The sequence below is a fragment of the Phocoena phocoena genome, chromosome 11, assembly GCF_963924675.1.
Source record: "Phocoena phocoena chromosome 11, mPhoPho1.1, whole genome shotgun sequence".
NCBI lineage: Eukaryota > Metazoa > Chordata > Mammalia > Artiodactyla > Phocoenidae > Phocoena > Phocoena phocoena.
In genome coordinates this window covers 58207929-58280017 of record NC_089229.1, presented here as the reverse complement: position 1 = coordinate 58280017, position 72089 = coordinate 58207929, and the positions used below count along the sequence as shown (strand labels likewise).

At 44.5% G+C, this 72089-nt stretch overlaps 2 protein-coding genes and 1 pseudogene across 2 annotated transcripts; all 3 read right to left on the bottom strand.

The window, feature by feature from the left end:
- Positions 1 to 42146: 42146 nt before the first annotated feature.
- SDR9C7 (short chain dehydrogenase/reductase family 9C member 7) lies at positions 42147 to 54313 on the bottom strand. The gene is given in 5 exon segments (XM_065886626.1): positions 42147 to 43061; positions 49842 to 50014; positions 50669 to 50927; positions 54012 to 54273; positions 54275 to 54313. Coding segments are annotated over 5 exon segments (1026 nt in total). The 3' UTR covers positions 42147 to 42768.
- A 2798-nt stretch (positions 54314 to 57111) lies between these two features.
- LOC136130377 (retinol dehydrogenase 16-like) lies at positions 57112 to 61633 on the bottom strand (annotated as a pseudogene).
- Positions 61634 to 65037: 3404 nt separating this feature from the next.
- LOC136130463 (retinol dehydrogenase 16-like) lies at positions 65038 to 69858 on the bottom strand. The gene is made up of 4 exons (XM_065886847.1): positions 69355 to 69858; positions 67025 to 67283; positions 66005 to 66168; positions 65038 to 65461 (listed from the first exon to the last, which is right to left on the bottom strand). Exons 1-4 carry the CDS (start codon positions 69665 to 69667, stop codon positions 65244 to 65246), a joined length of 954 nt encoding a protein of 317 aa, XP_065742919.1. The 5' UTR covers positions 69668 to 69858; the 3' UTR covers positions 65038 to 65243.
- Between the last annotated feature and the right edge of the window lie 2231 nt (positions 69859 to 72089).

Genomic DNA, 72089 nt, shown 5'->3' with positions numbered 1-72089 from the left:
TAACCACTGGACCACCAGGGAAGTCCCAGAAGGCTTAATTTTAAAGGGACAGGTTCTGACAAATTCAGAGGAAAAGGGAGTGGGGAGAGTTTCAGAGAAAAGGGGAAGTTCGGCAAGAGAATTAGTATGGGAAATTTGAGGGTATAGAGGAGGCATAGGCAACATAGAAGGGAAGGAGGAAGATGGTGCCAGAGGCAGAGTCTGAGACAAAGAAGCCAAAGAAGAGCCTTAGCCTTCAGGAGTCATTTTATCTTTCTCTAATCATTTGTTTGCCTCCATAAATCTTAAAATCTTATTTTGCAGAGAGGTAGCTTTAGACACACACACACAAAAGGGAATACTACTCAGCTGTAAAAAGGAATGAAATGTTGCCATTTGCAACAACATGGATGGACTTGGAGGGTATTATGCTAAGTGAAATAAGACAGAAAAAGACAAATACTGTATGATATCACTTATATGTGGATCTAAAAAATAAAACAAACTAGTAAATATAACAGAAAGGAAACAGACTCACAGATATAGAGAACAAACTAGTGGTTACCCGTGGGGAGGCGGGGAGGGGCAGAATAGGGGTAGTGATGAGGAGGTACAAACTACTGTGTATTGATATAAAATAAATAAACTACAAGAATATATTGTACAGGGACTTCCCTGGTGGTCCAGTGGTAAAGAATCTGCCTTCCAATGCAGGGGACGTGGGTTCGATCCTTGGTCGGGGAACTAAGATCTCACATGTCATGGGGCAACTAAGTCCGCGTGCCACAACTACTGAGCCCACGCACCTCAACTAGAGAGCCTGCGTGCCACAAACTACAGAGCCCACGCACTCTGGAGCCCATGCGCCACAACTAGAGAGAGAAAACCCGCATGCAGCAACAAAAAGATCCCACATTCCGTGACGAAGATCCCACATGCCGCAATGAAGACCTGATGTAGCCAAAATAAAAATTTAAAAATAAATAAAGAATATATTGTACAACACAGGGAATATAGCCAATATTTTATAATAACTATAAATGGAATATAACCTTTAAAAATTGTGAATCACTATGCTGTGCTTCTGCAACTTATATAATATTGTATATCAACTATATCTCAATAAAAAAAGAAATTAAAAAAAAACTGTCTGCATTGAAAGGGCCAAAGTAAGGTGATCGTCAGTCCTAGACTCAGACTGTGAGGTCACTAAGGTCCATGGAGCACACACACACACACACACACACACACACAGGAAGGACACCCTTCCCCCTGTAATGTCTCTCCAACACCCTCTACTAACTTCTGTTGACAGTACTGAATTTAAGAAACTTCTTGAGGGACTTCTCTGGTGGTCCAGTGGTTAGGACTCCATGCTTCCACTGCAGGGGGCCTGGGTTTGATCCCTCGTCAGGGAACTAGATCCCGCATGCATGCTGCAACTAAGAGTCTGCATGCTGCAACTAAGAAGTCCACATGCCACAACTAAGAGTCCTCATGCTGTAATGAAGATCCCATGTGCCACAACTAAGACCCAGCACAATGCTGGAGAGGGTGTGGAGAAAAGGGAACCCTCTTGCACTGTTGTTGGGAATGTAAATTGATACAGCCACTATGGAGAACAGTATGGAGGTTCCTTAAAAAACTAAAAATAGAACTACCATATGACCCAGAAATCCCACTACTGGGCATATACCCGGAGAAAACCATAATTCAAAAAGAGACATGTACCACAATATTCATTGCAGCACTATTTACAATAGCCAGGAGATGGAACCAACCTAAATGTCCATCAACAGATGAATGGTTAAAGAAGATGTGGCACATATATACAATGGAATATTAGCCATAAAAAGAAACGAAATTGAGTTATTTGTAGTGAGGTGGATGGACCTAGAGTCTGTCATACAGAGTGAAGTAGAAAAACAAATACCGTATGCTAACGCATATATATGAAATCTAGAAAACTGGTACTGATGAACCTAGTGGCATGACAGGAATAAAGACGCAGACATAGAGAATGGACTTGAGGACATGGTGGGTGAGGAAGGGTAAGCTGGGACAAAGTGAGAGAGTGGCATGGACATATATACACTACCAAACGTAAACTAGATAGCTAGTGGGAAGCAGCTGCACAGCATAGGGAGATCAGCTCGGTGCTTTGTGACCACCTAGAGGGGTGGAATAGGGAGGGTGGGAGGGAGGCTCAAGAAGGAGGGGATATGGGGATATATGCATACATATAGCTGATTCACTTTGTTATACAGCAAAAACTAACAACATTATAAAGCAATTATACTCTAATAAAGATGTAAAAAAAAAAAAAGACCTGGTGCAGCCTAAATAAATAAATATATAAACATTAAAAACAAAAAGGAACTGCTTGAACAGTCCAGTCCATTGTCACAGGGCAGGTTCTGAAGAATGAATTTGGAGCTAAGAGACAATAAATTGATAATTGGCACAGATGGTCAATTGTTCCAATACCAGTTAGTGAAAATCCATTCTTTTCTAAGTGGTTTAAAACATCATCCCTGGGCTTCCCTGGTGGCGCAGTGGTTGAGAGTCTGCCTGCCGATGCAGGGGACACGGGTTCATGCCCCGGTCTGGGAAGATCCCACAGGCCGCGGAGTGGCTGGGCCCGTGAGCCATGGCCGCTGAGCCTGCGTGTCTGGAGCCTGTGCTCCGCAACGGGAGAGGCCACACAGTGAGAGGCCCACGTACTGCAAAAAAACAACAACAACAACAACAAAAAAATAACCACAAAAAAAAACATCATCCCTTGTGGTACATATATACAATGGAATATTACTCAGCCATAAAAGGGAATGAAATTGGGTCATTTGTAGAGACATGGATGGACCTAGAGACTGTCATACAGAGTGAAGCAAGTCAGAAAGAGAAAAACAAATATCATATATTAATGCATACATGTGGAATCTGAAAAAATTGGTATAGATGATCTTATTTACAAAGCAGAAATAGAGACACAGATGTAGAGAACAAACATATGGATACCAAGGGGGAAAGGGGGAGGTGGGATGAATTGGGAGATTGGGATTGACATACATACACTATTGATACTATGTATAAAATAGATAACTAATGAGAACCTACTGTATAACACAGGGAACTCTACTCAATGCTCTGTGGTGACCTAAAAGGGAAGGAAATCCAAAAAAAAGGGGATATATGTATACGTATTGCTGATTCACTTTGCTGTACAGTAGAAACTAACAATATTGGAAAGCAACTATACTCCAATAAAAATGTTTAAAAAAATAAAATAAAATAAAACATCATCCTTATACTTTCATATATTCATGATTCTGTTTGGGGATTCTGTATTCTACAAAACTATTTGTAAGTCTCTGTGTTAAGACCACACAGTTTTATCACTATGGCAAAACAAGTTTTGACACTTGGTAAGGCAAGTTTGCCCTCATTATTCTTTTTCAAATATTTTTACGATATTCCCAAGCATTTTTCTTCCAGGTGTACTTCATTACCAATTTGTCAAATCCAATTGGTTTACATTAAATTCATTTGTTAACTTGGATAGATTTACAATATCAGCCTTCCTGTCTAGGTGCTTAAGAAAAATATAATTCCTTAAAAAAATATTTATTGTGTGGTAAAATGGTGCAGCCACTGTGGAAAACAGTATGGCTCAAAAAATTAAACAAAATCACCATATGATCCAGCAATTCCACTTCTAGGTATACACCCAAAAGAATTGAAAGCCAAGACTCAAACAGCTGTTTGGACACTCATGTTCATAGCAGCATTACTCACGATAGCCAAAAGGTAGAAACAACCTAAATATCCATAGATGGATGAATGGATAAACAAATGTGGTATATACATGCAAATGGAATATCATTCAGTCTCAAAAAGGGATGCAACTCTGATATACGCTATAACGTGGATGAACCTCAAAGACACTGTGCTAAGTGAAATGAGCCAGTCACAAAAGGAGAAAGATCGTATGACACCACCTATATGAGGTACCTAAAATACGCAAATTCATAGAGACAGAAAGTAGAATAGTGGTTACCAGGGCCTGGAGGAGGGGGAAATGGAAAGTTCGTGTTTGATGGGTACAGAGTTTCAGGTGGGGAAAATGCAAAAGTTCTGGAGATGGATGGTGGTGATGGTTGCACAACAATGTGAATGTACTTAATGCTCACTTAAAATGATTTAAATGGTAAACTTTATGTTATATATGTTTTACTACAATAAAAATAAATAAAAATAAAATGCGTGCATTTTATTTACTTTATTGTGAAATGATATACAGGGAATACAAAAATATAGAAAAACATGAAAAAAGTTATCCATAATTCTATCAATTAGAGATAACCATGATTAAATTTTGATGTGTTTCCTTCTAGCTTTTAAATAGTGTTTGTATATACATCTTTGAGATTATACTGAATACGCAGCTTTGTATCCTGCCTTTTTAATTTAACCGAAACTTTTCTCTTATGCTATTAAACTTCTTCAAAATGTCATTATAATGGTTATGTAGTAGCACATCTTTCAGCAGCAAAGTTTGTTTTAGGATTCCTATATTATGAAACATTTAGTTAATTTCTAACTTTTCAGTATTGTAAATTTTGCTGCTACAAATGTCTTTGTGTGAGAGTTTTTCTGCATTTGTTTTTTTCCTTAGTGTAGGTGCCAAGAAGTGGAATTGCTAATTCAAAGGATATAAATTTTTGAAGACCCTTGATAAATTTGAAAATTATTCTCTACAAGTATTGTAGTTATCTTTACCCTCAGCAGTGTTTGAACATGTTCATTTTTCCCAATCTTACCAGCATTTAGAATTTGTCTTTCTAAAAAGTTTGTGTTTGTTACTACAGAAAATGAAAAATGTTATTTCTGTATTTAAATTCACATTTCTTTGCTCACTAGTGAGGCAGAACATTTCATTTCTTTGTTATTTCTTGTTCATGATTTTTGTGTTCAGTTATTTTCTTATTGATATATATGAGCTTTTTATGTATTTTCTAAATTAAAGATAAGTTTTTAGAGCCCTTCATATTCTTGCAATATATCACCCTGCCCCTTTGCTTTCTCCACCGCCCCCCTCCCCCAACCGCAGGATTAGCCTAAACCCAACAATACGATGTTATGTCCTCCACTCTCCCCAGTTCCTTTGACCCTACCAACTGTTAGGAGGGAAAAATTCTCCCCTCTTCTCCCTTAGTTATTTTGACTGGTTGAATAATTTAAATGACATAAGACAGATTAACAGAAGAAAAAAAATTATATTACTTATATACGAGGAATCCAGGCAAACATGGGAGATTCCAAAGACAGGCAAGATGAGGTATATACGTCATTCAGGAGTAAGGAGAAGCAGGTAGGGGTCTGGGACTTCAAAGGGAAGGAAGGCCACTCACAGAAGATGAAAAAGAGCAAATGTTTGGTAAACAAATATTTGCTATGCTGTGGAGAGACAATAGGACAGAGAGGACTTTGGTCTCCAGGCCCAGCAGAGTTCCCCCTACCATACCTAGCCCACATTCTTTGTGGGTATCTCTGGTGATAGTGCTTTCCCTGGGCCAGGCCCTGTATCCAAATTCTGTAGGCAGTTAAGGAGGAGGTAAAAAGAAGGACTTACTGAGTCTTCTGTTTCTTAAATATAATTAGCCTAAAATAATCCTCATGCCAAAAAGACACATATCGGGGTGACAGATTTTGCTCCCCTACACAATGAAGCAAACCCTTAAATATGGGTAAACCAATGGCTGCTCCTCTGCTCTTTCATCTCTACTCTGAGCACTACAGTTAACCAGTTCCACAGCTTTTGTGAAGGTTGGTGCCACTACATGGTCACTAATCAATTTCCCCTCATGCTCCCCAACCTCTAGTCTCTCTTCACCTCCCTCAATTGCATTTATCCACTCATATTTCCTTTTCTCTCAGGAGATGACCTTGCCTTTTACTTATATGAGAAATTAGAGACCTCAGGTTAATCTCTTTCAGTGCCCTGCCCCATTCCACTCCGCCAATTTATCCACATCCCAGTTAATCCTTATCATTTTGCCCATAGTACAAAGAACAGATTTTCCTTTCTTCCAACTCAGGCTATGGATCCTATTTCCTTTCACTCTTCGCAATCACCTTGCCCCATCAACTATTTCCACTCTCATTGATTTTTTTGCTAAATCTTTATTCTCACCCTTGATCCACCACCCCCTCTTCCTCTACTCTCAGCCTTCTAATCTTTCACTTCTCCACCCTCCCTCCCCAATAACTTAATTGATTTAAGTTATTTCCCCCAGTAATCCTTGTCTTATTCCACTCATCTTTCAGGAAGGGTCCTCCTCTTCCTATTTTCTAGAACTATTTATACATTGTTGTATAATAAACTGGATTGATATTTCTGGAAAATATGCATCAAAGCTAAAAACAAAACAAAAGTTCTATCCATACCCTTTGAATCAGCAATTTCTGTAAATAGGAAGAGTACCTTAAGGAAACCATCACAAACAATCCAAATGGACAGCAATAAGGAATTTACCAAAGCCCATTCAAACATCACCTTCATTCATTGATTTATGCAACAATTATTTATTGAGCCACTATATGTCTGACTTTATACAGGTGTAGAGAATACAGTGATAAAATAGATATGGTCCATGCCCTAAGGAGTTCACAGTCTTGTATAGAGGAAAACACTAGAGAAATAATTAGCCCTTCCTCTTCCCCTGGAAGGGCTGCATATTCAGAGCTGAGGAGACCGCAGCAACCGACATATTCAGGATCAAGGAGATGGCCACCAGTGGGATGGAGGCCGAGGAGATGGCACCTTGCCACCAAGGAGGCAGTGGGCATGGCCAGAACCAGTGGGGTGAGGTCCAAAAGGCTAAGGAAGTGGCTGGTGGGTCAGTATATTGGTTAGGGGCAGGAGAAAGATAGGAAGTTGTATAAATACACAGATTGACGATAATAGAAGCCATAATTCTCACTACTGGAGAAATAATTTATAAATAGGAAAAGGGAGAAGGCAACAATCAACCCTGTACTGTTGGACTGGAATTGGAGGTATTGGTATAAAGGCCACCAAAAGAAGACCAGGCTCCTTGAAGAAATGGCTGAATCCAGGGCTGAGGCAGGGAAAGAAAGTGCAAGATGAGCCTGGAATATCTTGTTTTGCTAGAAAGTAAGAAAATATTCAAAGAATGATAAAGATATGTTTTTAAAAGGGGAGAGGGGGAGGCAACTTGGCTCCCACTGGCTAAATCTAGACTATTTGAGAATCAAAATAAACAAGGATGGTAACAAATTATAACCCATTGAATAAAATAGGAATCCATGAGTTGATATAGATTAAATAAATAAATAAATAGCTCTTCCTTACTGTAGAATACCAATTAATAAATGTAGAAGAATGATGGAGTTAGAAAATCGCCATTTTGCAAGCATCACAGAAATAATTGATTCAAGCAAGAATTGTGAATGGATGCTAAAGCCAGTGGGTGAAAATTTGATGAAAATTAAGGTATTTACATAATCTCAAAGTGTTTCCCAGAAAGTACTTATGAATTACAAAGGGAAAATAGTAAATTTTTTTTACATCTTTATTGAAGTATAATTGCTTTACAATGGTGTGTTAGTTTCTGCTTTATAACAAAGTGAATCAGTTATGCATATACATATGTTCCCATATCTCTTGCGTCTCCCTCCCTCCCACCCTCCCTATCCCACCCCTCTAGGTTGTCACAAAGCACAGAGCTGATCTCCCTGTGCTATGCGGCTGCTTCCCACTAGCTATCTATTTTACGTTTGGTAGTGTATATATGTCCATGCCACTCTCTCACTTTGTCACAGCTTACCCTTCCCCCTCCCCATATCCTCAAGTCCATTCTCTAGTAGGTCTGTGTCTTTATTCCCGTCTTACCCCTAGGTTCTTCATGACATTTTTTTTTCTTAGATTCCATATATATATGTTAGCAAACGGTATTTGTCTTTCTCTTTTTGACTTACTTCACTCTGTATGACAGACCCTACGTCCATCCACCTCACTACAAATAACTCAGTTTCGTTTCTTTTTATGGCTGAGTAATACTCCATTGTATATATGTGCCACATCTTCTTTATCCATTCATCTGTTGATGGACACTTAGGTTGTTTCCATCTCCTGGCTATTGTAAATAGAGCTGCAATGAACATTTTGGTACATGACTCTTTTTGAATTATGGTTTTCTCAGGGTATATGCCCAGTAGTGGGATTGCTGGATCATATGGTAGTTCTATTTTTAGTTTTTTAAGGAACCTCCATACTGTTCTCCATAGTGGCTGTACCAATTCACATTCCCACCAGCAGTGCAAGAGGGTTCCCTTTTCTCCACACCTTCTCCAGCATTTATTGTTTCTAGATTTTTTGATGATGGCCATTCTGACTGGTGTGAGATGATATCTCATTGTAATTTTTTTTTTTTTTTTTTTTTTGCGGTACGCAGGCCTCTCACTTGTGGCCTCTCCCGTTGTGGAGCACAGGCTCTGGACTCACAGGCCCAGCGGCCACGGCTCACGGGCCCAGCCGCTCTGCGGCAGGTGGGATCCTCCCGGACCAGGGCACGAACCCATGTCCCTTGCATTGGCAGGCAGACTCTCAACCACTGCGCCACCAGGGAAGCCCTTGTTGAGGATTTTTGCATCTATGTTCATCAGTGATATTGGCCTGTAGTTTTCTTTCTTTGTGACATCTTTGGTTTTGGTATCTAGGTGATGGTGGCCACATAGAATGAGTTTGGAAGTGTTCCTCCCTCTGCTATATTTTGGCAGAGTTTGAGAAGGATAGGTGTTAGCTCTTCTCCAAATGTTTGATAGAATTCGCCTGTAAAGCCATCTGGTCCTGGGCTTTTGTGTGTTGGAAGATTTTTTTTTGGCTGCGTTGGGTCTTCGCTGCTGCTCGCGGGCTTCCTCTAGTTGCGGCGAGTGGGGGCTACTCTTACTTGTGGTGCATGGGCTCTCATTGTGGTGGCTTCTCTTGTTGTGGAGAACGGACTCTGGGTGTGTGGGCTTCATTAGTTGTAGCACGTGGGCTCAGTAGTTGTGGCTCATGGGCTCTAGAGCACAGGCTCAGTAGTTGTGGTGCATGTGCTTAGTTGCTCCCCAGCATGTGGGATCTTCCCGGACCAGGGCTTGACCCTGTGTCCCCTGCATTGGGAGGTGGATTCTTAACCACTCTGCCACCAGGGAAGTTCCTGTTGCAAGATTATAAATCACAGTTTCAATTTCATTGCTTGTGATTGGTCTGTTCATATTTTCTATTTCTTCCTGGTTCAGTCTCAGAAAGTTGTGCTATTCTAAGAATTTGTCCATTTCTTCCAGGTTGTCCATTTTATTGGCATATAGTTGGTTGTAGAAATCTCTCATGATCCTCTTCTCCCTTTTTTTCTTGATGAGTCTGGCTAATGGTTTATCAGTTTTGTTTATCTTCTCAAAGAACAAGCTTTTAGTTTTATTGATCTTTGCTATTGTTTCCTTCATTTCTTTTTCATTTATTTCTGACATGATCTCTATGATTTCTTTCCTTCTGCTAACTTTGGGGGTTTTTGTTGTTGTTCTTCTTCTTTCTCTAATTGCTTTAGGTGTAAGGTTAGGTTGTTTATTTGAGATGTTTCTTGAGGTAGGATTGTATTGCTATAAACTTCCCTCTTAGAACTGCTTTTGCTGCATCCCATAGGTTTTGGGTCATCGTGTTTTCATCGTCAGTTGTTTCTAGGTATTTTTTGATTTCCCCTTTGATTTCTTCAGTGATTTCTTGGTTATTTAGTAGCATATTGTTTAGCCTCCATGTGTTTGTATTTTTTACAGTTTTTTTTTTCCTGTAATTGATATCTAGTCTCATAGCGTTGTGGTAGGAAAAGATACTTGATACGATTTCAATGTTCTTAAAATTACCAAGGCTTGATTTGTGACCCAAGATATGCTCTATCCTGGAGAATGTTTCATGAGAACTTGAGAAGAAAGTGTATTCTGTTGTTTTTGGATGGAATGTCCTGTGAATATCAATTAAGTCTATCTTGTCTAATGTGTCATTTAAAGCTCATGTTTCCTTATTAATTTTCATTTTGGATGATCTGTCCATTGGTGAAAGTGAAGTGTTAAATCCCCTACTATTATTGTGTTACTGTCAATTTCCCCTTTTATGGCTGTTAGCATTTTTCTTATGTATTGAGGTGCTCCTATGTTGGGTGCATAAATATTTACAATTGTTATATCTTCTTCTTGGATTGATCCCTTGATCATTATGTAGTGTCCTTCTTTGTCTCTTGTAATAGTCTTTATTTTAAAGTCTATTTTGTCTGATATGAGAATTGCTACTTCAGTTTCTCTGATTTCCATTTGGATGGAAAATCTTTTTCCATCCCCTCACTTTCAGTCTGTATGTGTCCCTAGGTCTGAAGTGGATCTCTTGTAGACAGCATGTATACGGGTCTTGTTTTTGTATCCATTCAGCCAGTCTATGTCTTTTGGTTGGAGCATTTAATCCATTTACATTTAAGGTGATTATCGATATGTATGTTCCTATTACCATTTTCTTAATTGTTTTGGATTTGTTTTTTTAGGTCTTTTCCTTCTCTAGTTTCCTGCCTAGAGAAGTTCCTTTAACATTTGCTGTAAAGCTGGTTTGGTGGTGCTGAGTTCTCTTAACTTTTGCTTGTCTGTAAATGTTTTAATTTCTCCGTCGAATCTGAATGAAATCTTTGCTGGGTAGAGTAATCTTCGCTGTAGGTTTTTCCCTTTCATCACTTTAAATATGTCCTGCCACTCCCTTCTGGCTTGCAGAGTTTCTGCTGAAAGATCAGCTGTTAACCTTATGGGGATTCCCTTGTGTGTTATTTGTTGCTTTTCCCTCGCTGCTTTTAATATTTTTTCTCTGTATTTAATTTTTGATACTTTGATTAATATGTGTCTTGGCATGTTTCTCCTTGGATTTATCCTGTATGGGACTCTCTGCACTTCCTGGACTTGGTTGACTATTTCCTTTCCCATGTTAGGGAAGTTTTCAACTATAATCTCTTCAAATATTTTCTAAGACCTTTCTTTTTCTTTTCTTCTTCTGGGACCCCTATAATTTGAATGTTGGTGAGTTTAATGTTGTCCCAGAGGTCTCTGAGACTGTTCTCAATTCTTTTCATTCTTTATTCTGCTCTGCAGTGGTTATTTCCACTATTTTATCTTCCAGGTCATTTATCCATTCTTCTGCCTCAGTTATTCTGCTATTGATTCCTTCTAGATAATTTTAAATTTCATTTATTGTGTTGTTCATCATTGTTTGTTTGCTCTTTAGTTCTTCTAGGTCCTTGTCAAACGTTTCTTGTATTTTCTCCATTCTATTTCCAAGCTTTTGGATCATCTTTACTATCATTACTCTGAATTCTTTTTCAGGTAGACTCCCTATTTCCTCTTCATTTGTTAGGTCTGGTGGGTTTTAACCTTGCTCCTTCATCTGCTGCATATTTCTCTGTCTTCTCATTTTGTTTAACTTACTGTGTTTGGGGTCTCCTTTTCACAGGCTGCAAGTTCGTAGTTCCCATTGTTTTTGGTGTCTGCCCCCAGTGGGTGAGGTTGGTTCAGTGGCTTGTGTAGGTTTCCTGGTGGAGGGGATTGGTGCCTGTGTTCTGGTGGGTGGGGCTGGATCTTGTCTTTCTTGTGGGCAGGGCCGTGTCCAGTGGTGTGTTTTGGGGTGTCTGTGAACTTAGTATGATTTTAGGCAGCCTCTCTGCTAATGGGTGGGGTTGTGTTCCTGTCTTGCTAGTTGTTTGGCTTGGGGTGTCCAGCACTGGAGCTTGCTGGTCATTGGGTGGAGCTGGGTCTTAGCATTGAGATGGAGATCTCTGGGAGAGCTCTCACCGGTTGATATTATGTGGGGCTGGGAGGTCTCTGGTGGTCCAATGTCCTGAACTCGGCTCTCCCACCTCAGAGGCTCAGGCCTGACACCAGGTCAGAGCCCCAAGACCCTGTCAGCCACACGGCTTACCCACTCCAATTCCAAACACTTGCTCCCACAAAAGATCTTGCTATGAAGGTGTAAGCAGTGAGCGGACTGTAGCCAAGCAATTCATCCTCGTTCTGCTGCTTCTAAGTGATGGTCATCAATCATTCCTAACAGTTCAATATGGATGCTCCTGGTCAGCAGGTGACTTTTCAGATGGAAACATAGGTACCCAAGCTCCTCACATCTTCATCACGCTTAATTCCAAGGTCACTATGGTTGTCTTGACCTTGGAGGTTGTAACCTGAGGAGAGGAGGAGGAGGATACGTGGTCCGTCAGAACCTGAGCCTGGAGAAGCAGCAGCAGCAAACTACCTTGATGAGGTCAGGCCCAGCGCCTTGGACGAAAACCGTGAGGGCAACGGTGGTGTTCTTGAGCTCCCACAGCAGCAGGAGGAGCTGGCCTCACCAGCCGCTGAGGGGCCACAGATCATAGCGAGAAAGCAGCGCCACTACCGTACTGCGTTCACCCAGTTGCAGCTGCAGCAGCTGGAGAACATTTTCCACAGCCCTTAGTACCCTGACATGTTCGTGCAGTCTGAATCATTTTTTTGACTTAACCCCTGGCACTAGCACCAGCCTGAGCATGCTTTTACAAATGACATGTTTTTTTTTCTGTTTATGTAACCTCTCAAGTAAAATCTCCTCTTGCTGAGCTCAGCCCAGGACTCATCCAGCTGGTCCAGCAGCACTGGGCACTGACAATGTCCTTATGTAACTGTACAATGACACTTCTCGCTCACTTTCCTCATTTGTATTTTCAAGGCAGACTCTACACAAATGCTTAACTCTACTTTCTCTTGCAGCCATGGTTTGCAGTAATTCACCTGAGTCAGTTGACTCTCTTATGAATTCTGCTCGTACTGCATTAACTTGTTCTGCAAACCTGACCAACTCCCTTATCTCAGACAGTTGGCTAATCTTACAAGCCTTTGGCCTGCTGGTGGTAGGCGTGTTCATTTAAGGTCAATGCACTCAATGTGTAGCTATAATCCGAAAATCCTAAATGACTAAAGCTAATAGCTACATTGTTCCAGTTTTAGGAGATTTCACAGAGCATAATCCCTCCCACACCTTGCACCAAATGACCAAATTTCAATATGTGAGCTTTTCTTCTGAGGTTTAATATCTTGGATCTGGAAAGGACCTGGATTGGAAAGAATAGATGGCCTTATTTTCAAGGCAGCAGGTGCTTCTTTATAATTCTTCAAAGTGTTGGCAAAGGCAAGGGTTAATTGACTGTTCTAATCTTTGTCAATATCATGTATTTATCAGGGTTTTGTAATAAGAATAAATTCTTTCCTTTTAAAGTCTGGTTCCCAATTAGATGGATGAGAAATACATCACTTTACACTAAAGTAAACTGTGTCTGTATTTGGCCTTCTTTTGACTTAGACAGTCTTTACCTTGATAATTGCCATAACTATGTTCAGAGCTTGAAGTCCCAGGATCTGTTCTAAATCATCACTCAATTTTTGTTACTAACCATTGTTTTTCCTAGGTCATACCACTAAGGATAGTTGTGTGAATTGAAGTTGAAAGATCCTGGTCAATTGATCTCCAAACATAATTTAATACTGTTGAATGGAACATTAAGGGCCATTGTTACGGATTAGTGCTTCTTGATTTTTTTATTTGGCTATGAATTTGTTGGCGATCTTGTTAAAGTGTGGATTCTGATTCAGTAAATTTGAGGGGGGTGCTGAGTTTCTGCATTTAAAAATAAATTCCCAGGTAATGCCAGTGATGCTGGTCTATAGAACACATTTTATTTTGTCTTATTTTATTTATTTATTTGTTTTTTATCTTTTATTTTTTGGCCACGCTGGGTGGCATGTGGGATCTTAGTTCCCCGACCAGGGATCGAAACTGCATCCTCTGGTTTGGAAGCATGGAGTCTTAACCACTGGACTGACGGGGAAGTCCCTACAGAACATATTTTAAATAGCAAGGTTCTAGACAGTGTGATAAGTGGCTTCTCCTGACTTTTCAGCATGCTCAGCGTAGGTGTCATGAACACTTTCACAAGCAGGTTCCCAGAAAAACTGGACAGCTACATGTAAAAGAATGAAATTAGAACATCCTCTAACACCATACAGAAAAATAAACTCAAAAATGTATTAAACACCTAAATGTAAAAACAGATACTATAAAACTCCTACAGGAAAACATAGGCAGAACACTCTTTGACATAAATCACAGCAATATCTTTTTCGATCCATCTCCTAGAGTAATGGAAATAAAAACAAAAATAAATGGGATCTAATTAAACTTAAAAGCTTTTGCAGAGCAAAGGAAACCATAAACAAAACAAAAAGACAACCTACGGAAATGGGAGAAAATATTTGCAAACAACCAACAAGGGATTAATCTCCAAAATATACCGACAACTCATACAGCTCAATGTTAAAAAATCAGACAACTCAATCAAAAAATGGGCAGAAGATCTAAATAGACATTTCTCCAAGGAACACATACAGATGGGAATTCCCTGGTGGTCCAGTGGTTAGGACTCCATGCTTCCACTGCAGACGGCACAGGTTCTCTACCTGGTTGGGGAACTAAGATCCCGCATGCCACGTGGTGTGGCCAAAAAAAAAAAAAAGACATACAGATGGCCAAAAGGCACCTGAAAAGATGCTCAACATTGCTCATTATAGAGAAATGCAAATCAAAACTATAATACTAAAATGAGGTATCACCTCACACCAGTCAGAATGGCCATCATTAAAAAGTCTACAAATAATAAATGCTAGAGAGGGTGAGGAGAAAAAGGAACCCTCCTCTACAGCTGATGGGTGGTAAATTGCTACAGCCACTATGGAGAACAGTATGGCAGTTCCTTAAAAGACTAAAAATAGAGCTACCATATGATCCTGCAATCCCACTCCTGGGCATATACCCAGAGAATGCCATAATTTGAAATGGTACGTGCACCCCAAAGTTCATTGCAGCACTATTCGCAATAGCCAGGACATGCAAGCAACCTAAATGCCCACTGACAGATGAATGGATAAAGATGTGGTATATATATGTACAATGGAATATTAGTCAAAAAAAGAATGAAATAATGCCATTTGCAGCAACATGGATGGACCTACAGATTATCATACTAAGTGAAGTAAATATCATATGATGTTACTTATAAGTGTAATCTTAAAAAAATGATACAAATGAACTTATATACAAAACAGAAATAGGCCCACAGACATAGAAAACAAATTTATGGTACCGAAGGAGGAAGGGGCGGAGGGATAAATTAGGAGTTTGGGATTAACAGATACACACTACTACACATAAAATAGAGAACTAACAAGGACCAACTGTATAGCACAGGGAATTATACTATTTTGTAATAGCCTATAAGGGAAAAGAATCTGAAAAAGAATATATACATACACACATATATATACATATACATATATGTGTAACTAAATTATTTTGCTGTACACCTGAAACTAACACAACATTGTAAATCAACTATACTTCAATAAAAACAACAACAAAAGCAGGTTCCCAGAACCTGTTTGTGCATCTGTTGTAACATTTGAGATTGAGTGTTAAGAAAAACAATACACAGTGGCAGCTTTAGCATATTAATTTATGTGTGCTCCCTCCTGAAAATCCACTAAAATGATAGTAAATATCTTTTTAAATAAGGCAATAGAACCACAAGAAATAGAGAAGACTCACAGCAACACAGTTTTAGGAGAGAGAAAGCAAATGGAAAGTGGTAAACGACTTAGCAGAATTGAAAATGTTGAATAACAAGCCAGCAATGGAGGACCTAAGAAGCAACTCAGTTTAGCTGAAGAACTCCCAAAGGCTCAAGAATTGAAGCACTAGATATCTCTGGAATTAGGGGTAGAGAAGGGATGGAGAAAAGGATTGTTTGAAAGCCTATTTAAGAAACAGACCATTGGATCCCCTCCCAAATATGTACAGCAACTGTCCCTCTCACACCTGGGAAGAGGGGGTGTAGATACAACAATATGAAGATACAACAAAAGGTATCTAGATGAGAATGGGGTTGGGCATTTGGCAGAGTTGAGGGCATGGATATTGTACTGAAAATGGGATGGAGTGAAATGTACATAAGGAGCACTGAAACCCTGAGCCCAACATTCTTCCTACATTTAGCAACCAAAATGGTGGCAGCCAGAGATAGTCTCTCCGTGGGAGACTGGAGGAGCTTCTCTAGGGAATTTGACAAATCCAAGAGAAAAAAAAAACCCAAAACAACAACAGCCTAGGACACTGATATCAGGTATCCACTGAAATAGTCCAGTCAGAGCAAAATAGCAAAGATCATAATTGACAAGCACTACCAATTTGCAGTTCTTTAGTTCCCCACTCTTAAATGTGAGCAAATAGCTAAGGATCAACAGACTTTAGAAGAAAACATCAAGTATGAAAGGTAGAGACCAAAATGAGCTGACAGAATAAAGTCACCTGAAGGAAGCAGAAAATGCAAATGGGAAAATATACATAAAACATTCTCAATATCTTCAGAGAGATAGAAAATACTACATACATGAAGCAAGAAGAGGATACTAGGGACTTCCCTGGTGGCCCAGTGGTAAAGAATCTGCCTTCCAATGCAGGGGACGCGGGTTCGATCCCTGGTCGGAGAACTAAGATCCCACATGCCGCGGGAAAACTGAGCCAGCGCGCCTCAACTAGAGAGCCCGCATGCCGCAAACTACAGAGCCCATGTGCTCCGGTGCCCACGCGCCACAACTAGAGAGAGAAAACCCTCACGCCACAACCAGAGAGAAGTCCGTGCACCACAACTAGAGAGAAGCCCACCTGCTGCAACAAAAATATCCCACATGCCACAATGAAGATCCTGCATGCCACAACGAAGACCCGACACAGCCAAAAATAAAAATAAAGAAATAAAGAAGAGAACACTATTAAAAAAAAAGGAACAATCAGAGAACAAAAAAGAGCTCTCAGAAATTACAATAGCACAATGAAAACTCAGTGGAAGGGCTAAGGCAAAGACATGGAATGCAGAAAAGAAAACCATAGAAGTGTAATTTCCAAATAATAGAAATTCTAGATAGAGGGCACAAAAATAGTGAAGAGTATAAAATTATCAAGGAAAAATTCAGTAGGATTTTCTAGAAATGAAGGACATGAATTTCCAGATTGATAGGGCCCAGGGAGCACCCAGCACAATGGGTGAAAACAGACCCTGGCTCTGGCACTGGGGCATATCAGGGTGAAAATAAGGAACAGCAAGGACAGAGAAGATCCTACAGACATCCAGAGAGGGAAGCATGATTCCTGTAAAGGGTCAGGAGTCAGAATGGCATCAGATTCCTCAATAGCAATGATGAAAGCTAGAAGAGAAGGGAGCTAGCTATGCCTTAAAATTTCAGAAAGAAAGGGTTTTCCATTCTGGGGTTCCGCACCCAGCCAATATCAATTAAATATGAATGATGAGGGGGAGGGGAGAAGGGAAGAAGGTCAATTTAGTGGTAAAACATCAAAAAGTAAGCCAATAAAGATAATTATTAACTCTAGAGAAAATAAAATATTGTGCAGGGAATCAAAAACAATTATTTACAAAGTCAGCATAATGCCAACACTGAGTAACAATCTGGCCAAATTTCTGCAAGGATGAGGGTGATTGGAATGTACCTGGGGGTGGGATGGGAGTGGTGAAACAGGATGAAGTCTTATCTCCCCATAGAGAAATCAATGGAAACTACACAAATCAAAAACAAGCAACATAAGCATGTTATTTAGATATATAGAGGTAAATACCAAAATAATTGACTAAAATAATCTAAAGGGTGTCCTCATTTCCTCTTCATAGCAACTATTTGACTGCTGTGCCCATATAATTTTTGTAAAATTACCAGTTTTGTAAAATTTAAAACCACAATTTAAAAAGGAATGAGATAAGGAGAAGGGCACTCATTTCTATAAGCAGTCATCTGTTGCAAAGACTAGAGCTGTGGTTTTGGAGAAGTATCAAAAGGATAAGGAAGAAAAAAAAAGAACAAGAATCTCACTACCCAAAGATAATTGCTGTTAGGATTTCAGCTAAGATTCAATGTATTTTCTCTGAACCGAGCATTTAACCTAGCACATTTCTGTTGCACCCCAAGATTCAATTGAATGGAACAAGCATGAGCTGAGCACCTACTATGTGCCAGGTATTGTGTTAGGTGCTAAGAACATAGAGACAAAGATACACAGTCCCTGTCCTTTAATTCTGTTACAGGTTAGACTTAGAGGTAAAAGGAACATGGAGTTCTCATTGCCTCAAGAAGTCCCCCTCTTTAATTTCTTATTAACAAACCAACACTGAACTTATTAAACAATCTCTGTGGCTCCAAAAGTTCTAAAAGGAGAAGAAACTTTGCCAAGGCCAGTAATATACCTTCAAAATGAAACACACTACAGGCTAATCAGGAATTTACCAAATTTAATTCTTATATACTCACTACCAGCACAAAATGTCAAGTATAGTAAGTGCTTGCAGCCCTTACTTTGCCTGACATAACTAAGAGTAATCACTTATCTTCACTGTGGTTTTGTCACCAGCAAAGCCCATTAACAATTCCCAGGAAATAAAAAAAGAATCTGGGTAACAAAATAAAGTCTAACTTTTTTTTTCTTTTCGTTTGAGTCCGTCTTGTTTTACTCGCTCATAGGGTGCCGCGTGCAGAGGCCTTGCAGCCAGCACTTCAGACCAGAGTTCCTAGTGAGTAATGGCTGCGCCTGACACCTCAGCTCGGTGGACCGTGTGGAGAAGCGCTGCACAGGGCATTGCAATTCAAGATGGCAGCCGTGTGCCGTGTGCAGAGATGCTGCACCAGGCACAGTGATCTGGAGCATGAGCAGCACAGCTGTGCTGTCAAGCAAAAACTCGGCCCCCGACTTCCCTGGTGGCGCAGTGGTTAAGAATCCGCCTGCCAATGCAGGGGACACAGGTTCGATCCCTGGTCCGGGAAGATCCCACATGCCGCGGAGCAACTAAGCCCGTGCGCCACAACTACAGAGCCTGCGCTCTACAGCCCGCGAGCCACAACAACCGAGCCCATGTGCCACAACTACTGAAGCCCACGTGCCTAGAGCCCGCGCTCCGCAACAAGAGAAGCCACCGCAATGAGAAGCCGGCGCACCGCAATGAAGGGTAGCCCCCGCTCGCCACAACCAGAGAAAAGCCCACGCAGCAACGAAGACCCAACACAACCATTAAAAAACAAAACAAAAACAACTCTGCCCCCTCCCAGCTACAAAGATCCCTAAAAAGCAGCCCCACCCACGACCTGCGGGGGAGAACCTCACTCTACAGGAAGGGCTCGCACCTGACCATTCTTTGATCAAAGAATTAAGCTTTCCTTTGCTTCTGAACTGAACTGTTTCGTTTTATTGGCTCGAAAGACACTGAGCAGAAGGACCCTTGTTGCGCCGACTGACTCGAGAGGGTCGGTAACAGCTAGGCAGTGCAGTGACCTGGTGACCCCAGGTGTTTATGTTTCCCAGCTTTATAATCCTAATAAGAAAATTAAATTCTGCACACTTTAAACCCAATTCATGTCAAGAAAGCTATAACTTCTCTTATCCCAATCTGATGAAGGAAAAAAATTAAACAAGGCAAACAAGTGAGAAAATGTTTTGCACCAGAACTGTTTGTTAGTACTGGACTCCAGCCTCTTTGGTCCGCTTACTCTGCAGTTGCAATCCTGTCTGAAGAGGGGAGATGGGCAGCATCCCACATGTCTCTGGAGCCTGACAGTCGGGGTTGAAACCCTGCTCTCCTCGCATTGGGTTCCTCATCTGTAGAATGGGCCTGTTAATAACAGCAAGTTTTTTTAAGAAAGGTTAAATGAGTCAATATTTGTAAGGCACATAGACCAGTGTCTGGCACCTAACAAGTGCTATGTAAGCATTTCCTGGTTAAAGGAAATATCAATAAATCCTCTTTGAATGGGCTCAAAAGTCTGTGCCCTTTACTATTCACAAAAGATTACAGACTTAAGAGTTAGCTAACCATTTCTTCCATTCTTTATGCCAGCTTCTTAACAAGCTGCTGGTTGGCTTTCTTTCCCATCTAATTCATGAGAAAGAAGCTACTCCACAATTATTATTAGATGATAAAAACATATCTTACTATATGTCAGATGCAATTTTAATCATTTCGTGTACACCATCTCATTTAATCTTCATATCAACTCATTTTAGAGTTAAGGAAACCAAGGCACAGAGAAGTTAAGTTACTTGCCCAAGGTTACACAGTTGGTAAGTGTTGGAGCCAGGATTCAGTCCTAGACAAGCTGGCTCCAGGGACCATGCGCTTCACCACGACAGTGGGCTACCCCACAAAGAGCAAGCTCTGCTAGGAATAACATGCAACTTTATTTTTATTTATTTATTTATTTATTTTTGCTGCGTCAGGTCTTAGTTGCTGCATGCGAGATCTTTGTTGAGGCATGCGGGCTTCTCTCTAGTTGTGGCGTGCAGGGTTTTTTTCCTCTCTAGCTGTGGTGTGCGGGCTTCTCTCTAGCTGTGGCGTGCGGATTTTCTCTCTCTAGTTGTGGCATGTGGGCTCCAGAGAACGGGGGCTCTGCAGTTTGCGGCTCGCGAGCTCTCTTGTTGAGGTGCATGGGCTCAGTAGCTGTGGCGTGTGGGCTTAGTTGCCCCCCAGCATGTGAGATCTTAGTTCCCCGATCAGGGATCGAACCCACATCCCCTGCATTGGAAGGTGGATTCTTAACCACTGGATCACCAGGGAAGTCCCAACATGCACCTTTAAACGCTACTGATCTTCTTTTTGTCTCTGCTATGAACAGAAACCAGTTATTCCCAAAGCCTCAACAAGACTCACCTTTTCCCTATATGATAGCTTTTCCATTTGCCATACAATCACCAACTTCTTTCCTATCTGAACTTTTCCTTCCACTTCCATAAAATCTAGTTTTATTCCACTGAAAAATCAGAACCTATGCACCCTGAATTCTACATTCACCAGATTCATAGTCAAAGTATAGCTAAAGAAAAGTCAGCAGGGAGGTCAATTGGCCACTTGCCTCAGGCTGAACCCCATTGGTGGGTTCTGATGGTAAAGGATCCCTCAGCCAATTCTGTATTTCAACTTTGCTGGTCCTTACATCTAATTCCAGCCATTATTACCCAAGAAGATAAAACTCTGGGAAGATGCTGATCTACAAACCAAGAACCCAATTTACAGGAGAAACTACTTCTGGGTATGAAAGCTATCTAGGGCATTTTCATAGCACTTATTCTGGGTGAGACCAAGAACACCTGGAGTCCCTATTACTGATCAGAGTGTTGTTTAGTGAGGACAGGTTTAGAGACAAAGGAAGGAGATGATTTTAAAGAATATTTCCAACAAATTAGTACCCTGAGTGAACTTCTCTCTCTCCACACTAGAAATATGGGGTCCTGAGGGTCAGCTGCAGCCCTTAGGGCTAGAACAGCCTCTCTGCTGGGTAGGGCAGCAGACCATCTGGCATGGCTCTCCTCTTTGGCTACCTTTTCCTAGGCTCCACGTTACCTGTCACCCCTCTGTCAGAACCCTCCCGTACTCACACTTGTTGCAGTGTAAGTGCATGCATGTAATGTACACACATCACATGTCAGGCTTGCTTTCTTGGGGACCTGTCTCGCCCAAATAAAACTCAGGAGTTTCTCATGACACTTCAGCGTGACACTAGCAAACCATTTCTTGGGTAGGGTTACTTCTAAAATGACTCACCTCACATTTAGAGAGCGACATTATTTCTAACTTTATTTTTATTTTTTGGCTGCGTTGGGTCGGGTCTTTGTTGCTGCACGCGGGCTTTCTCTAGTTGCAGCGAGCGGGGGCTACTATTCCTTGCGGTGCATGGGCTTCTCATTGTGGTGGCTTCTCTTGTTGCGGAGCACAGTCTCTAGACACATGGGCTCAGTAGTTGTGGCTCACGGGCTCTAGAGCGCAGGCTCAGTAGCTGTGGTGCATGGGTTTAGCTGCTCCGTGGCATGTGGGATCTTCCCGGACCAGGGATTGAACCCATATCCCCTGCATTGGCAGGCAGATTCTTAACCACTGCACAACTAGGGAAGTCCCTATTTCTAACTTTATTTCCAGGTTTTGAGATCAGCTCCCTACTTAGAGCCAATCTCTAGCTAATCAAACTAGGGATTCAACATTTATCAGTGAAGTGATAACATATGATTGTGGTGATTTGCAGAAGATGGGAGACAAGAAGGAAAGGAGAACTCTATGGTTGAACTAAACCTGGTTAATTGCCAGTGATTATTTATTGCAGTAACTTTAAAACTTTGTACTTATCTTGTTTTATTTGCCCTGGCCAAAAGAAAAAAAAAGTGTTATCTGTTGTCACAAGAATGACGTTAGAATTCTGAACTTTGAATCAGACAAACATAGATTTTACAGAATCCAAACAGATGTCGTTTGAATACCTGTAAGGCTTGTAGCACTACAGATAGGAAGAATATGAAAATCATTCAGCCTAGAATATAACTAGATATGATACACTGGATCCAATCAGTTAGCGAAGCAATGTGGATGAGGGTGTAGGCTTAACTCATGCGTGAAAATTAAGGGTCGCACACTCAAGTGCAGGTCAGGGGATTGTCTGAGAGCCCCTTATCTGACATAGGGACATTAAAGAGCCTTCTAGGGGTGTGGGATAGGGAGGGTGGGAGGGAGGGAGATGCAAGAGGGAAGAGATATGGGGACATATGTATATATGTAAATGATTCACTTTGTTATAAAGCAGAAACTAACACACCATTGTAAAGCAATTATACTTCAATAAAGATGTTAAAAAATATAATAATAATAAGATAATCCTTGAAAAAATCAAAAAAAAAAGAGCCTTCTAGTAATGCTAGTACTCCATCATTGTGAGAAAACTCATCCTAGATGTGTTGAAATAAACCTCCAGGCCCAAGATGGAGCCGCTCCTGTCCAGGGTGCTACAGCAGCAAACTTTCCTGTTTCTGTAAATGTTCCATGTAAGCAGAAACACAGTGTATCCAGTCAGACGATCCCATATATCAGGCCGGCTCTGGACTCTGGACTCAGTTCCTTGTTCCTTGATCTTTCTAAATAAGGTCAGATATACAACCTCAATCAACCATGCCTTCCTTCCACGTTGGAACTTGTAACGTTTTGTAAAACTCACTGTTACCCAAAATACCTTGGGAAGGGTGCCGCACTGTTTGTGAGGCACCGTACTCCCCCAATCCATGGATTGTTTTCCCTTGAATAAAGGACATCAAACTCATTACTAAATTGTTTAATTTGTCATTTGACAATGTCTACAGCTATAAATATTCTTATCCCACCCAAAGTCTCAAGTCTACGTACAACCTCAGCTACCCAACAGGGCAATGTTGAATTACTTCGGAGGAAATAATTTTCTCCTTCATAGATAAATGTCTGAGGAGATTTAGAGTTAAGTATAGAGATGGTCAAATAAACCAAACCCTGAGTTATTACTATTTTGAATTAAATTTGGGAATAGTCTATAGCTATCTAGTATTTTAAGTACAGGCATACCTCAGAGATACTGCAGGTTTGGGTCCAGACCACCAAAACAAAGTGGATATTGCAGTAAAGCAAGTCACATGAATTTTGGGGTTTCCTGGTGCATGTAAAAGTTACGTTTACACTATGCTGTAGTCTATTAAGTGTGCAATAGCATGATGTCTAAAAAGCAATATACATACCTTAATTTAAAACTACTTTATTGCTAAAAAATGCTAACCATCATCTGAGCCTTCAATAAGTGGTAGTAGTAACATCAAAGATCACTGATCACAGATCACCATAACAAATATAATAGTAATAAAAACATTTGAAATATTGTGAGAATTTCCAAAATGTGACACAGAGACATGAAGTGAGCAAATGCTGTTGGAAAATTGTGCTGATAGACTTGCTTGACACATGGTTGCCACAAATCTTCAATTTGTAAGAAACACAGTATCTGCAAAGTACAATAAAACGAGGGTTTCCTTTATTTAAAACAAGGAAGAGAATTTGGTATGTTAAAGAGCAAATAGACTAACAGATTTGTCTTATAATTCCAATTTTTAAATGTATAATGAGTATTTATTAGATTTGTGATTTTAAGATAAAAGAAAATTGTGCTAAATTCATAAACCATATTAGAAAGTTTAAGATAACTTGACTTTGCCATATTTATATGTTGTTATTTGATTTATAAAGCTTATTATTTAAGCTTTGTTTATCACACAGTTGTATTTTCAAAGAAAGTTAAATACATTAAATTTACAAATGCAGTTTAAATTTCTCAAGGGAGTTTAATTAGCAAACCAAATATTAATCAAATTCCCCCTTAAAAACTGATAAAATTTGCCAAATTTTATGGATGTAATAGATTTACAAAATGAACAAATTATTAAAGAAAAATACGTTCTTAGTTACAACTTTAGTAAATCATACATTAATTTTAACAAAGTAGTCTCAGAAAAAATTTTTTCGACTCATAAATGCCATGCTTAAGGATACACACTTACATGCACACACACAAAACCTCATTTAACACCTATCATTACGGAAGAGGGCGTTGAGTCCCAGGAATCTGGGTAACCTAATTCCCATATGAGGCAAGGCATTCAAATTACTCTACAGAAAAATAAGCAAAAGATGAGAATACTCACTTTATAAAAGAGAAGAGCATCAATATACTTAGGAAAAGAAACTTAACCTTCTCAGTGTTTAAAGAAATGCCAAGTAAAACAAGAATGACTTTGCTATGACCAAGTGTCTTGTTTGCTTTGTTTCTTTTTCTTTTTTTTGGCTAGGCCACATGGGATGTGGCATCCTAGTTCCCCCATAGAACCTGTGCCCCCTGCATTGGCATTGGTAGTGTGGAGTCTTAACTACTGGACAGCCAGGGAAGTCCCTGCTTTGTTTCATTTTTAGTGTAAGTGTCCAAGGTTAGCAAGAACTCAGGGACATGGGTACTCATACACTGATTATGGGGGCTAAGGGTAATTTCATAGCTCATCAAAAATTTAAAAAACCCACATAATTTATGTATGCCCATTAAACCAGCATTTTTATTCAAAAATTTATCCTAAGGTAAAAATAACAACTTAAACATTTAACCACCTTGCAGTGCTGTGGATAATTCCAAAAAACTGGAAAGAATAAAACCAGCCAAGAATAAATAAAATGTGGCGTATTAATACAATAAAAACTATGTGATTTAAATATGACATAAAAGATATTTAGTACTTATATATTAAGAGAAAAAAGTATCATAAGAACACTATGACCCATTTTGTTTTAGAGAATTGTTTTTAAAATTAATTTACTTCATTTTATTTTTGACTGTGTTGAGTCTTTGTTGCTGTGCTCGGGCTTTCTCTAGTTGCGGCGAGCGGGGGCTACTCTTCGGTGCGGCGCGCGGGCTTCTCATTGCGATGGTTTCTCTTATTGCGGTGCACGGGCTCTAGGTACATGGGCTTCAGTAGTTGTGGCATGCAGGCTCATGGGCTCGCGGGCTCTAGAGCACAGGCTCTGTAGTTGTGGCACACGGGCTTAGTTGCTCCGCAGCATGTGGGATCTTCCCAGACCAGGGCTCGAACCCTTGTTCCCTGCATTGACAGGGGGATTCTTAACCTCTGGGCCACCAGGGAAGTCCTTATGACTCATTTTTAAAGCATATACATGATAAAGAAAACTCTGAATGTATAGCCAGAAAAATATTAATAGTGGTTATCTCCAAGTGGTAGAATTATGCTATTATTTCCCCACTTTTGTTATTCATGTGTTCTAGTATTTTACAATGCGCATATATCGTTTATATAATAAGGAAAAACAATAAAAGGGTGCATGTATGTATGTATGTGTTTGGCTTGTTTGTTCACTTGTTTTAAGGTATGAACAAACCTTAAGGTAAATGAGAAAAGCAGATGAGACCTCAGGATCTGTAGCACAGGTAAGGTTTACTCAATGTATAATCAAGCACTCCCTTTGATATCCACTTAAGAACAACATAAACGACATTGCTATAAGGGGAAAATATGCCTGACAAAGCACCTTTCCTTGAGAGAGCTGCTGGGGTAGAGTGCAAGCCTTCTAGTTTTACTCCTAAACTCTACCATGGCACTGTAGGTAGACTCTTTCTCATTTTAGTACAGACCTCAGCTTGCTTTCCATGACACTGCCCAGTCTGGATTATTTGTATTTAGCTTTGCAAAATAACTTGATTTACTTCTTACTAGAGGTGGAAGGCAACTGGGGACTGACTTACCCCTTTCTTTTTACTAATAAAAAAAAACAACAACAAGATTAAGAAACTTGCCCAGCATCTCCCAGTTACTCAATGGTAGACCAGGACTAGAATTTCATGGTGATCTAGTCCACCCCCATCAGGGGCATGCATCTCTTCCAGAGATGCCCATTCAACTGGTTTTACATATCATACTCAGAAGCTGTCAGGAAATTTGGGATTCTGTTTCTCAATCATTAAGTCAAGGATTGTTTTTATTGCTGTATCCTTATCTTTCTAAATCCATCTGGCTCAGATGGATTAAAATTAGCCAACATTCCTGGAAGATCACATACCAAATTATATAGGTAGAGTGAGGCAAGGAGGCAAAATAAAGGAGGTGATCTAGAAGGAAGTTGAATGGGTGGGAGGCCTAGTTAAAACTCAGCCTTGATTTGAAAATTTGTGAATAATACACGGTGTAAACTAGCTGCCTGCCTAACTCTGACTCATTCCTTAGTCAGTTCAGACATTACTTCTTCCAAGAAGCCTCCTCTGATCCCCCAAGTCTACACTAAGTGCTCCTGTCTTGTATAAGTTTCTATTAACAGCCTGTACCTCTCCTGCCATTATTTCCATAACACTTTATTATAAGTGCATATTTATTTGTGTCTACTCCTTGGAACTGTAAGTTCCTCTAGGGTGGAAACCGTATGTGGCATGCTCACCACCATACCCCAGCCCCTAGCACAGTGCCAGCCTCCACAGTAGTGCTTCAACACAAATCAACTGAACCAGTGAGTAAGGTGTGGCCCTGGATTTTGGCACTTGGAGAATGTCTGCAGCAGCCCCATCCAGGCCTACATTAGGGCACCCCAGATGCAGTTTACTGGTCTCACTGAGGCCAGAGTTAGATTGCTCTAGAAAGCAGATTGCTGGTATGTCTATGTTCACATACAGGGGTGTATGTGTATGTGTGTGTGTGTGTGTGTGTGTGTGTGTGTGTGTGTGTGTAGATGGGAGAATGGGGAAGACTAACATATTGGGGAGAGCGGCTATCACAGTGTAAGACCTTAGGAAACTAATTCTCTGGGAATTAAACCAGCCAACTTTGAGGGACTTGTCCCTCAAGGATCACAGCCCTGTTTGGGGCTCAGAATCAGTTGTTCTTGAACCCAAAGTCAAAAATACTTGCTTGAATGCTGGTGAAAGAGGGCCTACAGTTTTCAAAGAACTTCTATCTTCTGATTTCCAGAGAAATATGGTCCCAGGTGTCCTCAAGGATGCTGTTTACCCTTTTGGGAAAGAAATGGCTGTCCTAAAGTTGCCAGGTTTTATGATAGAAACTTCACCTCCAAAGTAGTAGGGGGACTTTAGGAGTGAAGAGGTTGGCAAATCCTCTTCTCCAAAACCAAGTATAAAGTTGGAGAAAACTGTCAAAAATAATGGTTTAAGATCTCTGGAAATCAACCAAAAGTAAACAACAAATTGAGAATAATTTATTCATGAAAAACTGCTAGTTCTTCCAGTGAGATCAGCAGGAATCTATGATCTTGCTTGAGGCGGCTCAACCGTCCTCACTCAGCAGAGCTGGCCAGAAAGTCAGCAGCTTTGCTGCCAGAGGGGGGTGGGCACAATTTCAGACAGAAGGCAAAAACACACCACAACCTTACCAGTAAAAGTAGCAAACTTGGTAGGACATGGACAGGGAAAACCCAGAGCTCTTCTAGCCTGCGCTTGTGGCCCTGGTTGGGGCAAGCAACAGACCAGTCAGAAATTTAGCAGTGAGATGGAACTTCCCTGGCGGTCCAGTGGTTAAGACCTCGCCTTCCAATGCAGGGGGTGAGGGTTCAATCCCTGGTCGGGGAGCTAAGATCCCACATATCTTGGGGCCAAAAAACCAAAACATAAAACAGAAGCAATATTGTAACAAATTCAAGGAAGACTTTAAAAATGGGAAGAAAAAAAAAGAAATTTAGCAGTGAGAGCCTGGAAATGAGAGAGCCATTGAAGAGCTGGAATAAGCTCTTCACACAGAGTCAGCTGACTGGAAAACTATGCACATGCATGGGGAGACCTAGGAGAGCCAAGCTGAAAGCTAAAGCCAATGCTAATTTGAGGACTGGCTGAACCCTGAATGTCCTCCCAGGCTGTGACAACCAAAAATGTCTCCAGACATTTTCAAATGTCCTCTGGTGGGAGTGGGGAAGCAATACTGTTACCAGTTGAAAACTACTACTCTAGAGCAACATTTCAGAAAATAACAATTTCAAAAATTTTTTAGAAATCAGGAGAGAAATTTAAATGGTACGCTAAAAATTTTTTAACACAAAAGATGGCAGGAAATGAGGAACAGAAAAAATAAAATAAACTAAGACCTAAGGAAAATAAAAGTGTTTGATACAAATCCAGTGACATTGATAATTATATTACTGTAAATGGACAAAACTTCCCCTATCAAAGGTAGAAATTGTGAGACTGGATACAAAAGCAAGACTCAATTATATGCAGTCTATAAGAGATATACTTTAGATCCAAAGACACAAACAGAATGAAGGTAAAAAGATCAAAAAAGGTATACCATGCAAATAGTAATTGTCAGAGAGCTTGAATGGCTATATTAATCAACGTTGAGAATAGAAATATTACTAGAGACAAATAGAGATGTTTTACAACATCATTACATCTGAAAAGTATAAAGTTTATAATGTATATGCAACTAACAACAGAACCCCAAAACAACATGAAGCAAAACGAACAGAATTGAAAGGGAAAATAGACAACTCAACAATTATAGTTGAAGATTCCAATGATTTGCTCTTGAGTATTTTTTTTAAAGATTCTTTTTTGATATGAACCATTTTTAAAGTTTTTATTGAATTTGTTACAATATTGCTTCTTTTTTTAAAGATTTATTATTTATTTTTGGCTGTGCCAGGTCTTAGCTGCAGCATGCGGGATCTTCATTGAGGCATGTGGGATCTTTGGTTGGGGCATGTGGGCTTCTCTCTAGTTGTGGCGTGCAGGTTTTCTCTCTCTTGCTGTGGTACACGGGTTCCAGAGCACGTGGGCTCTGTATTTTGTGGCAATGAGGGCTCTCTAATTGAGGTGCGAGAGCTCAGTAGTTGTGGCGTGCGTGGGCTTAGTTGCCCCACGGCATGTGGGATCTTAGTTCCTTAACTAGGGATCAAACACGTTGTCCCCTGCATTAGAAGGTGGATTCTTTACCACTGGACCACCAGGGAAGTCCCTATTACTTCTGTTTTATGTCTTTGGATTTTTGGGGATGAGGCATGTGGGATCCCAGCTCCCAGACAAGGGATTGAACCTGCATCCCTGCACGGGAAGGTGAAATCTTAAGCTCTGGACCACCAGGGAAGTCTCTTGAGTATTGATAAAACAAGTAGGCAGAAAATTGGTAAGATAAGGAGACTTGAACAACATTATCAATCAACTTGGTCTAACTGTTAGTTATAACACTTTACTCAACAACAACAGAATACACTTTCTTCACAAGCACACATTAAACATTGTCTAGAATAAATAACATTCTAGACCACAAAACAATTCTCAATAAAACTTAAAAGACTGAAATCATGCAAAGATTGTTTTACAACCACAGAGGAATTAAATTAGAATTTAACAGCAAGAAGAAATTTGAGCAGCCACTATGGAGAACGGTATGGAGGTTCCTTAAAAAACTAAAAATAGAGTTGCCGTACGATTCACCAATCCTACTCCTGGGAACATATCCAGAAAAGACGAAAACTGTAATTCAAAAAGATACATATACCCCAATGTTCATAGCAGCACTGTTTACAATAGCTAAGACATGGAAGCAACCAAAATGTCCATTGACAGATGAATGGATAAAGAAGATGTGGTATATACATATATAAACAGCTATATATGTGTGTGTATACATACATACATATATATATATATATGATGGAATATTACTCAACCATAAAAAAAGAATGAAATTATGTCATTTGCAGCAACATGGATGGACCTAGAGATTATCATATTAAGGTAACTAAGTCAGACAGAAAGACAAATATCATATGATTTCACTTATATGTGAAATCTCAAAAAAAGATACAAATGAACTTACTTATAAAACAGAAATAGACTCACAGACATAGAAAACAAATTTATAGTTACCAAAGGGAAAAGGAGGAGGGATATGGGCTTCCCTGGTGGTGCAGTGGTTGAGAGTCCGCCTGCCGATGCAGGGGACACGGGTTCATGCCCTGGTCCGGGAAGATCCCACATGCCGCGGAGCGGCTGGGCCCATGAGCCATGGCCGCTGAGCCTGTGCGTCCGGAGCCTGTGCTCCGCAACGGGAGAGGCCACGACAGTGAGAGGCCCGCGTACCGCAAAAAAAAAAAAAAAAATGTGGTATGTCCATATTATAGAATACAATTCAGCAATAAAAAAGAAGGAACTATTAAGGTAAGAAGCAACATGGATAAGCCCCCAAACATTATTCTAAATAAAGGAAGCCAACACAAAATGCTACACATTGTATGATTCTATTTATATAAAATTTCTAAAAAAGGTAAATCTATACAAACAGGAAGCAGATCAGTGGTTGCCTAGAGGAACCTGGAGTGGAAGTACGAGTTGACTTCAAACAGGCACAAGAGAACAGTTTGGATGAAGAAAATTTTTTATTACTGGACTGTATGATAGTTGCACAAATTGTATGAATTTAGTAAACAATTCTCAAACTGTACACTTAACCTCAAATTCAATAAGTGAATTTGAGGTATGTAAATTATACCACAACAAAATTGTTAAAAAAAAAAGGTAAGGCTCTCTAACTGCAAAGGAATCAAAGACCAAAACTGATTGATCATAAGAAATGTCTCTGTACTCTTCTCAAATCTCTGCTGTTAAGAGAGGCCCAGGTATGTTAGGAAAGGAGAATTCCTAGAGTCTGAAAGTCCAATCCAGAGGAATCTCAAATTCCAACCATTTGATCCATAGATTTAGAAATGCAATTATTAAAACTTTCTATCACCAAAGACTATAAAGGAAGAAGCTGTTGCTAAAGATGTCACAGAAGAATTGACTTATTCTGTGTGGCAGAGACTGCCAGCTGTCCCACGATATATATTCTCCCCTTCATCCATAATAATGGAATTTTTAGGTGAATGCATGGCTGCTCAGAATGAGGACTACAGTTTCAGTCTGTCTTGCAGCTAGGTGTAACAATGTGACTAAGTTCTGGCCAATACATGTAAGCACAAGCCAGATGTGCTATGCCCTTAAAGGGCAGACGCCTGTCCTTCCTTTCCCCATTCCTGCTGGCTGGAGCCACCTTGGACTGTAGGATGGCAGAGCAAAAAGACAAAGGAGTCTGAGTCCCTGACAAATTAATAGAGAAGAGATACTATATCATTCCAGGTTTTTCCATGAGGAAGAAAGAAACATCTGTCTTGTGTAATCCACAGTTAATTTTGGTGTCTGTGACATGCAGCTGAAACCACATCCTATAATAAGAACATGATCTCTTGTATACAATCCAGAGGCTATAGAGTGTGGGCAGTTATTTCCAAATGTATCCATTAACCATTCAGAAAGGAGCAAAGGATAGGAAGGACAGAGGGAGGAAGGAAGGAAAGGTGAGGGAAGGGTGAAGGGAGGAAGGGAAAGAGAGACAAAGGCAGAGGCAGACATTTCTATCCAGCCCTGATATGGAGCATTTTCCTGCTGAGTAAACAAGGAGACCAGTATATACCTAGGGAGAATGGTTGTGATTCTTAAACCTCTCTTTCTTCATGTAAAGGAGAACAAAAGCCAAATGAGAAATGCCAGGAACAAAAGCCAAATGAGAAATGAAGCCATCCTGTCATGGAAAGGGAGGCTCTTCCAGGCTTCTGGTTCCAGATCTGAGCCCAGAGCTCATGAAAAGCTCCCATGATGAGGCTGTGGACTGAAACAGGACAGGACACTGGAGAGTCAAAGGACGACCCGATGAGGCTGCCTGGACAGGAGAAGAGGAAGAAATTTTCTTCAAGAGAAAGTTGCAAAAGGCAGGAAATTACTTTGAAATTATTATGCCCCAGACTATGCCAGTGCTGGAGGAGGAAGGGCATAAACATAGATGGGAGACAGACATTGTGTTGAGTGGCCTCTGGGATTCAGACAAATTCTTGCCTTGTGAAAACACAGTGAAAGAGTGAAGGAGGGTTCGGAAACTGGAAGAGAAGGAACCAGCCTCTTCCACAGGCTTGCAAGAAGGGCCATATGCAGGAACCAAACAGGCAGAAAAACACTTTTCCCCAGGAACAAGGATCTAGCAGAATACATCAAAATTCTAAGACCTCAAACTAAGCCACCAAAAAGTGTAATAAATTGAAGATGAAGAAGAAACTGATCAAATATGCCCTTTCTAAATGCTGCCACTAGCAAGCTAAGAAATCTCTATTCTTGCTTGAGCAGATGGCTGGAAGGATATGCAACTGCTACAAGAGTAGATTCTGTAGAAAACAGTCACTGCCTCCAAGAATTTGAAGAGTGTCAGACTTGGAGAGGCCCACAACCCTGATTAACTTGAAATGCTGCCTTTTTCATCTATTAAAAAATGTACACATACATATTAATTGTAGAAATGATACCTAGGAATAAATTTAACCAAGGAAGTGAAAGACCTGTACTCTGAAAACTAAAAGACATTGAGGCAAGAAATAGAAGATGACACAAATAACTGGAAAGATACACCATACTCATGAATTGGAAGAATCAGTATTGTTAAAAAAACAAAAACGAAAACAAAAAAACAAGGCAATCTACAGATTCAATATAATCCCTATCAAAACACCAACGGCATTTTTCACAGAGCTAGAACAAATAATCCTAAAATTTGTATGGAATCACAAAATACCCTGAACAACCAAAGTAATCGAGAGGGGAGAACAAAACTGGAGACATCACACTTCCTGATTTCAAACTATAATACAAAGTTACAGTAATCAAAAGAGTATGGTACTAGCATAAAAACAGACACATAGACCAATGGAACAGAATGGAGAGCCCAGAAATAAATCCATGCTCATATAGTCAATTAATCTACAACAAAGGAGGCAAAAATACACAATGGGGAAAAGACAGTCTCTTCAATAAGTGGTGTTGGGCAAATTGGACAGCAACATATAAAAGAATGGAACTGGACTACTTTCTTACATCATATGCAAAAATAAATGCAAAATGGATTAAATGGAAGATGCCATCATCTTAGAGATCCCACCCAACACCAGCTCCCATTGATTCATCAAGGGAAGGTTCTCTGACTCAAGCTAGGCTTATGATAGAACCCTCGACCCCTGATTACAATTAACTGATTCAGGGATTGTCATCTGATCCAAGTACTTTTTTTTTAACTTGGCTCCATGATGATGAAGCTATGAGATGTGAGGTTCGGAGATGTCAAAGACCATGTGTCACTGTGAAGAGGAAACCAGTCTCAGAGAGAAGCTAAGGTGTGGACAGGAGCCAACACCTCCACTTATACACTCTTTCCTACTGAGAGTTTCCAGCCCCTCTTTCCTACTCTAAGATACCAACTCAGCAACCCACTCCTTTCTCTCCTTCCTTTCACCCTCTATCGTATCATTGCCATCAGTACACAAACATGATGCTATTTCTCCCATCTTCAAAATGAATGGAGTCTCTTGACTCTGCTTCCCTTCCAGCGACTGCCCCATTTCTCTGTTTCTTATTAGAGCAAAACTCCTTGGAGGAGCTCCCTGTACTCATGGTCTCCAATTCTCCTCCTACCCTTCACAGAAATGACTTTCTGAGATAGATAACCAAGAGGGAGCAGGCCATGGAATGGAGATCACCTGATGATGAGAAGAGCCAAAACATGGGACCTGGTCTGGGCAGGACCCACTCTGGGAAGAGTGGGGAGTGTTCCATGAAGCTTTGCATGAGACCACCAAGGTTGTGGGGATGGACATAAAGAACGCAGAAAAGGCAAGTGGAAGTGAGGGATTGCGCCGGGACTAACCTCATAATCGGCAGTGGTGCCAATGGGTCATTTGGGGAGAATTTGTCCTCCCATATAGCATATAATTACGTAGCATTTACTGTGGACTATGCACTATTCTATGTGCTGTACACATTTCTTTTTTTTGCATGTCTTTTTTATTGAATTTTATTTTATTTATTTTTTTATACAGCAGGTTCTTATTAGTTATCTATTTTACACATATTAGTGTATATATGTCAATCCCAATCTCCCAATTCATCCCACATATTACCACATTTAATCGTTGCTACAACCCTATGCAATAGATACTATTATTATCTCCATTTTTGCATATGAGGAAAGTGAGGCACAGAGAGATTAAGTAATTTGCCCAAGTTCATACAGCTAGTAAAAGGCAGATGAGGATTTGGACCCAGGAAATCTGATTCCACATCTATGATTTTTAACCACTATTTGAAGGGAAATAAAAGGCTTGCCATGCAAAAAGCATCAAGTGTCCAGGTGCCCGAATCCACCCAAATCGCCTCTCTCAGGTCCCTCCTATAAAGAGTCTGGAGCCAGGACCATTGGGGTGTCCATGACTATGCAGTCATCACAAAAAAACTGTCACCCTGGAATCTACAGGTGGTTCATATAAGCTCAGGTCAAGTTGTTTCTTTCTTTTGAAATGTTTTCCACCTCATTCCCTTCCTCTCTGTCTTTTGGAAACTTATTCCCTCTCTTTGCTTTCCCAGGTATTTACTCCTGTAGCCCCTTGTCAACAGTTTCCTTCCTCTTCTAGTTTTTGATAGGAATCTGCTGGATGCTGCCAGCAGACAGAAGTCCAAAGTCCTAGAAATTAGGGGGATTCAGGATGAACAAGGGAAATTTGGGAGAGAGTAGGAAAAGAACCCCCTCTCTCCATAAACTGCTAAGTCTCCCCAGTTGCACAGAAGACAGGGCACTGATTCTCTAGCTTGGCCTGTGACTTCCCAGCTCCATCATCTGGCTCCATCTCACCTTTACAAAGTTTTTATATACATTACCTCATGTATGCTTTACCAGAACCACTTGAGGGGAGATATTATTATTTCCACTTTACTGGGAAAGACATTGAATCACTGAGGGGTTAGATGACTTTTTTTTTTTTTTTTGCGGTACGCGGGCCTGTCACTGTTGTGGCCGCTCCCATTGTGGAGCACAGGCTCTGGACGCGCAGGCTCAGCGGCCATGGCTCACGGGCCCAGCCGCTCCGCGGCATGTGGGATCTTCCCGGACCGGGGCACAAACCCGTGTCCCCTGCATCGGCAGGCGGACTCTCAACCACTGCGCCAGCAGGGAAGCCCCAGAGTGGAGAATTTTATCACAGGTATCCAGACTTCAACTCCCATGTCTCACTGCACCAGCACGTGCAGGAACTCTGAGCAAAGACCTCTGCTGTGGGTCTTGCTTTTCCACATTAAAAGTATTCCAATGATCTGAGGTGAAATCAAAGTTCTTGAAACAGGACATGGCGTAATGTATATATAAGAACTTTGTAAAACTGTGAAGTGCTATACAAACATTATTTGTTATTAAATAGTTTGTACTTATATGAAGCATGTTTATATACCTACAGCTACATGCCATGGAGTGTGGCTAAGGAGAATCAGCTGCTGTCTTGGATCCAGATGATTGCTCTTTTCTGTCAAAGTAAATAACTAAGAGCTCATTTTATAACTGGATAGTACCTCTCCCTTATTTAATAGACTGGTGTCATCTCATGGGGCCACTACTTGGAATAAGAGGACATCCAGATGAAGAGAAATATACCTAAGTCATACCTCTGTCCCCCACACACTCCTTTACTCAGTGGGTGGCTACAGCAATGTTGTCTTGGTGACATCCAGGATGTCCCCAGCCTGTCTGATGTTTGATTCCTCAGCTGCTGCACCCCCTTCCCCATCAGACACGCAGCCAGCACCCTCAAGCCTCACAGGTCCAGCTGCCTGGCCAGCAGGTTCCCAAAGCCTGAGTCACATGTCACAATTAAGTCGTAGTTGTCTTGGAGGTGGCTCACCCCTCACTGGTCTTCGCAGATAACAGTGCAGAAGATGGAAGAACCCCCTGGGGGAGTTTTCCTCCTCCTTCAGTAGGAGAAATTCAGATCTCTCCTTTCCCGGCAACCTTGGAAGAGTTGGCATTTCTCTCCTTACCTACAAAGCCCTCTGAAATGTCTCCTAAGTGGAGTCTCAATTCTGCCTTTGAAGATTGTTTACTTGCAGTTCACATTCATTTCCTGGTCGAAACTTGTCCCTGACTATTAAATAAACACACACAATTTAAAAAAATCCTCACTCCTCCTGTTCCTCTGTCAGGAATTCCAAAAGGAACATTTTGTTATTGTTCCAAGTTTGGCATTAAAATTCTCTGTATCGTTTTGTTCTGGTCCAGATGCAGTATTTACACTGCTGTTGCTCAAGAATATCTCAAATATTCTGGCCAGGCAATAGTTCAGTGACCAGCAAGCCCCAATTACTCTGGATGGTGCTCTGTCCTCCCACCTCCCATCACTTCTGAGTTGAGGTTGACAGGAGATCAGACAGCTGAGGCTCAGGGGAAAGGCAGGCATGCCCCATAGGGGAAAAGGAGGCCATGGAGGACAGAGGCTCCCCTCCTTTCATGGGGAAAGAGCTGGAAGAGAGGCCCATGCAAGTCTGGCTAGAAGAGGTTCAGAAGGTTTATAGAAACAGAAGCAAAAGCCACATCACAGCTGCTGGCCAGAAAACCCTGCTACAAATGTGTGTGGACAGAGGTGCTCCCCAGGGTGAAATTAAGCACATGCTCAACGACTAGTATTCAGAAATAGAAGGACCTGCTCTGCCAGTTACTTTTAAGGTATGTAATTACCCTCTCTGAGTCTCAGTTTCTTCCTCATTAAAACTGAATAATAATATCCTTCTTTCAAGGTTGTTGTGAATATTAAAGTGCTTAGAACAGTGCCTGGTATGCAGTAACCACTATGTAAGTGTTTGCTATTGTAGTGTGTGGTGAACGGCAGGGACTGGAATCCTCTCTGCCATTTATTAGCTATGTAATTTTTTAATAAAATTAGTTAATTAATTAATTTTTGGCTGTGTTAGGTCTTCGTTGCTGTGCGCAGGTTTTCTTTTTAGTTGCAGCAAGCAGGGGTGGCTAGTGGGGGCTACTCTTCGTTGTGGTGCGTGGGCTTCTCATTGCGGTGGCTTCTCTTGTGGTGGAGCACGGGCTCTAGGTGCGCGGGCTTCAGTAGTTGTGGCACGCAGGCTCAGTAGTTGTGGATCGCGGGCTCTAGAACGCAGTCTCAGTAGTTGTGGTGCACGGGCTTAGGTGCTCTGCAGCATGTGGGATCTTCCCAGACCAGGGCTCGAACCCATGTCCCCTGCATTGGCAAGCGGATTCTTAACCACTGTGCCACCAGGGAAACCCCATTAGCTATGTAATCTTGTACAAATCACTTAACTTTCTGAGTCTTGGTTTCCTCCTTTATAAAATAGGGATAAAACCACAGGGCTTGTTGCAGGGGTTAAATAAAAATTAAATGGATAGTATTTGGAAAACACAGTGCTTGGGACAGAGTAAATGTCCAATAAATGCTAATTATTATTATTTCTATGATTTTGTTGTTACATTTCTCTCACCATCTCTAGTCTTGCTCCTCTTGTACCCCTCCAGTCCAGTTCATTCCAACTCATTCCTCAAGGGCAGCAAAACTATCTTCTTTAAAAGTAAGTAGCCTCAAAATGAATCTATAGTGACAGTAAGCATGTCAGTGGTTATCTGGAGCTAAGGCAGAGGAGAGGGAGGATGAACTGCAAAGGGGCACCAGGGAAATTTCTAGGATGAGAGAAATGTTCTATATATTGACTAATGGTGGATGCACAGGTATATTCATATGTCAAAACTCATCAAACTTTACAATTTAAAGGATGTATTTTGTTATATATAAATTTTGCCTCAATAACTGGTTGTTTCAAAAGGTAAGCAGCCTCCCTGGTCTTCTATTAGTTACATTACTATATTTTCTCTTTTCCATGACATTTATCAGTATATAAAATTATTTCATTCATTTCTTTATATGTCTATTCCCCAACTCCTCCCCCCATCAGAATAGAAACTCTTTGAGGGCAAGAGCTCTGTCTGTCTTGTCCACCACTATAACTCTGGCATTTAGAACTATGCCCAGAACACAGTAAGAGCACAGGAAATTCTTCTTGAATTTATTCAGACTAACTGATTAAAATCCTTCAATGGTTCTACCACCAAATTATACACTGATTTCATCCATTCTCATCATCCTTACTCCACTACTTTAACCTAAGGTAACAATAATTTCTTGCTTGGATTATGCAATGGTCTCTCTGGAGGGTGTCCTTACTTCTACCACTGCCCCCTCATTTCAGTCTCCAAAGAGCCCTTACAGTGATCTTTAAAAAATTTAAATCAGATCACATTTCTTCTCTGCTTTAAAAAAAAAAGTGGAAAAATTTGATTAAGAGGCTGAATAAGTGAATAAGAAAAGGAAAGTCAATTTAAAACTCTAGGAAAATACAAAAGCTATATAAGAAAAGTTGTGATCCTAATATGAAATAAACTAAAATGTAAAATTGGAGCACTTATAAATTTCAGTCCACAAATTCAAAACTACCTCAACTATTAATGATGGGGTGGGGGAATAGCCCTCAGAGCAAAAAACTAAGTCTTCTATCTGCATAGGTTACCTCTTAAATGTCTGTTGTGCCAGGACTTCCCCGATGGCACAGTGGTTAAGAATCTGCCTGCCAATGCAGGGACACTTGTTCGAACCCTGGTCTGGGAAGATCCCACATGCTGCGGAGCAACTAAGCCCGTGCGCTACAACTACTGAGCCTGGGCTCTAGAGTCCATGAGCCACAACTACTGAGCCCACGTGCCTAGAGCCCGTGCTCTGCAACAAGAGAAGCCACCGCAATGAGAAACCCACTCACTGCAATGAAGAGTAGCCCCTGCTCGCTGCAACTAGAGAAAGACCGCACGCAGCAACGAAGACAAAACTCAGCCAAAATAAATAAATAAATAAAAGAAAAAATTTTTTAAAATGTTTGTTGTTCCAGTCTACATGCCTTTTTTTTTTTTTTTAATATAAGTAAGCAGAGTGCCTTTTTTTTGGCTGCGTTGGGTCTTCATTGTTGCATGCGGGCTTTCTCTAGTTGTGGCAAGCAGGGGTTACTCTTGGTTGTGGTGTGCGTGCTTCTCATTGCGGTGGCTTCTCTTGTTAAACAGCGTGGGCTCTAGGTGTGCAGGCTTCAGTAGTTGTGGCACACAGGCTCAGTACTTGTGGCTTGTGGTCTAGAGCGCAGGCTCAGTAGTTGTGGTGCACAGGCTTAGTTGCTCCGTGGCGTGTGGGATCTTCCCGGACCAGGGATCAAACCCGTGTCCTCTGCATTGTCAGATGGATTCTTAACCACTACGCCACCAGGGAAGTCCCTACATGCCCTTTATATCTGATGAATCTCTACTGCCTTCCTGCCATGGTGGGACATGTGTCTTCTGTGAGGTCACCCAGAGTCTCATGTGCCTAAACACACAATGCAGCTGGGACTATCTTGAGTCTTGCCACTTCCCCAACATAGTACCAAAAAGTGAACCCTGGTCTTCCCTCATCAGAATTCACCAAAGTGAATCTCCTGGTCTTAGGGGAGAGGCCCTGCTTCTCTGAGACATTGTATAAACCCACAAGACACATTCCCTTTTGTTTCTTTCCCTAAATCCTATAATTTCTCTAAAGATATTAAGGTTGGGGGAAACTAAATCTGGAGAAAGTACAAGAAATGTATTTATTCTATTCCATTAGATATCTCACCCTAGGTAAAGAAGTACCAAATTGGCTCCCTACTTGAGTGGGGAAGGGGGAAATAAGAAAACAAGGAGCAATGAAAATGTGTAAATTAGTATCTCAAAATATTACCTAGCTATAGGTAGTATGGCTACTCCCCCTAGTAAATTTTTGTGTCTTCAACAAAGAAAATTTATTTTTGACCTAGATTTAACCTTCTCAATAGCATGGAGTCTGAGGTTTGAATTTTCCAGGGCAATAGGCACTGTGACTGTCTCCCCAACATTCCCATTCTGTCTTGTGATTAGTCTAAACAATTTGTGGCAATTTACCCCCTCGTCAGTGACTGGTCCACAGATGGACAAACCTAAGCCATCCAGGTCTCATTTGGGTCAATGTGATTTTTTTTTTAATATAAATTTATTTATTTTTGGCTGCATTGGGTCTTCATCGTTGGGTCTTCGTTGCCATGTGCAGGCTTTCTTTAGTTGCGGTGAGCAGGGGCTACTCTTCATTGGGGTGCACGGGCTTCCCATTGAGGTGGCTTCTCTTGTTGTGGAGCACAGGCTCTAGGTGCATGGGCTTCAGTAGTTGTGGCACGAGGGCTCAGTAGTTGTGGCTCATGGGCTCTAGAGCACAGGCTCTGCAGTTGTGGTGCACGGGCTTAGTTGCTCTGTGGCATGACCCAGACCAGGGCTCAAACCTCTGTCCCCTGCATTGGCAGGAGGATTCTTAAGCACTGTGCCACCAGGGAAGTCCCTGGGTCAATGAGATTTAAGGAAAGCCTCGGTGAGGGCTCTGGGAAAGAAACTTCCTAAATCTTTAGCGTCATGGAAAGACAGGCTCTCTCTTTTCTTATAAGTTGTGAATGAGGAAGCACAGAGTTCCCATTGCCACTGGCAGTCATGCCATAACAATAAAGGTAATTGGATTTAGGGTAAAGACTAAACTGTGGATGCCAGAGCAAAGAAGCAGAAAGATGATGCAGTTATCATTTAGCTATGGGGTCCTGCCCTAACTCTTTCTTTGTTGTTTAAACCAATGTGAGTTGACTTTTCTGTTACTTGCTGCTCAATGCATCCTACCTGATACAGAGAATTTGGTGCCAGGAATAGACGTGATGCAAATAACAGACTTAGTGGGTTGTATGGTAGCCCTCCAAAAAATACGTCCACACCCTAATCCCTAGAACCTGTGAATGTTACCTTCCTTGGAAAAGGGGTCTTTGGCAGATGTGATTAAGTTACATTTAATTATTTTCAAGTTCAGCTGGATGTTGAAGAGACACCAACTAAAGACATTTTAATTTTAAAAATTCACATTTGACTTTTATTACGTGATCACTCCTCAAGATCAAAAGTCTTTTCAATAGAACTTCATATGACTCAGAAGTTTAAGGATTTTTAAAGAATAATAATTTCGTTTCATGACTTTTTTTTTTTTTCGGTACGCAGGCCTATCACTGCTGTGGCATCTCCTGTTGTGGAGCACAGGCTCCGGACGCGCAGGCCCAGAGGCCATGGCTCGCGGGCCCAGCCGCTCCGTGGCACGTGGGATCTTCCCAGACCGGGGCATGAACCCGTGTCCCCTGCATCGGCAGGCAGACTCTCAACCACTGTGCCACCAGGGAAGCCCATTGTTTCCTGACTTTTTTGACAATGTTACTAATTTCGGGAATTTATTCTCCGATAACTACAATCCTAGTCTGGGAATCTAAACACCTGAGTTCTGTCATGGCTATGATGCTAGGGGACCTCCCATAAGTCACTTCCTCCTCTGAGCATTAGGTACTCCTATGGAACTATCAGCAGTTTCCAAGTGCCCAGATGCATCAGAATCATCTAGGTCCTTTTGACAAATACAGATTTCTGGGCCCCACCCAAGCCTAATAATCAGATTTTCTAACACCAAGGCCCAGGAATCTGTATTTTAATTAACCAGGTGATTATGATATACACAGCCAAGTTGGGGAACTACTGAATTAGATAAACTCTAGTGTTCCTCGTAGCTCCAAAAATTTGATTTTCTGTTTCTTCTATCACTATCCTGTCTCTGCTACTAGATATTGTGCTAAAATACAAAAACAAAACCACAAAATAAAGAGTGAAAAACCAAGACCATGATTCAATCATATTTGTATGCTTCTAGCGCCTACACAGGGCCTCGTCTATAGTAGGCACTCAGGTAATATTTGAAGAATTAATCAATGGTGATTAAACAAACAAGTGTTACTTCATGTGAGTCCCAATCACCTATGGATACAGAAATCCATAAAAGAGAGAGAAAATACTATGATAAACTTTTGCGTGATGTAATCTTGCACTCCCTGTTTGTCCTACTACATACTTCAAATAATGGTTTATGTGAATAAGGTTAATGCATATTTAGAGACATGAGAGGAAAGTGGTTGAGTTCTCCTGTGGGCTACATAATCCCACAAAATTTCCCAGTGGTGGTGATAACTGAGGGAGGCTCATGATTCAGCAGGAACTAGTTTTCCTCTCCTTGACTCCTCCAGGTCAAGAAAAAGCCATATCCTGATTGGGTGACAGATGGTCTTGGGGCCAGGCTGCAGGTCTTTGAACCTGTAAAGGCCCCCTCAGGTTTCTGTGAGGCCCCAGTGAGTAGGAACACCTTCTGTTAGAAGTTATCCATAAATTCACCACCAACAGGTAGGGTGTCAGCCAAGCAAGGTGTCCCCAGAACATCTGATACCCCCTCATGTGACCCTACAGTGCCTTCTCCCGCCCCCCCTCCTCCATACTCCACTGACCACCCCTTGGGCTTCCCCAGCTCGGACACTGTCTGCTGGCCTTGGAAGGTACCGCCTCAGGATGAAATCTGTCACAGGGGTGGGAAACTTAGCCAAGGGGAGGTAGAGGAGTTTGACATCCAGGCCAGGGTTGTAGTGGATGCGGGGGTTCTGGGAAACAGAAGCGTGCTCCATGCTGTTAGTGATTTCACTGATCCTTGACTCTGCCAGCTGCATCGTGTTCTTTAACTTGTCAGTATCTGTTTCAGGGTACAAGAGGGGGAAAAAATCAAAGGTTCTATTATTCTTCATTAAAGATTGTTTCTTCTGAATTCCATCCAAGCTCCTTTTTCACCAGACCACTGATCTAACATTTCAGGCAGATTTCACAAGCTCCAGGTTGCCCCTTAAACAAACACCCTATAAATAATCTTATTTCTCTTCCCGAATTCAATAGCTGTGAACTGAATTCCTACTATTGCATTAGACTAGCAATGAGAAGAACTGTGCCCAGTTCTGCCACTTATTAGTTGTGTGACTTTGAGCTTAAACTATCATCATCTGTAAAATGGGGATAATAATACCTGCCCTAGAGAATAATAAAGATGAATAATAGCAGGGTAGACAGTGGAAGAAAGAGGAGAGAAAACAGGTGAATATAAGTGCACAGAAAAATTGGAAGGAAATAAGGAAAAATACTGTCTGTCTGGTGAAATTCCTAGTCGCTGGAGGTTTTTTTTTTCCTACTGTGGACTTCCTAGAGTTTCCAAATTTTCTACAAAAGCATGCAGGGAAAAGATGTTATTAAAAAATAGTAACACTGCCTTTGCTTTGGTCATAAGGTCATTATGGGGCTCAGATGAGCTAAGGCACAGACCGGTACCTTGTAAGCCTCTAGCAAATGTGAGGGGCTGTTCCGTTAGCATGGTACACACGGGTGTGGAGATGGGTCCAAGTCTGCTGTAGCTTACAACACAGATAGGAGACAAGCCACACGATACACTTAGGGAGCCCTGACCTGCACCCTCACCCCAGGACTCTGGGAAGGGGGTAGCTCAGTGGGACTCATATTTCACTGAGCACCCCAAGGACTCAGGAGGAAGTGGTGCCTGAGAGTCAGACTTCGTGATAAGGGATTAGAACTTGAAAACAAAGAGGGAGCAAAAGCTAGCCTGACTTGGGGGTGGTCCAGGAAGGCAGAGAAGTCACCCCTTCTGTGCAGGACACTGGTGGGCAGTTGGTGAGGGCGGAACGGTGTCGTTCAAGTATGCTTTACCCCCACCCTCCGACTCCGAGGAACTCCTGTTTCTTCTTAAAGAGAAAACTACTGCAGTGAAAAGAGGTAAACTACATATTAGGGGTCCCAAAAAGAGCCACACTGACTTAAAGCCAGGCTGTCTATAGAGCAGTAATGTCTTAGGAATCCGATGCTCTGTGCTCCGTCCTTGGGTCTGACACAGAGTCCACCACCAGCAGGTTCCAGGCGGGGAAGTGAGTGTCAAAGGACCCATTCATGAAGCTCAGGGTTACGGCTCCCTCAGAGGCAGGGAAGGCTGTGTGGGCTGATGAGGATGAGGCAAGCTGATGGGATGAGATGGCTTTGGACCCACAAGCTGATGGGGTGGAAGAAGCTGCCTGAGACTCTGAAATAGTCTAAGGCACATCCTCTCCATGTTCTCTCAAATAGTTATTGCACTCCTGCTTTGTGCTGGGCACCCAGCTAGACATGGATTGAGGGAGACAGGGGTACCCTTTAGCCCCTGTCTGTCTCCTGGACGGTGAGGAAGAACTCAGGCTTTGCATTTGGGCATCCAGGAAACGTTTGTGCTATTGTGAGAATTCAGCGAAATGAAGTCTATAAAACAGCAGGCACTAGGCTTTGGCACTCAGTATGGACCCAACGGTCCTAGTCCCTCCCTAGGAAGAAAGGGGACTAAAAGGGGAATTTTTGGTGGCTTCCCTGGCAGGGTTGAGATAAAGAAAGAAACTTGGCAGGTGGCTGTGTTGCTGTGAAGTATGCTAACAAGCCAGGCTGTGCTCTGTGAGGACCAGAGCACTGTGTCCTGTTCACATGCTTATCCCAGTGACTCTGTGCGCTGCTTCTTCGGGAATGTGCCTAGGTTAGGTTGTTATTAACTAGCCATTTCCAGTATGGTTCTATTCTGGGGATAGCTAAAAATCGCTCCAAGATACCTGGCCTGTTCCCCGATTCACAAGCCAGGGGCCTGTTTGATTGGCCATAACAGTTTGCTGGAGTTCGTGTCCAGTGGTGCTTGTGACCACTCCTAAATATTTCTTCAGTCTGTCTCCACAGCACCTGCCCCACCCCCAACACTACCCCACATACATACATACTTCCCACAATGCCCAAGACCTTTCACTTCATGCCTTTGTCGGTCCTTCACTGGGTTTCTGAGGTGGCCTCCCAGCTGGTCTCACGTCTCCACCCTCATCCTTCCCACGGCACACAAATCTGATCAGGTCATTTCAGAGCCATTTAATAAAAGGCTCTCCAAGGTCCTTCAGGATGAGAGCCACACTTCTTCTTTTTTTTTTTTTTACAGCCACACTTCTTATTGGAGCCATCAAAGTCTTCTACTATCCGACTCGTAACGTCTCCCGGCTTCATCCCCATGCCCACCTCTTTACACTCAGGCCAGACTAGTCATAACAACGATGGCTAAGATTGTTGAGCCCTTATCATATGGCTGAGCTGAGTACTTTACATTCTTGTTTAACTCTCCTAACAACCCACGAGAGAGGAATTATTATACTTTATCGTGGAGAGACTGAAGTATAGAGAGTTGTGTAACACGGTTAGAGAGACTACTGTCGTCTATAGCTTGCATCCACACCACCTTCGAAAGCACACAAGTGCTATGGCAGGTCTCCCAACTGTGGCTCATGCTCTTCCCTCTGTGAAACATTTGCCATCTTTTTCCCTTTTGGTGATGAACTCCTATTTATTCTTCAAAACTCACTAGGACACCAATGGTCACCTCTGTGAAGGTTTTTGTGACAGCAGAATTAAGTCCCTGTACTGTTGCTTTGTTTGTTTGTTTTTAAAATTTACGTCATTTAATTAATTAATTTATTTATTTATGGCTGTGTTGGGTCTTAGTTTCTGTGAGTGGGCTTTCTCTAGTTGCGGCGAGCGGGGGCCACTCTTCATCGTGGTGCGCGGCCCTCTCACTGTCGCAGCCTCTCCTGTTGCGGAGCACAGGCTCCAGACGCACAGGCTCAGTTGTTGCTTTGTTTTGTATGCATGTCCATTGTTGCACAATTTGTGTGGCGTTATACTTGCTTTCAGACCTCCCCTTCTAGATTCCTAGAGATTTTTGTCTCATCTGTGTATCCCAGTAAACACTAGTAAAACTTAAGTAAAAATTAGAGTATGATCACTCAGAAAATTTTTTATCTAAAAGTAGTCAAATGCCTGCGTAAAAATTTTCCTCTGAAATTGTGGAGAGAACTACAGATGAATCAGCCTATAGTATTTTATAACCCAACCCTTACTTTTCTTCTGAAGAACATCAGCTTTTCAACAGTGGTTTTCAGAGGAAGTTCGCCTTTGTACACATTCTTTTAGGGACCTCACTGAAGACTCTACAGCTTCTGCCTGCATTGAGCTACTTAGAAAACGTCTTTGTGGTTTCCAGATGCTGGCTGAGTCTGTGTTTCACCCCAGCCTCATAGTGACCCCATAAATAATTTGGATCATTCTTTGCTAACTGAGAGCTTTAGGGGAAACTCACAGGGAATATATATTATCCTCCCCCAACCCCCAAACAGTTATTCCCCTTGTTTATAGCAACAGCTACAGATTTCTCTCTGGGAATCCACACCTCTTCCATTCTGAGTCCTTTGGTCTAGGTAGAGTGCATGACCCAGCCTGAGCCAATCAGAGCTTCACATTTCCCCGGGCACAGTGATGGGCTCAGGGTTGAGTACATCCTGCAATTCCCTCTGCTCCTGCCATCACTGGCCCACCAAGTCAGAGTAAATCTTAGACCGTTTGGGGGAGCTACTGGAAAGGACTATCCTGGGAGGAGATGAGGAGATGCTGCAGCCATGGGACCCCACCAACAGGGGAGAGAGCTGTAAGCCTGAAGCTAGTACAGAAGAAGCAGAGCCAAGAAATAGGGTGATTTGAAATGAAAATAGAGCTTTCCTCAGCTAGTGAAGGGTTTACCACGGCTGGATTGTAAAGGACAAGTGTCAGCTGAGAGAGCACAAGACAAAGGGCAGTCACATGGATCAGCACAGCTGGTGTATTAGCTCTAATTCTATCGATTTAGTTAGCATTTGAAACATCCAGCCCTCTGTTCAAATATTTATTGCAATTCCTGGTTACTTTAAGACCTCTAACAAGCCTGAATAAATCTACAAGTACTGAAAAAAAAAAAAAAAGAAATAGGGTGAAAGCAGGTCCTAAGAACATCATTTGTGGACTGGATCAGGCAGTGCCTGAAGCCCATATCCTTATACTTTTTAGTAATAAGCATCAAGAAATTCCTTTTCTGCTTAAATGATTTGGGTTGGATTTTCTGTCACCTGTAACTGAAAAGCCCTAACTGATCCTCAGAACTTTTTACTTCTCCTCACAGAATTCTAATATGTCCAGAACTGAAAGATTACTTTCCCCAAGGAATACTTCTCCAAATACTTCTCCCTGACTTTTCCCTAAATCAATGAATGAATGATGCCTCCACCCATCAGGTTTCTTGAACTAAACCTAGCACTCGTCCTGGATGGCTTTCTCTCCCTCCCAGTACCAGGAGGTCTAATACACACCGGGCATCTATCAACTTCTTTCCATCTCCTCCACTTCTCTGTATCCTAAACCACCGACATGTGTAGCCTGGAATACCGCAGCAACCACAGCAGGCTTTCCCAATCACAGATCAGATCACATCCTTAATCCTCAGTGTGCTTTGATGCTCTAATTTATCCTGGGTCTCTTCTGCTCCCCCTGCACTGCTCCCCACCCTCTGGTATCTTTAAAGTTCCTCTAAGGGAACTCAGTGCCTCAGGGCCTTCCTGAAAAAACTTTCTTGCCTATCCACTTTCCAACAATGCCTAACTTATTCTTCCCCAAAGTCAAATCAGAGAAGCCCTCCCTACACCATAATCTAAACTGGGGCCCCACTCCCAACCCTATTCTTTTTTTCATGGCCTTGTGTTTCTTCCCATGGTCGTTATCCACATTTGTCACTAAATGTGTGTGTTGTTATTAAGATCTATCTCCTCCACTGGGCCTTAAGCTGCAGGCAGCCAGCTGTGTGCCCTGCTGCTTTGTCCACTCTCACCCCCGGCCCTACCCAGTGCCTGGCATGTGGTAGGCTCTCAATAAAATGTGCATTAGGTGAATAAATGGCTGTTATGGTTTTAAGTTATGGTGTCTTGGCTTTTTACTCTGTGGATGTTGGAGGTCTAGGAGAGCAATTCACTAAAATAACCACCCCTGCCCCCCAGACAGTTAGATACCTGCCATTAATTTAACTGAGTGATTATATTTAGCCCATTCAGAGTTTCTGGGTATATGTTTAAAATTCATCACTTTGGATGATTGCTAGTTAAGAATATCTCTTTGCAACACAGCTCGCAGGTACCAGTGTACTAGAGAAAAGGAGGCCATGCTCTTTTTCTCTATTATACTGGTAATAGATAAAAACAACAAACTTTTAAATCAAATTGTTCCTACCAGGAAGCAGATAATATTCTAAGCACTTTTTATATATTAACTCATTTAATTTTTACAACCCATTACAGATGAGAAAACTGAGCAACTGGCCCAAGGCAAGCAGGAGAGATGAAATTTACAGTCAGGCAGCCTAGTTTCAGAGTCTAAGAGCTTAAAACCACAACAGGAAATTGCCTCTCAGGGATGTTCATGGAAGTCAAGTAAAAGAGAGGGGAAAAAATCTGGCTTAGGGAAATATATGACTAGGCCACTGAGGCCCAAATGGAGCAGGACGGGGCTGAGAGCCGGCTGCTTCACTCTGGACCAGGGGAACCTCCTGAGCCAGAAAAATGCCAGCCCCACCTTTCTGTCCCACACAAGGGCAGCTCCAAGGGTGGCCCTGAGGGGCTGTTCCCCCTCCAGGCACTTGGAGGGGAGAAATGGAGAGAAGCAGGAAATCTTGTGAATGATCCTCTCCTGAAACCAACTGGCTTGGCTTTGGGATTAGATGCTCTGAGTGAACGTGGGGCCGCCCGGGCCTCAGAGTAGGCCTCTCCCTCCGACCACGAGGTACTCCACCAGGTCTTTTGGCCAATCCCTCCTCCGCTGCATCTGCAGGCCACCCCTCCTCTTGGTCTCCAATGGTGGGGGCTCCGTGCATCCCTCAAACTGGAAGAGTTCCCCAAACTGTGAGTTTGGGACAGTATAGTAAACAGCTGTGATGTCCCTCCTCTACTCTCCAGAAACACCTGAGATTCACAGGAGACCCTTAGGCCAGGGAGAAAGAGAGCTCCCAGAGCCCCTTCCTTTAAAACATTCGTGTGATTTTCCTCTTTACTGATTTGACAAGCACTTAGTGCATGAGAGATACTTCACAGACATTAATCCTCACAGCAGCACTGTGAGGTAGGCACTATCATTGACTCCATTTTATAGATGAGAAAGCTGAGGCTTAAGGCGACTAGGTAACATTCTCAGAGTCTCCTCCTAGCCCGTAAGTGGCAGAGCCAGGCTTCAAACCCAGGCAGTCTGGCTCAAGTAGCTGTGCTCTTAATAACTTCTCTGTACTCATGGCAGTGCGTTTTCACCTGATTCACCTGCATACGGATGTTTGGGGGGAAAGCAGGTGCCAGGGGCGGGTGGGCAGCATCTCTCTTAACACCCCCATCTCCCTGCAGCTATGGTTTTGTCACTCCCCCAGCAGTTCTCAAATCCCAGCTCTGCCACCAGCTGTGTGGCCTTGGGCTCATAACCCCTCTGAGCCTCCATCCATCATCTGTAAAATGAAAGTGGGTCAGTGACCCCCCAAGACCTTTCCATCCCTCTCAGAGATCCCTTTCTCTCCTGGGGAACGCACAGATATGGAAGTACTCCTCTCCATAGCTCTCGCGGGTCTCCTGAGGCAGCCGCTCCCACAGCTTGCACATGCTCTTCTCCATGCCCTCCAGGTCCTTCTTGCCCAGAATGGATGTCCGGTAGTTCCCCGGCTCAATGATGCTGACTTTCACCCCGAAGTAGTGGAGCTCACGCCTGGGAAAGAAGAGCTGGACTCAGTCTGGGACTCCACGATGACAAAGGATCATCAGGGAAAGTCACCTCTGACACCTCTAGAGGAGCTGATCTCCAGAGATCAGGAACCTGGAGGTGTGCCCCCCACCCCTGCACCAGGCCCAGCACGGCTTTCATGCAAATAAGCCCTTTCCCAAGCCTGTCTCTGGACAATTCACATTAGGCAAGCCTAGCCGGGAGGAATTTAGACCAAAGCCTTGCTCCGACCAGGTCCCTCCCACTCAGCTCCACCCCCAATGCCTAGGTGGCAAAGGAGTGAAGGGATCTATGCAAGGCTTGCATCCTTCTCAGAGGGCTGCCCACAGCACATCTGCCCCCAGACCTCTCTGTCTGTTTGGAGGACTCTCCCTCCTACTCCCACAGGCCCAAGCAGCGTGTTGCTTATTCTGAGACAGCTCGAGGGAAGGCTGCTCATCACCACCCCACCTCTTCTCATTCCTCTTCTCTGGGTCCCTGAGGAAGGCCCCTGGAGGTCTAGCCTTCCTCCTGCTACTGTTTTAGCATCTTCTCTCCAGATCTCCCCTGCCCACAGGGTGCCCCCATCCAGCCCTCTCTTCCTAAGGTGAAACCCCCAGAACTCCTACCCTGACTGGTTTGGCACCTGGGCCCAGTCACCTGATGCTGTCAGAGAAGGCCTCGACGCCAAACTTAGAGACGCAGTAGCCGCCACCAATGATAGCCACATGGCCACCAGAGCTGGACATTTTGACGACCCTGCCCTGGGCTTTCTTGACCATGGGCAGCTTATGGAGAGTCGCTTCGATCAGTCCCACCAGGTTCACGTTGATCACCTTCACATAGTCTTCCTTGGTCAGCCATTCATTGGGACCATTGGGCAGGCCTACACCAGCATTGTTCACCAGGGCCCAGAGGCCTGGGGGCACAGTGGAGGGAGGGAGAACCAGACAAAAATCAGCAGTGTCTCTGGAAAAGCACCAGGGTCCACGACCCCCCCAGCTCAGGGCTGCTGAGGATGGTTGAGCATGTCACAAGGCACAAGACAGCCAGTCTGGCAGTGTGGGGTGGGGAGCTATGACAGCCCAAAGGAACATGGGCCTTTTACTAATGGGTTTGCCCTAAAGGGGCAGTTTTTCTGATTCACACAGTCTGCCAGCTAGCTGGACACTGTACCAGCTACAATCCAGGCTTTAGCTAATAGCATCTAAGCTATTGGCTCTGGGAAAAGAGATCTCATTTTCATACCAATGAATTAATGTTTCAATTCCTTACCCCATCATGCTTCCCCCTCTCTGTTCATCTGAGTGTAAGGAACCAACTCCATTTCACACATTACCAAAATTACTCTGTTCATCCATTCATTCAACCATTCACACATTCATTCATTTCATGCATCTGTCAGTTACAGAGGAAGGTGCTAGAGACATTAAATGAACAAAACATGGTCTTAATCCTCAACGATCTCAGAAACCAGAGAAGAAATAAATAAGACTTATAAACAAATACAGAAGACATTCAAATAAAATAATTTTGGAAAAATGTGAAAAGGGCTCCCTTTGAGATATTTAAATTGAGTTGGTATAAATGGAGAGAAATATTGCTAGGTATTGTCATTCAGCTCTGCAAGAGCCAGGCTTGAAGAGCCTCAAGTTCTAGTCCTGGTTCTACCTCCAGCCTTGGACAGGTCACTTCCTTTCCCTGGGCCTCAGGTTCATTGTTGAGTGGATTAGGACAGCTGTTTCCAACCTGTGGTTTGCAGTCCTGAGAGCTTTCAGGCTGAACCCCAGAACCTGATAAGGAAGGGAGATGCAGGAGAACCTCAATTTTCATTTGTCTTACATACTGAGGTTCCAAGTAAAATTCCACTTGGGGGACGGGCCTGGGGTTCCTTCCCTTTCCGTCCCCTTATCTCACTACCCCACCTTGGCCTCTGTAGCCTCAAGATACTCTTCCACACACACGAGGGCAGGTCTAGATGTAAACACCAATCATGGTTCACCCCTTCCCCTAGGCCTGGGGTCCCCACACAAGCTGTGTCCCCATCCTATCTTTCTGCCTTCCTCCAAGTAGAGACCCCAGGAGACCAACTGGCTGGCAGGACTCAGAGCCTTCCCAGCTAGGGGAGACTCTTGTCTTACAGTGGAAGAAAGGAGCTGCTGAGACCCAAAGACTGTAAAACCCGAGTGGTCTCTGCCTCGCTGCCACCTCTGATCATCCCTGGTAAATAGCTCTGCCTGCTGGCAAACCAGGACAACTTTAATTTTTCTTTTTTCTGCAAAGAGAGCTAGAGAACTTTCAAAACAGTGTGAACAGCTTTAGGGTCATGCCAACTTGTCATGTCCAGAGACTCTGAGGGGCAAGAAGAAAGCATGCAAGTATCCCTTCCTCCCATTTCCCAGTGCTTCTTAGACCGAAGATGTTGCCCAATGACCCCCCAGAGATGTCCCCATACTAATCCCTGGAACCTGTGAATATGGTGGATTACATGGGAAAGAGGAATTAAGGTAGCAGATGAAATTTAAGTTGCTTAACTGACCTTAAAATGGGGAAATTATCGTGGATTAGCTTGGCAAGCCCAATACAATCACAAAGGTCCTTCTAAGTGGAGAGGGAGCCAGAAGACAGAGAACCAGAGAGATGGCAGCCTGAGAAAGACTCAGCCCAACCTTGCGGCCTTGAAGATGAAGAAGGTCATGAACCAAGGAATGCAGGAGGCCTTTAGAAGCTGGAAAAGATGATGAAATGCAATCTTCCCTAGAGCTCTGTTAACACTTTGATTTTAGTCCAGTGAGACCCATTTTGGACTTCTGACTTCCAGAACTATAAGATAATAAATTTGTGCTCTTTTAAGCCACCGACTTTGTGTGCATTTATTACAGCAGCAATAGGAAACTAATTAATATACCCAGTGAGTCATTAACACAAGTGGCTCAAAGCTGAATGTAGGGCACTGGGCGGAGACAGCCTGTTGAAGAAAGAAACTGACTCTTGCTGAATTATTCATAACTTAGTTCATTTGACAAATATTTATTGAGCACCTTACTAGATGCCAGACACTGTTCTAAGCACTAAGGATATATAATAAATAAAAGGAAAAACACCTGCCCCACTAGAAGCTTTATTCTAGCCGGAGAAATAGAAAATAAATAAGAAAAATAAGTAAAATATATTGAATATTGGATAGCGGTAGATGCCAAGGAGGAAAATAAAGCAAGAGTTATTGTCTGCCCCTTCTGGGCCCCAGAGCTCTCCTGCCCTGACTCGTGTGCACAGTCCCCAGATTAGCTCCCTCAGGAGTCAAGACTTCCCCCAGGCTGCTCCTTCTACAACTGAGCCACCCTGTTCTTCCATTCCTACACCTACATCTTGCGTGTGGGAAGATCCCTGGGTGGGTCCCCATTCAGTCCTAGTCCATCCTTAGCCCACAGCCTCCTTTCCCAATAAGAGCAGGCACCCTGACATAGGCACTTACCCTTAGGTCAACCTGGTATCCATCATGATATGAGGAGGAGGAGAGATCTCGCTCCCCACCCTGCAGTCTAGCCTGACACAGTCAAGGAGAACAAATGTCCCCACTCAGGGAGTCCAACCTCATGTTCCCTCTCTCCTCCCCCTAGCCTGATTCTGACAAGAAGTGTGCTCACATTTTTATAGGAGCTGACAGTTAGGACTACCAAAGTCCCAGTGAGGCTACTCCATCTTTCCGACAGACGGAATGCATATTCCCTCCCTGAACATCTAGCGCAACCTCCCCCAAACCCTGCTAACCCTCTGAGTTTCTGGGAAAGAAAACTTCCTTGGGAAATCACCTCTTCATGTGGACAGTCCAAACCCTGCAACAGGTCCAATCCCACTGAGCTACAGGCCCGGTCCCTTTCTCTACATCACCTCTCCCATCCCATCTGAACAACAGGGTCCCCGATAACTCTCAGATACCCGCGGGAGAAAGAGAGAAAAAGAAGGATAAACTGAGAAAGCCAAAGAATGCAATTCGTCCCACCTTGCTCTCCCACTTGGTCCCTCACCCACTGGGCTGCTGCTTTGATGCTCTCAGTCTTGGTGACATCCAATAGGGTGGTCTGCAGCTGGTAGGAGGTAACCTGCTGAAGCTTCTGGGCCCCCTCCTCAGTGAAGCAAGCAGCCAGCGCCCGCATGCCCCGATCAACCAGCTGCGTGGCCAGGAGGTTCCCGAATCCCGAGTCACAGCCCATGATGAAGACGTACTTGTTCGAGAGGTTGCGGACCAGATTGCAGTTCTTGAACATACAAGTACATAAAGGAGAGGTCCGTGATAGGCGCCATAGCAGAGGGGAGAGGTGATGGCCAAGAAGAATCGGGCTCAGAAGATAGCAGGAGAGGCTGGTCCTCTGAGCCCCAGTCTGCTGGAGCCTGTTGAGAAGAGCTCTCCTCCCTTCTGCTGCCGGCGACAGATGCACGGCCACTGGGTGAGCCACTCTATAACTTGTATAGGTGGATGCATCACCATGCCAATTTGCCTAGATGCAAGAAATTCAAGTCCAACCTGAAGCTTTGTCACTTCAGACAGCCCTGGTGGCTCCCTCTCTGTCTCCCCCAGCCCTAATGGGTGAAGATGCCAAGGATGGGAAAAACCACAGTGGTGATGTTAGTGCTGAGAAGTGGCTCACCTGGGTGGTCTGAGCAGAGGAAAGAAGGAAGGATGACTCAGCCCAGAGGATCCTCCTGGAAATCCCCCACTTCCAGCCCAGGGATCAAAATCCTTTGTCATGAATGCGGGCATGTGAAGAAATGTAACTGTTATTTTCGGTGGAAAAATTAAGACAAACTCACTAACGCAAAACAAACAAAATTGGTTTTGTGCCCTCCAAACCCCAAGAGAAATGAATTCCAGGTTATCAGCTCTTTGGAATTCTCTGTCCTTAGGTGAGTCTCCATTGCGAGAGATGATGAGAAATAAAGGGTCTGCCCCAGGGCGGATGTGCCTCCATTGTCCTGAGGTCAGAGGCAGCAGGCCTCCCGCTTAAGGGAAACTGGTTATGTGAGGCCCCAACTCCCAGAATGCAGAAACCCCTGAGGGGCTCAGGGCCTGGGTCCTGGGGAGGTGATGCTCAGGTCACCAATGAGGAGTCCCCACTGCACTCCAAGCGGGTCCAGCACCCCCCTCACCCAGCAACCAGGCAAATGGAGGGAGTCAAGGACTGAGGACACATAAGCTCCCCCGGGCAGGGCCCCCAGTGAGCATTGTTCTTCTACCTCCAGGACCAGATACACACCAGGTTGAGCTGAGGAGCCTGAAGGCGGGTGATGTCAGTGAAAGGAAGGGACTATAAAGTCAACTGACACAGTGGCTCATGGAAAACGCAGAGGGAAGGGAGGCCAGGAGTCAAAATGATTCTGATAACAGGTTGAACCACAGGTGTCAAGAAAAGTCAGGAGGAGACACTTTGGGCATAGGGAGAGAGGCAGGAGAACAGAGAGTTCTGATATGAGCGTTACTGAGACTGAGGTCCAGCCAGATGATGAAGATGGCTCATGAATTCCCTGGGCAGCTGTGGGAAGGGCCTGGGGCCAAGTCCTTGGCCCTGAGAGGGGATGACATATGGGAAGAGCAGAGGACTGGGGTCAGGGACTTAAAAAACTCTCAGGGTCAGGACTTGGAGGGAAGGGAGAGATTCCAGGCAATGGGGCAAAGAACACACAGAAAGGTAGAAGGGAAGCCAGTAAAGAAAAGGAAGCAAGGATATGAGACAGAGGTATGAGTAGTGAGGGGCCATGCCCAGGGCTGCATAAAATATGGGGACAGAATTATGCTGGAGTTTGTGGTTTATCTTTGGATAAACCTCTAGGGTCACCATTTCTCAGAACAGGCCTGAGAAAAGAGCCCAGGCTCATCCTGAGGGACCTTCGCTGTCTAGAGGGTCTGACACAGAAATAGGGCCACAAAGTTCTCTAGAGTGAAGGGAAAAGAATGCGTCTCTCTGCTCTATGCTATCTGTCTACCAAGGTTAGTCAGCTCCAGAATGTCACCACAAATCTCAGAGAGTCTGGCCATTCTATAACAAGGGTGGTGGGAGTAGCGGGGGTGGGGGTCAGTTCATGGACCAGCCCTGAGGAGCAGACCCAAAGCCTGCAGGGTATGGAGGTAGGAGGTGGGAGGTGGAGGTGAACCTCACCTACTTCATACCCACCCCAAGGCACAGCACTGCCTACAGTGGGTCTGGGAGGCATCTCAGAAGTTTGTCTGCCTCCTTGGTGAGTGAACAAGGAAGTCTTGGCTGGAAGAAGTCAGACAATGTCACTCAAGGGCTGAGCAGGCCCAGGAGTGTCCCAGTTCTTCAGACAGTCCCAGTTGGTGAGATCCAGGGTTTTGTCTCTAGACCTGAAAAAGAATGACTTGGAACTGTCCCAGCGCAGGCCTAGGCCTGACTCACCATCTCACGGGCCTGTCTGCTGACTGCTGGCTCAAGCAGCACTTCCCTGGACTCAAACTCCCAACATCAGAAAAATGCAGGCCATGGAATGGGGGTTGGGAGGGCTGCAGGACCACGCAGAGGGCTCTTCTCCTAGGACTGAGAATGCTGCCCACTCTGATGAGTGGCCTCCTTATTCAGCTGGCACATGAGGCTGATGGGTCAGGCTGGTGGTTGCCTTGTGCATCCCCAACCCCTGCTCGCAGGTACTTTCAGTGGAGAGAGGACCCTTTGCCTCTTCCAGGCCATTTCCATCCTGTGGGATGAGGAAACGAAGGCACACTCTGAGGAGATGAACAGAGGTAGAGCAGGTGGGGCTGAGCCCCCTCCCAGCGGCTCACACCCTCCAAACGGTGCAGATTCCTCAGGGTGGCAGGAGGGCCATGAGGCTCAGAGCCTTGAGAGGCTGCTCAAGGACCAGGGCACAGATGTGTGCTATTGGCTCCCTGTTCCTCAGCTGCAAAACTTGGCCCTTTCTTCTTAATATCCCCAGAGCCTCAGAAGAAGCCTGGAGTAGAGATAAGGAGGAGGATGAGCTGCATGGCCTTAGAGACTGGAAAGCTCCCTCCCTCCACCTTTTTTCCCTTCTCTTGAAGCATCAGCCCTCACACAGCAACCCAAATAGACCTCCCATACACCCCAACCTTGACTTCACAGGGCCCTGGCCCTTGAGGAGCTCCAGTAGACCATGGCATCCATCAGGAAGGAGGGTATGTAGCTCTTGGGAAGTATATGAGCTTGACATCCCAGTCAGGTGAGTATCATCAGGTGCGTGGGTGGCAGGTGGTCAGAGCACGTCCACGCAGTTCACGACCAAGGACAGAGATTCAACTTGCATTTTTTCAAAATATTTTCAGTTATTTTGATGTCTGTTCAAGATGAAAGTTTCCTTATATACTTCCACATCCCTCCTTTCCAATTCACAGCTCTAATATGGGAAGGAACCTTCTAAGAAATCCTGCCCTCCCCCTGCCCCACCCCCACAAACTCATGTCCCAAACTAATCCATTCAAATTCTCCAAGAAGCGCCCAAATTCTTACCCCAGGAACAACTGTTCCACGCTAAGCAACCTCTGTCTCTACTTCTGAGAATATCCAATACATAAATTGGATCTTTCTATAAACACTAGAAACCTAAGCACATGAAAACCAGCTGCTCTAAAGTCAGTTTGCCATGAGTCCACAGGCGTCTATCCTTTCTGGCTTCAGTTTCCTCCCAAAATAACAAGGGGTTCAGATGAGACAGTGGTTCCCAGGTTTACCAAACCTGGATCCTTTCTTTAGGTCACCAGTTGACCACATGGGATCCTGGGGATGGAGCTCATGTGCCCACTGTGTGGGTGAGTCAGAGCCTGGAGATGGACCTGAGACTGGAGGAGGTGCTAATGATGGACCCAGGCTTCCAGACAAGGGTTTGCTTCTCTCTCCAAGGTCCACAACTCACTCACCTGAGGCCAGGAAGGTCTCCGCATAGAGTTCCTTGACCTCTGAGCTGGCCTGATCCCATGCTGCCTGGAGGCCCGGAGAAATTGCCTCACGGCTGGTCACAAAGGTCTTGAAGTAACCAGGCTCGATCATCTCCTCCTTCACCCCAAAGTAGGAGAGCTCCTTCCTGCAAGGGAGGCAGGCAGAGGGGCAAAGACTTCAGAGTTTTTATAAACCAAGACACAAAAACACACACACACAAATAAGACACCAATACAGGATTGCAGTGCGATAAGTAGGAAACTCTGGGAGGTTGTGAAGTACAGAAAAGCCAGAAGGAGAAATCTTATGATGATGTTATTCTGTATAGAGTTTGAATATTTTTCCAAATATTTTATATACATGTGCTTACGCTTCTAAATCCTACCAGTTGAGTTGCAAGGTACCACATAAGTGTTATCTCCTCATATTCTCCTCACATCCAATTGATCACCAGGCTTTTTATATTTTATCCCCTTCACACTCAATTTCCTCTCCCCCCTATCCTAACCAGTCTACTGCCTGGCCATTTATCAGCTGGGCTGGTGTAACTGGACCTTAAAATGCATCTCCCTACCTGGGATCACTTCCCTGCCCCATATTCAGAGCCATCCTCAGCCCTGCAGCCAGTAGGGTCTCTACTGCTGATATGATTAATTACTTTCCTTGATTAATTGCTTCCATGGGGTTACACTGCAAACAAGGCTCCCCCAACCTAATAGCATAGCAGTAATGTAGGTGGAGCACACTGTAGCCAAATTATATCGGTGACAATTCTACCTCACTTTCTGAGTGTGGGCCAACTTCCAGGGCAGAGTAAGTTCATTCAAACTCTACAGTCGCCAAGTCCATCCTGACACCAAGAACTTAGAAGGGAGCTTCCCAATGAATGCCTGGCAAAAGCAAGAGAGAAAGCTCTGGAAAAAAGAACTCTAAGTCTGTGATGAAAGGAACTCCCTGTAAAAGGCTCCCCCAGAAGCACAGAAGCAGAAGGACCAAGGGGGGTGGGGGGAGGGTCTCTGTCCCAGGCCATAACCTGGGGGAGTCCAAGAAGGCCTCCATGCCATATTGGAAATGCAATAACCTCCACCCCAGAGGGACACGCGGCCCGTGACGCTGGAGATGTTGACCACACGGCCCCTCGCCTTCCGCACTAGGGACAGCAGACTCAGGGTCACCTTGATCACCCCCAACAGGTACACGTCCAGTATCTTCATGAAGTCCTGGTTGGTCAGCCACACACTGGGTGCAGTGGACATGGAGATGGTGGTGGTATTCACCAGGCCCCAAAGTCCTGGGAACAGTGAGGGCGAGAGGGCAACACCATGCTGGGCCCGTGAGTGAGGACCCAGCAGAGGTTCCAAGTCACCTTCCACCCAGTGAGGACTTTAGGAGAGAGGCTGCAGGGGGAACGGATGGAACAGAGACCAACATGCTGCCTGCGGGTTTGGGGAGACCAGACCCTGTAAGCGGTTGGAGGACAGAAGGTGCACCACCCTCCTGACTCAGTCTTCACGCCCAGCCCACTGCCTGGTGACAAGGGGCAAGCACCCCAGATTGGATGAAGGCAGGGACTGAGGCTGAAGAAATCTAGTGGGTCCATAGTCTGGAACTTAGAGGGTGAAGTTTTGTGTTTTCACAGTCCATGTTGTCCTTGCAGACATTATCAAATTCACCTACATTTTCAGATTTTCTGACAGCTGCAGGACTGAGTGCTCAACAACTAGCTAGTATAAAGGAAAGAGAGAGAAACAGAGAGAGACAATGAGGAAGGGAGGGGAAGAGAGGAAGAGAGGAGACAATGGATAAAAGACAAAAACAAAAAAGATGAGAAATATTTGGGTGCAGATTGGCTGGGTAAAACAGACCTGAAATCCCAGGTTTGGGAGAATGTGTTGACAGGCCTGGTATTGACCTCTAGGGCCTGGCTTTGAAATACCCGCATCAATACTGAGCAATGTTCCAGCAGGAATCTGGGGAATTCCATGGGGTAGGCTTTCAGGGGAAGGCAGGGCTGCCACTATTAACCACCCTCCCCCAAATCGGAATTTACACTTTGTCCCAGAAAAATACACCCTCTCCTCCCACCCACACAGGAGGCAACTCTGACCCCATGACTCTCAGTTCACAGTTCACCAAGCTTCATGGAAACCTCTCTGCAAGACTCAAAGACACATACCAAATATTTAAACACTAACCAATTAATAGAACTCAGGGCAGAAGAGCAGGGTCAGGGGAGTTGGGTACAGGGTGTTGGAATTATTAACACACAGAGTTAGTCCCTCCCCTGCTCAGTACCAAGCCTGCCCTTGTAAGAACATATATTCTCCCACCATATTTGACACCAAAGACCCATTTAATATACATGGTTACAACGTAGGGAGTTGGGTAGAAAATTTACCAAGACATCATTTTGTTGAATCCAATGAATAAAATGTGGGAAACAATTACATTCATGCCATGAGGTACTTTTTACTAAGTAGTGCTATTCTAAAGTATGGAACATTCTCAATCATTATTTATTATGTTTTTGAAGAAATTTTTGTTATGTGTAAATTTGTTCAACTTCTTTCAGTGGAAAATTAGGAGACAAATTATGTACAAAATGTAATATCCTGTATGTAAAAATGTTATCAGTACTTATCTGCGGGTGGCATGACGTGGGGTAACTTTGGTTTTTATCCATGTACTTTTCCCGTTTTTCACAATGATCATGTTTTAAATCTATACTTAGATAAAAGAAATTAAAGTCCTTTCCTTCTACCATAAAACACAGGCAGAACTACAGTAAAACATACACACACACACACACACACGCACACGCACACGCACACACACACACAGAAAAATGAAAAATAAAAGAGAGAGAAAGTAACTCCATAGTAGTTTTCTGACCTTCCTTAGAAAAGTCCTGACAGCTCAGTGTCGACATCTGAAAAATGCGTGACATTTAAACACAAGTCGGATGACTAGGGGTCACCAGCAAAACATGATCAAGTGCTGAGAACTCAGCTCAGCTCCAGCGCTCCTCCCCAGCCCCCCATGCAGCCTTCCAGCCAGAGTGCCCATCTCCACCCGTCCTCCAAAAAGTGCACCCCGATCACCCTGGTCACTCAGCATCAAGGAACCCAGACCTCCTGCTGAGGGAGGAGGGGACACCAGACAGAAAGTCTGCAAGGACACATTCTCATCAGGGAAAACTCTCCCCCAACCTGCAGAGTCTCAAGGTTGGGAGGTGGAGGTGGGATGGAAGAGGCTTTGCTGGTAAGCTGGATGAGGAGAAGAACACAGGCAGGACTTCAAGTCCTGGAAAACACCTTGGGAATCTCCCCAGGCAGCTGTCAAGGGGTCTCCACTTCACAGAGAGGAATCAGACTTGAGAAATATGGGTGGTACCTCTGTCCCTCACATGTTCCTTTGCCCACTTGGTGGCCGCAGCGATGCTCTCAGTCTTGGTGACGTCCAGGATCACTGTCTCCAACCTGTCTGATGTCTGGCTGTTCAGCTGCTCGGCCCCCTGCACCGTCAGACATGCATCCAGGACCCTCAAGCCTCGCAGGTCCAGCTGCCTGGCCAGTGGGTTCCCAAAGCCCGAGGCACACCGCCTGATGAAGACGAACTAGTCCTGGAGGTGGCTCACCACCTGCCTCTCCCGGTACCAGCACAGGAGGTAGTACAGGCCCACGAGGACCGCCAGGTACAGCCACATGGCTTTGCAGGGGACAGACACAGGCAGGCTGGGGTGAAACTCGAGTCTGGCTAGTGTTGAGACAGGAGGACTTAGAACACACGCAATGTTGGTTGGCCAACAAGCCTCCATGCTCTCTGGCGTGGAGTCCTCACGATTTTCCTGTTCACCCTCTTTGGTGAGTAATACTGACTCTGGCCCCAGTGTTAATGCTTTTTAGTACATTTACACCATTTCTAATAGATGTCATTGCATTTCCAACACAACCCCTTGAGGATCTTTTACAACCACCATTTCCAGGTCCTCCCACTCCTCCCTGTTTCTCCTGCTCACCTCTCCCCTCCCCACTCTCCACATTGGGCCTTTATGTCCTTGGTCTCATCGTTCACAGCTACCTTCCTCCCTTTTTCCTGCTCAGCCTGGGACCGGGTCTCCCTTACCTACTGGAGATTCTTACAAGGGGAATACACGTGGAATCAAGACACAAGTGGCTTCAAAACCCAGCTCTGCTGCCAACAAGCTGTGTGACCTTGGGCAGCTGGCTTAGCCTCTGAGCCTAGTCTCCTCCTCTGGCTCAGCTCCCAGAATTCTGAAAGACTAAGTCCCTCTCAGCCTCTCTAGGATTAGAAGGGGAAGGCAAACAAGAATAAGGTCTCTCCTGATGAAGTGGTTCCCTGGGCCAGAAAGGTGTTCAGGAAAAAAGCGGGGGTGTCTGGTCTCAGAGGCAAGGAGAGGGGACAATAAGGGAATGGGGGCGACACACGCAATGTGTGATGGTGAGATGTCTTCCAGATGCCGGGCCAGTTGCTGGAAGGACTCACACAAAGCTGGTCTAACAGTTGTTCCCCTTTCACTCTGTGAAGATGCCCTGCCCACAGCCCTGGGTGCCCGGCTACATTGCCCTCTGCCCCTCCTGTGCTGAGTGAGGCCCTGCCCTGCCCGGCACCACACCCCGAATCCAGACCATTCAGACACTGAGAAAAGACTGATTTGAATGGGGATCATGGGATGGGGTGTGCGAACCTCCCCCCAGGCAGCGTGGGTTGTAAAGCCCAATAATTGGAAAGAATCAGGTCAGTTGTATCAGGGGGATGATGGAGAAGAGGAGGGAGCTGCCCTCTCAGGAGATTAAAGAAATGACTAGAGGCTGGACCCCAGAACAGCTGTGCATGCAGGGACTTTCACATTCAGTAACGGGGGTGGACCCATCAGGGGCACAGAGCTGGTGAGTGGGGCAGGGACAGAGGAGCCTGGTTCAGTGCGCAGGGCATCTCCTGACCGTCCACATTTAGTACAGCTCCGACTGGTAAGTAAGGAAATACGAGAGGCACTGGGAGGGAAGGAGAGGCTTCCCCAAGCAAACAGAGGCTCAAGTGCCCCTGGAGCCCACCCCAGCAGCCATCAAAGACAGACAGGGGCACAGATTCAGCCTTTAGTGGTAACTGTCAAGTGCAGGGAGCTGACTGTAGTCCTGAAAGTGTTTGTCCCTCAGGTGGGAGTTGGCAGCAGTAATAGAAAGGCTCGTCTTGCAGAAACCAGCCTGTGCCTGCTTCCTGCGTGACCACCAGGACCCTCCTACATGGGCTTCCCAAAGGGTGAGGATGAAGAAGGCAAGGATGAAGGTTGGTGCCCTTGAAACTGTGTGGAAACGGTGTCAGGAAGCCGGGGCAGCATGCAAATCCTAGGCAAACACAAACCCTGCTAAGGGAGAAGGTTTGGTTTCTTTACTTGGAAGAAACAGGAGATTTTTTTTTCTCGGTGACCAAAAATTCCTTCAACCATAAACTCCCAAGGGGCCATGCAGCAGACACGTCCCAGCCCTCATGCCATCTGCTTCCCTCTTGTGAACCCTGAAAGTAATATGACTGCTCGCGGGGGTCTCAGCTGTTTCAGACTACATTCCAGGTGGGAACAGCCACAGGAAGGTCAGGAGAGAGCAGTAAGTGAAAGGAGCCTGGGGTGACACTCACTCACCTGGGAGCTGCGGGGGCCAGAAGAAGAAATCTTTCAGAGGCGACCCTGTCAGGGAGACTCACTGACAAAGATCTCTGCATCTATGGTCCAGGGAGTTGCAGCTGGCCCAGATTCTGAGGCCGCACTTGTGAACCTGCTTGTGCTGGAGCAGGGGCTGCTACCACCAGGTGTCGCTCTGCCCAGTCTCAGTAGAACCACTGTCAAAGACAGGGTGTCCCACACCATCCCCTCTTCTCATCTCAGGTTGGGTCCCCTGAAGTGGGGAGAGGCGTAGGTAACCAAAGGGGGCTAGAAGGTGCCAGGAGTGAGGGCTAATTGTGCAAGCTCTTTTCCAGCTCTACAGGTATGCAGTCCCCCTACTGGAGTGAACTCCCCAAATGGAGAGACAAATCCCGCCTTCAGGCGCTGAATATCTGATACTTGGAGGAGATGAGATTTTCAGTGGGGAATCACTGATCCTTTGTCAAAAACCACCGGGACAGCCAAGGGGAGGATTAGGGAAACTTCCTTGTGACAGCCGCATGGACCCTCATGGCATGGGTTCCAGCCCCTTCACACATCCATCAGACTAGACCTGGTTCCTTCCCTAAGAAAGGCAGCCTGGAAGGAGGAGGAATAGGGATCTACGGAAGGTCTAGGGTAAGGACGTGTGATGGTGTGCATTGCACTTCTTTTTTCAGTGCTTTTGTTGCTCCACCTTGTCTAAATAGGGGTCCTTGTGTCACAGTCCACACTGTGGGCCATGGAACCCATCTCAGTGCAGCCCTGCACCCCCCTGTAAGACCAGCAAGGAGGACCAGGGCTTTGCAATCTCACAAGCTCTCTGACATTCTGGAGAGAATTCCTGGGGCTGAGTCCAAACCTCCTGAACACATACCCCCAAGGCATAAAGTGAATCAATGATACTTTATTTGATTTCAGTTTGTTTGGTGTGACTGGCTCGGTGTCTGTGTGTGTATGTGAGTGTTTACGTGTATAAATAATAATTTGAAAAACAGGAGTCTTCAGATTAAGCATGAAGCTCTAGCATGCATTCAAGCAGGTGAACTTTTCAACTATCATTTTTAGGAAAAAATAATCAATGGAAATTCTTGTTTCCAAGATAGATCAAAACCCGGTTTCTTTGTTCTCTGACAGGATCGCATTCCAGCCAAGGTCTACTGAGCTGGCAACTAGGCTCATGAGTCAGGCTGGTAGTCACCCTCCACTGTCAACACATACCTTCAGGCAAGAGGGGCCTTTATCTCCCCTGTCCATTTCTATGCTGGGGGAGAGGGAGACTGGACATGGGAAAGATACATCTGAACAGGTGGACAGAGGCAGAGCAGGGGGGACTGAAAACTCCTAGCTGCTCACACCCTCCCCAAAGTGCGGGTTTTTCACAGCTGCATGTGGGCCGTAAGGCACTGAGAGGCCATTCAAGGAACAGGACACAGATGTGAGATAATGAGCCCTGTTCCTCAGCCATAAGACTTGTTCCTTTCTTCCTAATATCCCCAGAGAACTAAGTAATGTCTCAAGAGAAGCCTGGGGACTGAGGTGGGATGGGTGTCCCCGGTGACATGAGAACCCCTTTCGCCACTCTATTTCCCTCTCCCTGATGCATCCCCTCCCCACACTGTCCCCAGCTCCCCCCACCATGCACCCCAGTCTTGGGTTACAGGGCCTTAGCAGGCCGTGGGGCACCCCAGTACATCATGAGATCCACCAGGAAGGTGGGCATGTAGCTCACGGGGAGGTAGAAGAACTTGGCGTCCCAGCCAGCGGAGTACCGGGTGCGGGGGTGGCAGGAGGTCAGGGCATGCTCCATGCAGTTGGTCATCAAGGACAGATTCCCAGACCATGATGGCTTCAATAAATTAGATGTCTTCATGACTGTCCAGAAGGAGACACCATCCAAAATATTCTCATTTCCCAATGCTCCCACTTTCAGATCAACATGACAGTTTCTAAAAAGTCCTTTCTCTTCCAAAATCATACTCCAAATCAAATCCATGGATTTCATTGGAGTGTGTCCTAACGCTTACCCCAGGATCTCTATCCACACCAAGCCCCCTCTGGATCTATTCCTGGGAATATGTGCACTACATAAACTGGAGGTCTTTGCAAACACTAGAAACTGAGGCACCTGAAAAAAGCTGGTTCTAACACCAGCTTACCGTGATTCCACGGGTGTCTTCCCTCTCTGGCTTCAGTTTCCTTCCCAAATTAAAAGAGTTTCGGAAGAGAAACTGGTCCCCAGGTCTATGAAGCCTGAATCCTTTCCTTGGGTCACCAATTGACCACACAGGACCCTGGGGATGGAGTTCATGTCCCCACTATGTGGGGGACTCAGAACCTGGAGGATGGACCTAAGACTGGAGGATGGACCCAGGCTACCAGACAAGGGTTTGCTTCTGTCCCCAAGGTCTCACTCACAGTCAGCCACGAACTTCTCTCCATAGAGTTCCTTGATCTCTGGGCTGGCCTGATCCCATGATGCCTGGAGGCTTCCATTAAACACCTCAGGGCTGGTCATATTGGTCATGAAGTAACCAGGCTCAATCATCGCCACCTTCACTCCGAAGTAGGAGAGCTCCCTCCTGCAAGGGAGACAGGCAGAGGGGCAAGGACTTCAGAGGTCCTCTTGCAAAACAAAACATGAAAGAGCAGTAAGACACCAGCATAGGATCGGGGTGGGATACACTGGAATTTCTCAGAGGTTGTGAGGTACAGAAGCCGGGGGGAGAAAACTCAGGGTGATGGTATTGCTTCTGTATAGAGTGTGAATATTTTTCCAATTACTTTACATACCTGTGCCTAACAGCTCTAAATCCTACCAGTTGTGCTACAAGGCATCCTTTAAATGTTATCTCCTCCTATTCCTCTCACCTCCAATCAATCACCACACTTTGCACGTTTTATCGTTCCCATACTCCCCAGTCCCCTCTCTCCCCTCTCCTACCCTGCTAACCCCCTGGCCACCTGTCCTCTAGGGAGCATCTCTCTGCCCACGGTATCAGATCCCCCACATCAGAGCCACCCTCTCCCTGCAGCCCGTGGAGTCTCCACACTGATTTGATTAAGTAGCTCTCTGGATTAATGGCTTCATGGGGTACACTCCCCACAGGGCTCCCAAAACCTAAATACCGCAGCATTTGAGCACATGGAAGGGCTGCACAGACAAATAATATCAGGTCCAATTCTGCCTCCGACACTTTGGTGACTGTGGACCCTCACGCAAGGCAGGAATATGTTGAATCATATTAGGCCTCACACCCACCTGAACACCCAAAAGATAAAAGGGTGCTTCCCAGTGAAAGACCTACACAGAGCAAGGGAGAGGGATCTAGAAGGAAGGGCCATTAGGTCTCTAAAGAAAGAAAACCCCTGTAGAAGGCACCCCCAGAAGCATAGAAGCAGGAGGACAGAGGAAGGGCCTCCATTCCAGGCCATTACCTGAGGGAGTCTGAGAAAGCCTCCACGCCGTATTTGGACATGCAGTAGCCTCCACCAAAGAGGGACACGCGGCCCATGACGCTGGAGACGTTGACCACACGGCCCCTCGCCTTCCTCACTAGGGGCAGCAGACTCAGGGTCACCTCAATCATCCCCAACAGGTTCACGTCGAGCATCTTTACGAAGTCCTGTTTGGTCAGCCACTCGTTGGGTGCCATGGGAGTGCAAATGCCGGCATTATTCACCAGGCCCCAGAGTCCTGGGAACAGTGAGGGCGAGAGGGCAACACCATGCTGGGCCCATGAGTGAGGACCCAGCCGAGGTTCCAAGTCACCTTCCACCCAGTGAGGACTTTAGGAGACAGGCTGCAGGGGGAACGGCTGGAACAGAGACCAACATGCTGCCTGCGGGTTTGGGGAGACCAGACCCTGTAAGCGGTTGGAGGACAGAAGGTGCACCACCCTCCTGACTCAGTCTTCATGCCCAGCCCACTGCTTGGTGACAAGGGGCAAGCACCCCAGATTGGATGAAGGCAGGGACTGAGGCTGAGGAAATCTAGTGGGTCCATAGTCTGGAACTCGGAGGGTGAAGTTTTGAGTTTTCACAGTCCATGTTGTCCTTGCAGACGTTATCAATATTCACCTACATTTTCAGATTTTCTGACAGCTGCAGGACTGAGTGCTCAACAACTAGCTAGTATGAGGGAAATATAGAGAGACAATAAGGAAGGGAGGGGAAGAGAGGAATAAAAGAGACAGTGGATAAAAGGCAAAAAAAGATGAGTAATATCTGGGTGGAGATTGGCTGGGTAAAACAGACCTGAAATCCCAGGTTTGGGAAAACATGTTGACAGGCCTGGCATTGACCTCTAGGGCCTGGCCTTAAAACACTGAGCAATGTTCCTGCAGGAATCTGGGGAATTCCATGGGGGTAGGCTTTCAGGGGGAGGAAGGGCTGCCTCTGTTTACCCATCACCCCCAGAACACAGAGTTTACCCCCTACCCCAGAAAATTCCATCTTCTCCTGCCACCCACACAGGAGTCCACTCTAGCCCCATCTCCTTGGTGCAGATTCACCCAACTTAATGGAGACCTCTCTGCAAGTATCAAAGACACAATCCCAAGGTTTTAAAGACTTGGTAACCATAGGCCTCAGGGTGGCAGGAGCAGGCTATTGAGGGATGGGGTAGGGCTGCCAGAAGTATCCACTCAGAGAGTTGAGTTCCTCCCCTACTCAGTAACACGTGTGCCTTGTAGGAAGAATATTCTCCAACCATTGTCATCAAAGGCACGATCAACGTATGCAGTTCTAGTGTAGGGAACTGGGTAGAAAGAAGTTTGCCAAGATATCATTTCTGTTGATTATGATGAATAAAAGGTAGGAAATAATTATGTATCATACCATGAGGTACTTTTTAGTAAGTAATGCTATTCTAAAGGGTAGTATATTCTCAATCATAATTTATTAATTTTTGGAAGAAATTTTTATTATGTTGTAAATCGGTACATCTTTCTTTAGTGGAAAGAAAATGATAATAATATGTGCAAAATATAATACTATGTATGTCAAAATATTATCAGTACTGATCTCTGGGTGGTGAGATTTTGAGTGTTTGGTTTTAATCCCTGCAATTTTCTGAGTTTCCACAATGATCATGTTTTAAAGTATACTTAGATGAAAGAAATACAAGTTCTCTCCTTCCCCTGCAAAACAAAGGCACAACTGTAGTAATTAAAAAAAAAAAAAACAAAGAAGGAAAAGAAAAGAAGAAAAACAGAAAACAGAGAGAGAGAAAAAGTAACGCTTAAGTAGTTTTCTGACCTTCCTTAGACAAGTCCTAACAGCTCAATGTTGTCATCTGAAAATTGGTGACATTTAAACCCAAGTAGGACGACTACGGGTCACCAGGAAGAACATGATCAAGTGCTGAGAACACAGCCCAGCTCCAGCGCTGCTCTCCAGCCACCCATGCAGCCTTCCAGCCAGAGTGCCCATCTCCACCCGTCCTCCAAAAAGTGCACCCCGATCACCCTGGTCACTCAGCATCAAGGAACCCAGACCTCCTGCTGAGGGAGGAAGGGACACCAGACAGAAAGTCTGCAAGGACACATTCTCATCAGGGAAAACTCTCCCCCAAACTGCAGAGCCTCAAGGTTGGGAGGTGGAGGTGGGATGGAAGAGGCTTTGCTGGTAAGCTGGATGAGGAGAAGAACACAGGGAGGACTTCAAGTCCTGGAAAACACCTTGGGAATCTCCCCAGGCAGCTGTCAAGGGGTCTCCCCTTCACACAGAGAGAAGAAATAAACAGAAAAAAGAAATCTGGGTGGTACCTCTGTCCCCGACATGCTCCTTCACCCACTCGGCGGCCGCAGCGATGCTCTCAGTCTTGGTGACGTCCAGGATCACTGTCTCCAACCTGTCTGATGTCTGGCTGTTCAGCTGCTCGGCCCCCTGCTCCGTCAGACATGTAGCCAGCACCTTCAAGCCTCGCAGGTCCAGCTGCCTGGCCAGCAGGTTCCCGAAGCCCGAGTCACAGCCCGTGATGAAGACGAACTTGTCCTGGAGGTGGCTCACCACCTGCCTCTCCCGGTACCAGCGCAGGAGGTAGTACAGGCCCACGAGGACCGCCAGGTACAGCCACATGGCTTTGCAGGGGACAGACACAGGCAGGCTGGGGTGAAACTCGAGTCTGGCTAGCGTTGAGACAGGAGGACTTAAGAACACACGCAATGTTGGTTGGCCAACCAACCTCCAGGCTCTCTGGCATGGAGTCCTCAAGATTTTCCTGTTCACCCTCTTTGCTGAGTATTATTGATTCTAACCCCAAATGCATGCTATTTGGTACGCTCATAGCATTTCTAATACATGTCATTGCGTTTCCAACACAACTTCTTAAGGATGACAATACTTTTCCAGCCACCTCTTCCTGGTGCACCCACTCCTCCCTGTTTCCCTCTACCCACCTCTCCCCTCTCCACTCCACCCCCAAACATTGTAACCCTTATATCCCAGGTTTCATGGTTCACAACTATCTTCTTCCCTTTTTCCTGCTCAGCCTGGGACTGGGGTCTCCCTAACCTACTGGAGATTCTTACAAGGGGAATACACGTGGAATCAAGACACAAGTGGCTTCAAAACCCAGCTCTGCTGCCAACAAGCTGTGTGACCTTGGGCAGCTGGCTTAGCCTCTGAGCCTGGTCTCCTCCTCTGGCTCAGCTCCCAGAATTCACTCCTGAAAGACTAAGTCCCTCTCAGCCTCTCTAGGATTAGAAGGGGAAGGCAAACGAGAATAAGGTCTCTCCTGGTGAAGTGGTTCCCTGGGCCAGAAAGGTGTTCAGGAGAACAGCGGGGGTGTCTGATCTCAGAGGCAAGGAGAGGGGACAAGAAGGGAATGGGGAGGGCTTCCCTGGTGGCGCAGTGGTTGAGAGTCCGCCTGCCGATGCAGGGGACACAGGTTCGTGCCCCGGTCTGGGAAGAACCCACATGCCGCGGAGCGGCTGGGCCCATGAGCCATGGCCGCTGAGCCTGTGCGTCCGGAGCTTGTGCTCCACAGCGGGAGAGGCCACAACAGTGAGAGGCCCACGTACAGCAAAAAAAAAAAAAAAAAAAAAAAAGAAGGGAATGGGGGCGACACATGCAATGGTGAGACGTCTCCCAGATGCCGGGCCAGTTGCTGGAAGGACTCACACAAAGCTGGTCTAACAGTTGTTCCCCTTTCACTCTGTGAAGATGCCCTGCCCACAGCCCTGGGTGCCCGGCTACATTGCCCTCTGCCCCTCCTGTGCTGAGTGAGGCCCTGCCCTGCCCGGCACCACACCCCGAATCCAGACCATTCAGACACTGAGAAAAGACTGATTTGAACAGGGATCATGGGATGGGGTGTGCGAACCTCCTCTGATCAGGGAGTGCTGTAAAGCCCAATAATTGGAAAGAATCAGGTCAGTTGTATCAGGGTGATGATGGAGAAGAGGAGGGAGCTGCCCCCTCAGGAGATTAAAGAAATGACCAGAGGCTGGACCCCAGAACAGCTGTGCATGCAGGGACTTTCACATTCAGTAACGGGGGTGGACCCATCAGGGGCACAGAGCTGATGAGTGGGACAGGGACAGAAGGAGCCTGGTTCAGTGCGCAGGGCATCTCCTGACCGTCCACATTTACTACAGCTCCGACTGGTAAGTAAGGAAATACGAGAGGCACTGGGAGGGAAGGAGAGGCTTCCCCAAGCAAACAGAGGCTCAAATGCCCCTGGAACCACCCCAGCAGCCAACAAAGACAGACAGGGGCACAGATTCAGCCTTTAGTGGTAACTGTCAAGTGCAGGGAGCTGACTGTAGTCCTGAAAGTGTTTGTCCCTCAGGTGGGAGTTGGCAGCAGTAATAGAAAGGCTCGTCTTGCAGAAACCAGCCTGTGCCTGCTTCCTGCGTGACCACCAGGACCCTCCTACAGAGGCTTCCCAAAGGGTGAGGATGAAGAAGGCAAGGATGAAGGATGGTGCCCTGGAAACTGTCAGGAAGCTGGGGTGACATGCAAATCCTAGGCAAATAGAAACCCTGCTAAGGGAGAAGGTAGTGGTTTCTTTACTTGAAAGAAACAAGAGGGTTTTTTCCTCAGTGACCACGAATTCCTTCAACCATAAACTCTCATGGGGCCATGCAGAAGACATGTCCCAGCCATCATGCCATCTGCTTCCCTTTTGTGAATCCTGAAAGTAATATGATGGCTTGTGGGGGTCTCCGGAGCTTCAGACTACATTCCAGGTGGGAACAACCACAGGAAGGTCAGGAGAGAGCAGTAAGAGAAAGGAGCCTGGGGTGACACTCACTCACCTGGGAGCTGCAGGGGCAAGAAGAAGAAATCCTTCAGAGGCTACGCTGTCAGGGAGACTCACTGACAAAGATCTCTGCAGCTTATGTCCTGGGAAGGGCAGTTGGGCCAGATTCCAGGACAACACCTATGACCCTCATGTGAGCTGGAGCTGACGCACACACCCCCCGGCGTAGCCCAACAGCATCTCCGTGGGGACCACTGTCAAGTGTAAGGCCATCTCCCCCCCACTCCCTCTTCT

Excerpts from the sequence above, each read along its gene's own strand:
- LOC136130463 (XM_065886847.1), bottom strand. The coding sequence starts at position 69,667 with ATGTGGCTGTACCTGGCGGTCCTCGTGGGCCTGTACTACCTCCTGCGC. Across the intron at positions 66,169-67,024 it reads GCTTTCTCAGACTCCCTCAG|GAGGGAGCTCTCCTACTTCG; the intron begins GTAATGGCCTGG and ends TCTCCCTTGCAG. Across the intron at positions 65,462-66,004 it reads AGAGAAGTTCGTGGCTGACT|TCATGAAGACATCTAATTTA; the intron begins GTGAGTGAGACC and ends CCTTCTGGACAG.